This window comes from Arachis hypogaea, chromosome 9 (genome assembly GCF_003086295.3).
Source record: "Arachis hypogaea cultivar Tifrunner chromosome 9, arahy.Tifrunner.gnm2.J5K5, whole genome shotgun sequence".
Lineage (NCBI taxonomy): Eukaryota > Viridiplantae > Streptophyta > Magnoliopsida > Fabales > Fabaceae > Arachis > Arachis hypogaea.
In genome coordinates this window covers 11774946-11847034 of record NC_092044.1, presented here as the reverse complement: position 1 = coordinate 11847034, position 72089 = coordinate 11774946, and the positions used below count along the sequence as shown (strand labels likewise).

Sequence of the window (72089 nt, the reverse complement as noted above, 5' to 3'; positions counted from 1 at the left end):
ATTTTAATTTTGCTTTGAATTGTCATTCAACCATTGTCTTAAAATGAACAAAGACTGTATGCAACTGAGATCTATTGTCGAGTAAATAAATCCAAGTGAATTTAGAGAATGCATTAATGAAATGCAAGTAGTATTTAGAACCATTTATTGAAGACATTGGAGCTCGACCCCATATGTCAGTATACACCAACTCTAAAGGAGTTTTTTATTATAGTTTTAGACATTAGAAAAGGAAGCTGACATGATTTTTCCAAACAATAAGAATTACAAAGAGAATTGGTGGGAGTAAAGGGAATATAGTGACTTTTAAGAACTCTGGACACTATATCAGTGGAGGAATGTCCCAATCTGAGGTGCCATAGCTAAAAATTGGAGGATTTGATCACACTTGTGCTGTACACAGCAACATTATTTACTGAATTCTTTATTCTAGCTAGACCAAAGGAGTACAGACCATTCCTAACTGTTCCTTGGAGAAAAGTCTCCTTGAAATCTTGTGATTTTACCAAGCATTTGTTAGGATGAAACTTAACTCAAACATTATTATCACACACAAATTTGTGAACGCTAAGAAAATTTTTCTTGATAGCAAGAACATGCAACAGTCTTTGAAGTTTAAAGCAATGATCTGATGAAAACAGTTTTAGAAATAAATTGCTAACTTTAAAAATCTGTAAAGAATTTCCATTACCTACAACCACTTGCTCATTACCATTGTAATTCTCATACTTAGAGAAGTTGGATGCCTCAGGTGTCATGTGATGAGTGGCTCCCAAATCAGGGTACCAATTTGGATCATACACTGTTGATGGTGTTACTGCAAGATTTTCCACTGCCATGTTGGTTTGAGGTCTGCTATGACTTCCTCCAAAATCTTTGATAAATTTGTGCGAACAATCAATTGCTGTGTGTCCTGGCTTGCCACATACTTGGCAGATGAATCTTGAACCATTTTGACATCTTCCTCGTCCAAAACTTGAACTTGAATTGAATCTACCTCTACCTCAATTATTATGGCCTCATCGATAGCTATATCCTCTTCCAATTCCTCTACTTGCATGATTATTGTAACCATAATTGTTGTTGATTTGTTTGAACCTTCTCTGATTTCCAGTTTGATCAAGATTGGCATGAATCAGATCGATCTTTTTGAACTTTTCAAGCCACTTCTTTTGAGCAAGTAACAGTGCTTCTAACGCGTTGATTGGGATAGGGTTGTCTCTTGTGTTAATTGACGTGATGAACGAATAGTACTCTTTGGTTAATCCTTCCAAGATTGCTTCAACATGTGCTACCTCATTAATTGTTTCTCCAACTGAGATTAACGCATCAACCATTTTCTTAATTTCTAGCAGATACTCGTTCATAGATCCCTCTTTCTTTGTGTTGGTCAATTTGCTCCTTAATTGACAAACCTTGGCTTTAATTTATGAAGTAAAAATACTTGTAATTGCACTCAAATCTGATGCGAGAACATGCAACCTACCATTCTGGCAGTAAAAGTGTCACTCGTTGACACTAAGAGCCAAGATTTCAACAGCGCGTCTTGTCTCTTCTAGGTACAATTTTGTATTCTGTTGAGCTTCGTCCAGCTTTCTCATCTTCTGGTGAATTGAATTGGCATGGAATATTAACTCCATTGATGTGATCATCTAATTCGTACCCTTCAATTGTTGATTCAGCCTGCTCATTTCATGGCAGAAAATTTTTGCAGTCTAACTTGATCACTATCGGGTTTGAGAAGTTGTAAACCTCTTTGTTGTTATTGTTACTGGTTTGAACTGGTGCTGCGGTTGCATTGATTGGAGTTATCATTTTGGATCTGCAGCTTTGATAGGATATGAAAGGTATTGGTGGCTAACAGATGGTGATGAAGAAGAAGAGAGGGTGAGAGAGTTTGAGATCTTGAAAGAAGTTGATTATGATTTCTTTCCATCGCTCAAATGAGCTATTACAAGAGATTATATATGCTTGACTTACACTAATAGTCTCTAACAGTTTCTATTGCTTAACTAACTAATTCATAACTACTTGCTCTGACTAATGCTGCCAAACTAGCATGCTCACTCAACTGATTCATTTACCCTTTCAAAATTTAGAAGTCCCGCATAGTCACCGCATCAATCATCACTATTTTTAATATTACGGCAGTTTTTTACAACCATCGCAAAACTGCCGCCGCTATCTGCCACTCCTATTGTAGTGTACAAACAAGAAGGAAACGAAGAAAACGAATTTATCAATAATCTAAAAGAAAAAGGGCGTCAAAGATAATCAATCAGTTCTTTGTGCCATTCGACTATTTAATTCTGTATCTGTAGTGTGTGTGGGTTTTGCCATTTTTATTTGTGTGTACAAAATATATTAGTTTAGGTGTATATTACGCAAATAAAAAATATTATATATATTAGAATCAATCATAAAAGAATTATTATTATTTATTTGTATATAAATATATATTATTTAATTTATTTTTAATATATATTTTAATTTTAATATATATTTAGATAAAATATATTTTTTATTCCTGAAGTTTGGCAAATATTTTAAAAATATCCATAAATTTTATTTTGTTTCAATTTTTTTCTAAAAATTTTCGATTTGCATCAAATATATCCTCGACTTCTAAATGTTCAAAAACATTTAAGACCAATTTAACAATAATGTATGAAAATTATTCTTGATTTATTTGTATTAAAGGTTGTTCTTATGAAATTGTTGTTGAATTGGTCTTAAATTTTTTGAAAAATTAGTTGTCAGGGGTATATTTGATGCAAATCAAAAACTTTTGCGATAAAATTGAAACTAAACAAAATTTAGAGATATTTTTAAAATTTTTGTCAAATTTTAGGGACAAAAAATATACTTTACCCTATATATTTCTTATTAACAACTAATCTTATGATTGATTTTAGTATATATTTAATATAGTTATATTCAAATATAGCAAATATTTTATAAATGTGGATGTAATAGCATAAAAATACATTATTGGTCAAATATTAGGTAAAGATAACTAATCTTAGAATTTTTGTTTACAACATAAAGTTACTTTTACTAACTAAATATTGGCTAACTATTTCGATCTCCCACAACAAATATGATCCGCAAGACAATCAATCACAATATGACTCAAAACTGAATTTGCGGGCCATTTGGGGTGCATTTCATTTGCCATTAACTGTCGGTTATTAAAAACATTGACCACTACCACACATGCATGAGGCACACGGTTAGTTAATAATAGTAAAACCTAAAAATAGACAACAAAAGCAACATAGACACAATCACGTTCGTAGCTCCATTCATTCATTCATCTCGGAGTTCCAAGCCCAAGGTACTTAACATTCACATTCTCTTGTTTTCCACTTCCTTCTTTCTTTCATAAACGTACATTGCACCAATTATTCCATTGTCAAATTCTTTGCAGGTGGCAATTTCTTCCCAATGTATGTTGATACATGATGCCTATATGCATATAATTTTAATTCATTTGCACTTTTATTAATGTGTTTTATTTTTATGAGGAACATGGTCTTTGATAAATATCTTTCTTGGTTCTTCTTTTATCTTTTAGTGCATGGAACTAACGGTGAAAATATACGTGGAATTAATTTCATATGAAGTTGATAACGAAAAATTATTATGTGATATATATAATCAAACATATTAAATCAAGTAACGATTCTTAACTATATTTTCTAACGACCGATTATATTAGATGTATTGAAAAGTCTGACTATATTCTACTGCAAAAGAGTTGAGTAATCTAATGACTGATTTTATATATGAATAAATTCGATTATACATGTATTGTGGTTATATTAAATAATTTATGTCAATATAATGTTTAATCATTTAGAGAGAAAAATTTTTCTATTCTAAATTAAAAAAGTGTGATTATTCTGTTAGAAAAAAATTGTACTCCAATAGTTAAAATTTAATTATTGAGATTGTTGCTTACTTTATTGAAAAAATAAATAAATATTTTCTAATATTCATAGATTATTTTCGAATAATAAATTTTTTATATCTGTGCCCTTTTTTTTCTATCTTGCAATGATTATGTTATTTTTTTTTATGGAAAAAAAATTTACGAAATTTAATAGCAATCAGTAGAAAATGGGAGATGCTGAGGATATCCAACCTCTTGTTTGTGACAATGGAACTGGAATGGTCAAGGTACATACGGATCCAAACCTCTATTCTAATCTAGTAGTAAATTTTTGTCTTAGCTCTTGTTTATTTTGTGTTATATGCATGATTACAAGGTGAAAACTCAATGCAGTGAAACTTTAATCAAATCAGTCAAATCATCTAATGACTGTCAGTTATTAACTTCACGAAGTCGACTGCACCTGAATTTCCACCTTATAAGAATTGGATTCAATCCATCAGTTTAATTCGGTCAACTAAAATCAGTCATCTGTAAATCGATTAATTTTGATAAAAAAAATCAATTGATAATTAATCAATAAAAAAACAATAAAAAAATCAGTTAATCAATTAAATTAATACAATTTTTTAATGGTTATAATTTTTTTTAGATATATATTAAAATAAATATATTATTTTATTATGTTTAGTTTAATTTTTATTAAATTTTTAAATTTTACCAGTTGAATGACCAATTCTGTTTGGAGGAGAATGAATCTTTTCAATTGTTAACAAAAATTGAAGGTGTAAAATGTGATATCTAATTTTTCATTGCTCTCTTTCATATATATTCTTGATTCCACTTGCAAAATTAATAGTTAAAGATTACATTTTATCCCCTCAATTGTTAAAAAAAAAAAAGGAGAGGATCCATTCTCCTATTTGGAGAGTCTTGATTATATGTATTTAATTATTTTGTAGGCTGGATTTGCTGGAGATGATGCTCCAAGGGCAGTGTTCCCAAGCATTGTGGGACGTCCGCGGCACACGGGAGTGATGGTTGGAATGGGACAAAAGGATGCATACGTGGGTGATGAAGCTCAATCGAAGAGAGGTATTTTGACCCTCAAGTACCCAATTGAGCATGGCATTGTTAGCAACTGGGATGACATGGAGAAGATTTGGCATCACACTTTCTACAACGAGCTTCGTGTGGCTCCTGAAGAGCACCCTGTTCTTCTCACTGAAGCACCTCTCAATCCCAAGGCCAATCGTGAGAAAATGACCCAAATCATGTTTGAGACCTTCAATGCTCCTGCCATGTATGTTGCCATCCAAGCTGTGCTCTCCCTTTATGCTAGTGGCCGCACAACTGGTAATTCAACTTTCTTAATTAATTAACTCTATGATTGTTGACTTTGTTTGATGGATGTGAAATTAAATAAGGTCTCTGTAATGTAATGAAGGTATTGTTCTGGACTCTGGAGATGGTGTGAGTCACACAGTTCCAATATACGAAGGGTATGCCCTGCCACACGCAATCCTGCGTTTGGACCTTGCAGGTCGTGATCTGACAGATTATCTGATGAAAATCTTGACGGAGCGTGGATACTCCTTCACAACCTCTGCTGAGCGTGAAATTGTGAGAGACATGAAGGAGAAGCTCTCCTACATCGCTCTGGATTACGAGCAGGAGCTGGAAACTTCCAAGACGAGTTCGGCCGTGGAGAAGAGCTACGAGCTGCCGGACGGTCAGGTGATCACAATAGGGGCGGAAAGGTTCCGGTGCCCGGAAGTGCTGTTCCAGCCGTCCATGATCGGAATGGAAGCCGCAGGCATACACGAAACGACTTACAACTCGATCATGAAGTGTGATGTTGATATCAGGAAGGATCTTTATGGTAACATTGTTTTGAGTGGTGGAACCACAATGTTTCCGGGTATTGCTGATAGGATGAGCAAGGAGATTTCTGCATTGGCACCCAGTAGCATGAAGATTAAGGTTGTTGCACCGCCCGAAAGGAAGTACAGTGTCTGGATTGGAGGCTCCATTTTGGCTTCACTCAGCACCTTCCAACAGGTAGCGTATAGTAGTGTGCATTTTTATAAATAAAATGGTGGAAACTTAGTTGCAGTCCGGTGAAGTTGATAGTTGAAAGTCGTTAAATAATTTAACTGATTTGACTCATTTTCATCTAACGGCTCTCAACTATCAATTTCACGTGAAGTCGACTGCACTTAAGTTTTCACCAAATAAAATATTAACTTAAAGTATTAGGTAATATAAATAAAAAATAATATATAAAGGAAATAATAAATTGGTCTACAATATGTTAATTTTTCTAAGGCATGTAAGTGGTCTTGCTATGAAATTCTCATTAATTTTTATATGTTCTCTGCTCGAGTGTAGATGTGGATTGCAAAGGCTGAATATGATGAATCAGGTCCATCAATCGTTCACAGGAAATGCTTCTAATGTTGCAAAGCTTTCAACAAGTTACCATTCACATTTGTATTACATATAATACTATCAGTTGATTGAGGAGCTCTCCTTTTCCTATATTGTTGCCATTTTTTCCATGTTTCTATATTTTAAAGCATAAACTAAGCAAGATATGAAGGATTCTTCATTGGATTCTTTTTTATCCTCATTACCATTTTGTTGTATAATAAGAACTATATATGTACTGTTACTATTCAATTTGGTTAAACCAACCATTCTTTGCAAGAATATTTTTATTGTAGATATACTGCTATATATCTGATTCCTTTACTTATTTATTTATTTATTTATTTTACATACTACTTCAATATTGCTAATTTGCTATAATTATTGTTCATCCCGACAAAAGCTTACCAAGATAATTGAATGTAAGAAGTTATATTATATTATGTCTAAATAATAAAATAAAAAAAAGTTGTATAATTTTTTGAAAAGTAATCAACTTGATAAAAGTTAGTTTTTATGAAAAGAAAATTAGAATTCAACTTTGTTTTTATCAATGAACTCTTTTTTTTTATTCACTATCAATATCTTAATTGAAGAAAGAATTAAAAAGATAAATAAATAAATAAATAAAGTGAATTCTCTTCTTACTCGTCATAGATCAAAATTAGTAACTACTCATTTCATTTTTATTTGTGATAATCATAAATTTTAAGATTCTTATAATATGAATGATAGTTTTATAATGTACATTAAAATTATATTAAATTAACAAGTGATATCAGAATATTTAGATTATGAAATTTGTGATGGTCTATGAAAATGATATTTCAATAACTGCAAAATTGATGAAGCATGAAATCTATAGTTATAAGAAATTATTAACTATTATTTTAGTTTATCTCTTCGTGAATGATTGTTTATTGCATATATTTACTATTGTAATGCACTACAATGAATTAGTTACTTAAATTTTGCACATATATGAATGTTAACCGTTTAGGGTTTCAACTTGCCCATATAGCGTACCTGAAATTTATAGAGTTGATTCGTTATAGGTAGTTAATCGTTTAGGGTTTTAACTTGACTTTGTGATAACTGCTCTTGATTTTATTCGGATAGATCTGTTAGGAGAGAAAAACACATTTCTTTGGCGTGGCACATATTTATTTTATTTTATCTAGATTCCGAGTTATAAATGTAAATTTAACCTGTAAAATTTTTTAATGTAGACAAATTGAGCTTCGACCTATAACTCGGAATCGAGATGGTGGTAACCCCAAGCTCAACTTGTTGGATTTGGGAAGATAAGCGAAATGGGAGGGGGTTGGTAGATAGTTGAATAAATAAATAGAAAATTAAAGTGAGATTGTTGTTTCCATTGTGTAAATTTGTCGTGAGTGTTCTCTTTGAAACTTAAAATTTAAATGGTGTATGTGATATAAATAAATAAATAAAAATTAGAGTATATACCCATTTTGGTCCTCAAAGAATTTTAGACTGGACACTTTAGTCCCTAACTAAAATTAATTACTCAATTGGTCCCTAACAATTAATTCCGTCAGTCACTTTGGTCCTTTAGTCCGTTGACTCTAACGGAGGACAAAATAGTCCCTGACAACTCTAACAGGGGACAAAATGGTCCCTGACAATTCTAACAATGGACAAAATAATTTCTGACCCCTTTATTCGAAAACGATACTGTTCTTCCCCAATTTTTATCATATCTCGCATAACCCTAACATTCATACTCTCCTTCTTCACCTTCACAGTCTTCTTTTCCATCTTTTCCTTCATCCTCTTTAGCTCCAAGATTAAGCCATGGTATAATTGTCACACCTACCTCAACATGTCATGGACCACACACATCCTAAATCCTTGTGACTGGTACATCCACCTCCTCTGCACTTCACCCACCAAAAGCATCCACTTCCACGTCTTCGATAACATCACCTCCAACCCCGACACGTCCACGACATCCTCAAGACCAAGTTCCACAACTACTCCAAGGGCACGCCTTTCTCCACTCTCCGACAAGCAATATAAATTGTTGGACATTAGGACATCATGAGAAGATTCTCCTTCGACATCATATGCAAATTCTCATTTAAAATAGATATCGAGTGCTTCATTCCTTCTTTTCCAGAGTTCAAGTTGGCAGACAGCTTCGACCTCGCATCCAAGCTATCAGTACAACGAGCAATGTCGCCATTGCCACTCATATGGAAACTGAAGCGATTACTGAACATTGGTTTGGAGAAGAGGCTGAAGGAAGCGATCGGAGTGGTGGACAATGTGGTCATGGAGATGATAGGGCAGAGGAGGAGGGAGTGACAACAACGATGACAGGTTTTAACAAATCAGACTTGCTGTCTAGATTCATGGGATCTGTTGAAGACGATAACTAGTTGAGAGACATAGGCATTAGTTTTCCGAGTATGAATTGGTTGAGAACAAGTTGAGGATTTTTTTCTTGTGAACATTAAATTTATAGAGTGTTCATGGTGTAGTTTAAAGTTATAGTATTAGACTGCTAGTGTTATGCGAGATATGATAAAAATTGGGAGAGAACAATGTCATTTTCGAACAGAGGAGATCAGGGACCATTTTGTCCCCTGTTAGAGTGGTCCCTAAAAGAATGTTTTTGTAGTTATCAATGTCATAATGACTGGTTGAGTGTTGGAGGTCACAATAAATAGTCCACATGGATTTAAAAATGAATAGGTGGCTGCTAGGTCGTTGATCGCTTAACTTGCGGTGGTAAAAATGAAGTTTTAGTATTGACAGGGTTTTGTCTTTAAATTTTTGGTTTCTATTGATGTTTCTGAAGATGAGTAAGAAAGGTTTGTAGTTTTATTTTTGTTGTTTTTTTTCTTCTGTTTGTTGTTTTGTGGTTACTCTATAATGTTTGTTTTGTTTGGAGAGGATGGAGAAAGATTTAGGAAAAGAAAAGATAAAGGAGAAAGGGAAGAAAAAGGCGAACGGAAAGAGAAAAGGAAAAAGGAAAGGGAGTGGGAAGGAGGAAGAATCGAAGATAATACAAGTGGAGATAATCGTAGACAAAGATAATCCATATGCTTAGGTTGCTCCTGTTGTAAAGGAGTATGCTTCACTGTTTCATGATGAAGAAAGTATTCGACAGCTCGAGAATTTTGGATGGGTAAGAGAAGGAGAAGGTGTGAGGGTAGAGTTTTTACCGTGTGGGCTGTCTGATCGGATTCGCCATAGGGGGAAGGGAGTGAATTTTTTCAATATGTATACATACTTGTTTGTGAAGTTGGGGATTAAATTCCCCTTTACCACTTTTGAGTGTTGTAAGACCCGGTTAATTAACGGCTAATTAACCCATAAATGATAATTTATTCTAAAAAGCCCAAAATATGATTTTTATGGCTTAATATAATAGAGGAGATTGAGACGAGAATTTTGGTACCAATTTTATAGAATTCGGACCAAGATTGGACCGAACGGGCCAAACCGGGCCAACCGGATCCAAAGTGGGCCATTGGCCCAACTAAACTAAACCAAAATCCTAGTTTTCAGCATTCTCTCTCCTCATTAAACACACACACACGCTGAAATGGTGGAGAGGAAGGGAAGAACACTCTCTCAAGTTCTCTCCCTTGGTTGATCTTCAAACCACCATAACTTTTGATCTAGAGCTCTGATTGTCGCACCGTTTACGGCCACGCGTTCACCGCGGAGAGCTCTACAAAACCCATACAATTAATCTTGAGGTAAGTCACATTTTGCTCTTCTAATTTTCAACCTTATTTTCGAGTTTCATGAGCAAAAATGTTGAGGATTTGGGCTCTTTAATGTTATAGGACCCAACTCCCTTGAAGGAGAAGGTTAATCTTGTCTTCTTGGACCTTAGGTGTGATAAGATTCTCAATCCTAGTGTAATTTTTTGTTCTATGATGTTTGGGTATTGAGATGTTGTGTATGGGTATGATGATTGTGGCTTAGGTTGTGTATGTGTGAATATTAGAGCTTGATTGGTGATTTTGAAAAGAGTGAAAAAGGGATTTGGTGGTGAAAAATCTGTTCTCGGAGGTGTTGAGGCCTTGAGAGCTTGAGAAAAAGTGGTTTGGAAGTGCTCGGTTGAGCTTGGAAAATCGGCTAAGGTATGGTCTCGGTTTTCCGTATCTAATATGTAATGTGGTAGGAAATACTTAGGCTAGAGGCCCTAAGATAGGCATTGAATTGTTGATGTTGTTGAATGGTTGAAATATATGATGTGGTCATATATGTAATGATGATTATTGATGCCTTAATGGTATGATGTATGAGAAATATGCATGTTGTGATATATGTTTGACGATTGATTACGGTTGAATTGTGGGTGGAACCATGTTGATGGTGAGTATGATATTGATTGTGTACAATGATGATTTATTGGAATTGGTGTTGTTGAAAATTGGCATGAGGAAGAGTATATGATATGTCAATGTGTTTGAGTTTGAGCCACTTGGGTGAAGTGGGTTAAAATGATGGAATATTGATTTTGGTGATTTGTGGTAAAGTGTCAATGTGTGAGCTGAGGAGGCTTGATGTTGACTTTGGTATGTTTTGATTGATTTCAAAGAAAAGGGATGAAATTGGCATGTTTTGATTGATTTTGAAAAGAGTTGAAAATGACTTGTTTTGAAAATGGCACTTTGTGGTTTTGTATGAAAATATGGTTTTTGGGCATACTTTGAAGGGACATAACTTGGACTACGGATCTTCGTTTTGTGCCAAATCTGTTTAGAAATTAAATTGGATCCGGGATGTCCATGTCGTTCGAAGAACGGGTGAAAAACGATTTAAAATGAGAAATTTATGTCCGTTGGAAGATTAGGGGTTGAATCTGTGAATTCTGCAGCTTTTAACGTAGAAATTTTTTTAGCAGAATGACCCTTCGCGCGTAGGTGCACTTGGCGCGTACGCGCCATTCTTCCAGAAAGCGCCATCCACGCGTATGCGTGGTGTGCGCGGGCGCGCCGATGTACTGCACCCAATGCCCGGTCATTTTCCAGAGAGTTGTGCCAGAATTGTGCCAGTTTTGTGCCTGGGGCACGAGAGCACCCACGCGTACGCGTGGCTGACGCGTGCACGTTGCTTGGCTATTTTTCAATCCATGCGTTAGCGTGCATGACGCATACGCGTCGATGAGTTTTTTGGCCATCCACGCATGCGCGTGGAGTGCGCGTACGCGGGGTCCTGTTTTCATCCCAAAGTTGATTTTTGAGTTTTAAAAGCCAAATCTCATACTTTTAAGCCTCCGATCTCACCACTTATGTCTTAAATCATTATGATATGTCTAGCTATGAGAAAAAGGGCTAGTGAATGTGGTAACTTGCAAGTGAAGCAAGGGAAAAATGAATGATCAAAGATGATTATGTGAGATGCGGAGGATGGTGGTGGAAGTTCTTGTTATGCCATGGGCCGAAGGGCCGTAATTGTTAATGAAATGTCTAGTTACGGATTCAACCGTGAGCCGAATGGCTGGTTATGGATTTAACCATGAGCCGGATGGCTAGATTATTGTCGTGTTACCTCGGAGCCATGATTATGGCTAAGTATAAATGCATATATGCTGTTGAATGAATTGTGAATGTTGCACTTCCACTGTTGGAGATGAGAGTTTCCCTAGAAGGAAGCAGTGGCTAGCCACCACTTGCTCCAGGTTGAGACTCGAAACTCTTTTGACCCTATGTCGTAAGTGTGGCCGGGCACTGTGAAAGACCCGGATGAGCTCGCCCCCGTAAATAGAAGGTGATGGATATAGATCATGATTATGATCAAGTTTATGATGAGTATAACTCGAGTTGTGGATGCGCGACAGAGGGACAGTCCAATGGTTAGCTACCAAGACTTGTCGGGTTGGCTCTATAACCGACAGATGATATCATCAGCCACTAGGGACATGCATTCATCATATGCATACTATATGAATTGTTTGAGATTGCCTATTTGACTGCATATTACTTGCTAATTGTCTAAATGCCTTATTTGTTCCTATTTGTATAATTCTTGTTTGATATAATTGGGTTTGCTACATTATACTCCTGCTGGTGGTTGGGGGGTCTGAAGGAATTGAAAAGGGAAGTATTATTTAGACTGAAGAATCTTTAGTCAGATGCCCTTTTATGGTTTAGCTTGTTTATAAGCTTTGAATTATCTGGAGAAAGTTCTAGGATTGCCTTTGGCTTTCCTCTATTATTATGTATTATATATGTGGAAGTTGTTACCATGCTGGGGACCTCTGGTTCTTACCCATGCGGATTTTGTGGTTTTCAGATGCAGGACGTGAGGTTTCCTGCTGAGGCATGCTGGAGACTTCTAGATTTGCGAAGATTCTTTGTTCTCGGGACTCTGTTTTGGTTTATATGTTTTGCTTAGATACTTTTATCTCCATTAAATAATACAAACTGTGATGACTCCTCTTATGGGAGATTTTGGAGAATAGGTTTTTGTATTTGTATCCCTTTGGGTTTCCTTTGGGGTTTCCTTATTTTATCATATGTATATATATGCTATGCTCGGACCGGTTATCTTCACAGCCGGATTTTGAGTCTTGATATTCCTGTTTTTGACACTCCTTTGTATATATATAATCTCGCATTGGTTTATCCTTGTTCGTTACGTTATCGATCGGAGTGTTGCGCTTTCGAGTTGCGATTTTTGTTTACCCCCTTTTTCTACAAAAGCTCCTAGTTATAATCAATCATTCATACTACTATACGTACTAAATTTTTATTTTAGAGGTCGTAATACCTTGTCATCTCTGAATTATGACTTAAGCATAAGACTTTGTATGGCAGGGTGTTACATTATGGTATCAGAGCAGTTCATTCCTGTAGAGCCTGAGGGATGGACTGACTATGCTTCTGTGCATTCTCTGTGTGTGTGTGTTATGTGCTATTAGTATATCTGCTTGATATAATTGGCATAAATATTCATGAGCATGCATTTGGGACTTTGAAGCACTAGACTTCCGATATTGAGACTGATCAACTTAATATCGATTGTTTGGTGTGTATAGGGACCAGATGGCGCCTCGTGGACGCGGTAGAGGTTGTGTAAGAGGTCGTACGAAAGATCGTGTGCCGGAGAATAACCCTAATGACCCGGTGAACTTTATGACTGCGTTGGAGAACATGGCTGCTGCTATGCAAGCCACTGCTGAGGCTCTTGGTCAACAGATGAACAACCATGGTAATGATGGAGGTGGAGTTCAGGGCCTGATGACACTGGCAAATTTTTTGAAGGTTAATCCACCTAAGTTCAAGGGAACTGCTAGCCCGACTGAGGTTGATACATGGTTTCAGGCTATAGAGCGAGCACTGCAAGCACAAGTGGTACCTGAAGGACAGCGTGTTGAGTTCGCTACCTATATGCTCACCAGTGAAGCGTCGCATTGGTGGTAAGGTATCCGACATCTTCTACAGTAGGGTGATGACTATATCACCTGGAATGTCTTCCGAGAGGAGTTCTATAAGAAGTACTTTCCGACTTCTGCCAGGACGGCTAAGAAACTTGAGTTACTACAGCTGAAGTAGGGTACCATGTTCGTATCAGAGTATACTGACAAGTTTGAAGAGCTGTTCAGGTTCTCTCGTATGTGCCAAGGGACTCCGGTGGAGTATGAGAAATGGAAGTGTGTTAAGTATGAAGGAGGACTCTGGAGCGATATCTTCAGTTCAATAGGACCAATAGAGATCAGAAATTTCTCCGAGTTGGTAAACAAGTGTAGGGTTGCTGAAGAGTGTGTAAAAAGGGCAACCACTGAGAAAGGGAGTCACAAAGGATCATTCCCACAGAACCGAGGGAAGAACTTTGCAGCTAGAGGTCCGCCTTTCAAGAGGGAAGGTTCCTTTAGGAGGCCCAACAACAACAACCCCCAAGGGAAGAAATTTGGGAAGCAGTCTCAGAATGATCAAGCTTGTACTAGATGTGGGAGTCACCATCCGGGAGCACCATGCAAGGCCGGATGGGGTTTGTGCTACAATTGTGGAAAGGCGGGGCATAAAGCCGCAAGTTGTCCGGAAAAGCAGAAACAAGGTGCTGGAAAAGCACAACAGACTGGTCGGGTGTTCACCACCTCAGCTATAGGTGCCGAGAGATTCGAGACACTCATTCGAGGTAACTGTGAAATGGCTGGTCAAACTTTAAATGCTTTATTTGATTCGGGAGCATCACATTCATTCATTGCATTTGAGAAAGCCCATGAGTTAGGATTGAAGATCGTAACTTTAGGGTATGACCTAAAAGTGTATAATGCTACCCATGAAGCCATGGTAACTAGGCTAGGATGCCCGAAAGTTTCCTTTAGATTCAAGCAGCATGATTTTATTCATAATTTAATCTGCTTACCGATGATCGGTCTTGATCTTATCTTGGGATTGGACTGGTTATCTAAGAACCATGTCCTGCTTGATTGTTCTACCAAGTCGGTGTACTTTATGCCGGAAGATACAGTAGGGCCGGTCGTGGTGAATAATTATTACTTGAATTCGATGATGGTGAACTGTTCTGGAATCGAATGTCAGGGTATCCTGTTGTTAACCGCGGGTTTTTCGGGTGATGATCAAAGGTTGGAGCAGATTCTAGTTGTATGTGAGTTTCTGGAAGTGTTTCCCGATGATATTGATGAGTTTCCACCTAACCAAGAGGTTGAGTTTGCTATTGAGTTGGTGCCCGGGGCGGGACCAATCTCAAGTGCTCTTTATAGGATGTCACCGTTAGAGATGGACGCGCTAAAGTCTCAGTTAGAGGATTTGTTGGGTAAGAATTTTATAGGACCAAGTGTCTTTCCGCGGGGTGCGCCAGTGCTACTGGTAAAGAAGAAAGATGGGAATATGCGGGTCTGTGTGGATTACAGGCAGCAAAACAAGGTTACAATAAAGAATAAGTACCCATTGCCGAGAATTGATGATCTGATGGATCAGTTACAAGGAGCTAGAGTTTTCTCTAAGATTGATTTGCGATCCGGTTATCACCAGATAAGGGTGAAGGGTGAGATATCCCTAAGACCGCTTTCAGGACTCGTTATGGTCATTACGAGTACACTGTAATGTTTTTTGGGTTGACAAACACTCCAGCAGTATTCATGGATTATATGAATAGAGTTTTTCGTCCGTTTCTGGATAAATTCGTTGTTGTCTTCATTGATGACATACTGATTTATTCCAAGACTGAGGAAGAGCATGCAGAACACTTGAGGACCGTGTTGTAGATTCTAAAGGAGAATAAACTCTATGCAAAACTGTCTAAGTGTGAGTTTTGGAAGAGTGAGGTGAAGTTTTTGGGCCACGTGGTGAGTAAAGAGGGAATAGCCGTAGATCTAACTAAGGTGGAGGCTGTGATGGATTGGAAGCAACCAACCACCGTAATGGAGATTAGAAGTTTTTTGGGTTTAGTTGGCTATTACCGAAGGTTTATCAAGGGCTTTTCACAGATAGCCTTGCCAATGACAAAGTTAACCCGCAAAGACACTCCGTTTGTTTGGACCCCTGAGTGCGAGGAGAGCTTTCAGGCATTGAAGAAAAAGTTGACCACTGCACCTGTGTTAGTGTTACCTGAGCCGAACGAGCCATTTGAGGTGTATCGTGATGCCTCATTGAAGGGTCTAGGGTGCGTGCTGATGCAGCATCATAATGTGGTGGCGTATGCCTCATGGCAGTTGAGACCGCATGAAGTTAATTATCCTACGCACGATTTGGAGCTTGCTGCGGTCGTGTTTGCGCTAAAGGTGTGGAGGCATTACCTCTATGGGGTTAAGTTCCAAGTTTTCTCTGATCATAAGAGCTTGAAGTACCTATTTGATCAGAAAGAGCTTAATATGAGGCAGAGGAGGTGGATGGAATTGTTGAAGGACTACGACTTTGAGTTGAATTACCATCCGGGAAAGGCGAATGTAGTGGCGGATGCGTTAAGTCGGAAGTCGTTATATGCGGCTTGGATGATGCTTCAAGAGGAGAAGTTGCTCAAGGGATTCGAGAGTCTGAAAATTGGTGCTCGAGAAGTATCCGAAACTTTGTGTTTGAGCCGATTTGAAATCTCAAGTGACTTTAAGTCCGAACTCCTAAAGGCTCATCAAAATGATGAAGCGTTATGGAAGGTGTTACCGACTATTAAGTAAGGGAAACAATAGAGAGTGTCAGAAGAAAAAGATGGGTTATGGAGGTTCAAGGGTAGGATCATTGTGCCAGATGTTGGCACTTTGAGGCAAGATATCTTAAAGGAGGCACACAAAAGTGGATTCTCCATTCACCCGGGAAGTACTAAGATGTACCATGATTTAAATGTGATGTTCTGGTGGCCGGGTATGAAGAATGATGTGGCGAAATATGTTTCAAAGTGCTTAACTTGTCAAAAGGTAAAGATTGAACATCAAAGACCTTCCGGGATGTTGCGACCTTTAGAGGTTCCGCAATGGAAGTGGGAAAGTATTGCAATGGACTTTGTGTCGGGATTGCCAAGGACTAGGGCTGGTTTTGATGCTATTTGGGTGATTGTGGACCGACTGACGAAGTCAGCTCACTTTTTACCCATTCGTATGACTTACACCCTTGAGGAGCTAGCACGTTTATACATAAAGGAAATTGTGAGACTTCATGGTGTACCTGCTACTATAATCTCTGATAGAGATCCTCGTTTCACTTCAAGGTTTTGGGGTGCATTTCAGAAAGCTTTTGGAACCCGACTAAGCTTGAGCACAGCTTACCATCCTCAAACAGATGGTCAATCCGAGAGGACGATCCAAACACTAGAGGATATGTTGAGAGCTTATGTTTTGGACCAACCGGCAAGTTGGGATCGGTATATGCCATTAGTGGAGTTTGCATACAATAATAGTTATCATGCGAGCATCGGAATGGCTCCATATGAGGCCTTGTACGGGAGAAAATGTCAATCTCCGCAATGTTAGTATGAAACTGGAGAGAAAGGCTTGTTGGGACCGGAGATGATAGTTGAGACCACTGAACAATTCAAGAAAATCCGTGATAGGATGCTTACGGCGCAGAGTCGTCAAAAGAGTTACGCCGATCAGAGGCGAAAGCCCTTAGAATTTGAGGAAGGAGACCATGTTTTCCTTAAGGTTACTCCCACCACGGGAGTAGGTAGGGCGATTAAAACAAAGAAGTTGAATCCTCGATACATTGGTCCATTTCAAATCCTGGAGAGGGTTGGACCGGTGGCGTATCGGATGGCTCTACCACCTTATCTTTCGAACCTACACGACGTGTTTCACGTGTCGCAGCTTCGGAAGTACACTCCTGATGCTAGCCATGTGTTAGAACCTGAGTCGGTTCAGTTAAGAGAAGATTTGACGCTTCCAGTGGCTCCAGTCAGAATTGATGATACTAGTATCAAACGGTTGCATGGAAAAGAGGTTTCATTAGTCAAAATGGCATGGAGTCAAGGCGGTGTTGAGGAACACACTTGGGAACTTGAGTCAGAAATACGAACGGATTATCCACACTTATTCTCAGGTAATTGCATTTGAATTTTGTGGGCAAAATTCTCAATTAGGTGGGTAGAATGTAAGAGCCGGTTAATTAACGGCTAATTAACCCATAAATAAGAATTTATTCTAGAAAGCCCAAAATATGATTTTTATGGCTTAATATGATAGAGGAGATTAAGACGAGAATTTTGGTACCAATTTTATAGAATTCGGACCAAGATTGGACCGAACGGGCCAAACCGGGCCAATCGGACCCAAAGTGGGCCCTTGGCCCAACTAAACTAAACCAAAACCCTAGTTTTCATTCTCTCTCCTCATTAAACACACACACACGCTGAAATGGTGGAGAGGAAGGGAAGAACACTCTCTCAAGTTCTCTCCCTTGGTTGATCTTCAAACCACCATAACTTTTGATCTAGAGCTCTGATTGCCGCACCGTTTGTGGCCACGCATTCACCGCGAAGAGCTCTACAAAATCCATACAATTAATCTTGAGGTAAGCCACGTTTTGCTCTTCTAATTTCCAGCCTTGGTTTTGAGTTTCATGAGCAAAAATGTTGAGATTTTGGGCTCTTTGATGTTATAGGACCCAACTCTCTTGAAGGAGAAGGTTAATCTTGTCTCCTTGGACCTTGGATGTGGTAAGATTCTCAACCCTAGTGTAATTTGTTGTTCTATGATGTTTGGGTATTGAGATGTTGTGTATGGGTATGATGATTGTGTCTTAGGTTGTGTATGTGTGAATATTAGAGCTTGATTGGTGATTTTAAAAAGAGTGAAAAAGGGATTTGGTGGTGAAAAATCTGTTCTTGGAGGTGTTGAGGCCTTGAGAGCTTGAGAAAAAGTGGTTTGGAAGTGCTCCGATTGAGCTTCGGAAATGGGCTAAGGTATGGTCTCGGTTTCCCGTATCTAATACGTAATGTGGTAGGAAATACTTAGGCTAGAGGCCCTAAGATAGGCATTGAATTGTTGATATTGTTGAATGGTTGAAATATATGATGTGGTCATATATGTGATGATGATTATTGATGCCTTAATGGTATGATGTATGAGAAATATGCATGTTGTGATATATGCTTGACGATTGATTATGGTTGAATTATGGGTGGAACCATGTTGATGGTGAGTATGATATTGATTGTGTACAATGATGATTTATTAGAATTGGTGTTGTTGAAAATTGACATGAGGAAGAGTATATGATATGTCAATGTGTTTGAGTTTGAGCCACTTAGGTGAAGTGGGTTAAAATGATGGGATAGTGATTTTGGTGATTTGTGGTAAAGTGTCAATGTGTGAGCTGAGGAGGCTTGATGTTGACTTTGGTATGTTTTGATTGATTTCAAAGAAAAGGGATGAAATTGACATGTTTTGATTGATTTTGAAAAGTGTTGAAAATGGCTTGTTTTGAAAATGGCACTTTGTGGTTTTGTATGAAAATATGGTTTTTGGGCATACTTTGACGGGACATCACTTGGACTACGGATCTCCGTTTTGTGCCAAATCTGTTTAGAAATGAAATTGGATCCGGGATGTCCATGCCGTTCGAAGAACGGGTGAAAAAGATATAAAATGAGAAATTTATGTCTGTTGGAAGATTGGGGGTTGAATCTGTGAATTCTACAGCTTTTAACTTGGAAAATTTTTTAGCAGAATTACCATTCGCGCGTAGGCGCACTTGGCGCGTACGCGCTGTTCTTCCAGAAAGCGCCGATGTGCTGCACCCAATGCCCGGTCATTTTCTAGAGAGTTGTGGCAGAATTGTGCCAGTTTTGTGCCTGGGAAACGAGAGCACCCACGCGTACGCGTGGCTGACGCGTGCGCGTCGCTTGGCTATTTTTCAATCCACGCGTTAGCGTGCATGACGCATACGCGTCGATGAGTTTTGTGGCCATCCACCCCTGCGCGTGAAGTGCGCGTGCGCGGGGCCCTGTTTTTATCCCAAAGTTGATTTTTGAGTTTTAAAAGCCAAATCTCATATTTTTAAGCCTCCGATCTCACCACTTATGTCTTAAATCATTATGATATGTCTAGCTATGAGAAAAAGGACTAGTGAATGTGGTAACTTGCGAGTGAAGCAAGGGAAAAATGAATGATCAATGAGGATCTAAGATGATTATGTGAGATACGGAGGATGGTGGTGGAAGTGCTTGTTATGCCATGGGCCGAAGGGCCGTAATTGTTAATGAAATGTCTGGTTACGAATTTAACCGTGAGCCGAATGGCTGGTTATGGATTTAACCGTGAGCCGGATGGCTAGATTATTGCCGTGTTACCTCGGAGCCATGATTATGGCTAAGTATAAATGCATATATGCTGTTGAATGAATTGTGAATGTTGCACTTCCACTGTTGGAGATGAGAGTTTCCCTAGAAGGAAGCAGTGGCTAGCCACCACTTGCTCCAGGTTGAGACTCGAAGCTCTTTTGACCCTATGTCGTAAGTGTGACCGGGCACTGTGAAAGACCCGGATGAGCTCGCCCCCGTAAATATTCACCAGTAAAGGTGATGGATATAGATCATGATTATGATCAAGTTTATGATGATTATAACTCGAGTTGGGGATGCGCGACAGAGGGACAGTCCAATGGTTAGCTACCAGGACTTGTCGGGTTGGCTCTATAACCGACAGATGATATCATCAGCCACTAGGGACAGGCATTCATCATATGCATACTATATGAATTGTTTGAGATTGCCTATTTGACTGCATATTACTTGCTAATTGTCTAAATGCCTTATTTGTTCCTATTTGTATAATTCTTGTTTGATATAAATGTGTTTGCTACATTATACTCCTGCTGGTGGTTGGGGGGTCTGAAGGAATTGGAAAGGGAAGTATTATTTAGACTGAAGAATCTTTAGTCAGATGCCCTTTTATGGTTTAGCTTGTTTATAAGCTTTGAATTATCTGGAGAAAGTTCTAGGATTGCCTTTGGCTTTCCTCTATTATTATGTATTATATATGTGGAAGTTGTTACCATGCTGGGGACCTCTGGTTCTTACCCATGCGGATTTTGTGGTTTTCAGATACAGGACGTGAGGTTTCCCGCTGAGGCATGCTGGAGACTTCTAGATTTGCGAAGATTCGTTGTTCTCGGGACTCTGTTTTGGTTTATATGTTTTGCATAGATACTTTTATCTCCATTAAATAATACAAACTTTGATGACTCCTCTTATGGGAGATTTTGGAGAATAGATTTTTGTATTTGTGTCCCTTTGGGTTTCCTTTGGGGTTTCCTTATTTTATCATATGTATATATATGCTATGCTCGGACCGGTTATCTTCGCAGCCGAATTTTGAGTTTTGATATTCCTGTTTTTGACACTCCTTTGTATATATATAATCTCGCGTTGGTTTATTCTTGTTCGTTATGTTATCGATCGGAGTGTTGCGCTTTCGAGTTGCGATTTTTGTTTACCCCCTTTTTCTACAAAAGGCTCCTAGTTATAATCAATCATTCATACTACTATACGTACTAAATTTTTATTTTAGATGTCGTAATACCTTGCCATCTCTGAATTATGACTTAAGCATAAGACTCTGTATAGTAGGGTGTTACAAGTGTGGTGTCCTGACTCAATTGAGATGTGCACCATCTCAATTGCACCCAAATTCTTGGGTGTTTGTCAAAGGAGTTTGAAATTTTGATTGAGTTTATTGAGTTAGAACCGTCGTTGGAAGTGTTTTTCGCATTATTCCAAGACAAAGGTGTGAGGAAAGGTTTATGGATAAATCTGGCGAGTGCCCCAAATCATTCGATGACCTAGGCGAAGCCTTGTTAGCGACGTTTGTCAGACGACGATGCTTGAACCCGTCGTTATCTCTAAAATAGGCCTCTAGTTCCCGCTTGATGTTTGGACGGAACCACGATGTTAGGTGGTCTTTCCCCTGATGGACGTCGCTCATTATCTGCTGAAGTCGTTTGGCTGCCCGATGGTCATAGATCATCCTGATCATGACATCGTGTTCTGCATCCCATGTGAATTTCAACTGCACAAAGTGATTCACCAGGATTAGTTAATCGGAATAAAATACAGTTCAAATATAATTAATTAATTCAAACCAAATTAGGTTCTTACCGTCCACTTCTGAAATTAGCGCTCTCTGGTCTCAACCGAGATCTACGTGAAGGTCGGCCATGGGTGGTCGTACATGGACTTAATGAGCTCAGATATCTCCTGTGTGCAAGCATTAGGGTTAATGCAAACCTATCAAAGAAAAAACCTCACATTAAAAATGCAAAAGATAAACAAACTTAACATAAATAAACTTAAGATAAACAAACTTAATATTAAAATATTGAACTCATGACTGTATGCCATCGGGTCAAATCCTCAGCCGGATGACGGGCAGTGGTGGAAGGGCATCCTGCTCGGGGGCATTGGAGGAATTGCCGACTGCGGGTTCTGTCGACATCATCTCTGCATCTGTAGGGGGCGTAGCAGAAGGAGGCACCCAGTTCGGGTTTGTGACCATGATGAATTACTGGTTTGATGGACTCACCTGTGACGTTACAGGGGTCGACGGTGTAGTCGGGGTAGAAGGTGATGACTGGGCAGTCTTGGGGAATTCGGTGAAAGTCTACCCTCTACCACAATCACGTTACCTACTCGACCTACCTCTGCTATATGTCATCATGTCTGTACAACGAATATATTAATAGCATATTAATAACCTAACAAACACCAATAAATAATAACATAAGAAGAAACTTAAGAAATAACAAATAATTCTAAAAGTGCTTTGGTTTAGTAAATTAAAAAAAAGGAAATTATAGTGTTTGAGTTTCAAAATAATTATATTAAAATGAGTAAGTGTTTTGGTTAGTTTAGCAAACTAACAAGTGCCTATAGAGCAATAAAACACCAATTGCAAAGGAGAAATTTTTTTTTTCGTAAGAACCAAAATGAATATATACATATATAGTTCTTTTATAAATGCCATAAATATTTATCATAACACCAACTTATCAAAATTAAAAACATAAACTAAGATCAAAATAATTATTCAAATTAATAATTGTAAAAAAATACAGCAACCTAATAATTAATTATAACAATTTCGAAAACATAATTTTAATTTTTTCGATTTCACAGAAAATCTTAGAAGAATTTCAACAAAGTCTTCCCTAAAATTCGAATTTCTCTACCCTTCAAGGGTTTCATCCAAACCAAATTATTAAGTTAACATACAAACAGCTCAATTATTATTAATACAGTCAATAAACAGCTTAGTAATCCAACATTTTTCAGCAATTTCATAGTCTAAACTAACCTATTCTAACCTATTCCAGCCACCTAAATCCACTAAAATAGAAAATTAAACTAACTAAACTCTATTAACTAATTAACTTGATATAACATAATTTGAAATAAACCAAACAAAAAATCTTGAATGCAGAATAAGAGAAAGCAGAGAAGAGAGGTGGAGGTGCAGTAGTGGCATAAGTAGAAGTGGCAAGGGAATTGTAGTAGCAGCGATAGGGACGTTTAGCAGCGGTGGCAGTGTCAGAGGCAGCGGCGGCGACATTTGCGGCAATGGCGACAGAGGTGGTTGACGGAGAGGAGAGATGAGAATGTTAGAGAGAGAGAGAGAGAGAGAGAGAGAGAGAGAGAGAGAGTGGAAGGGTGAGAGGTTAGAGGGAGAGAGAGGAGGGTGATAGGTTAGAGAGAGAGAGAGAGAGTGTGTGTGTGTGTGTGTGAATTCGAAATGAATGGGGAGGGGATTCGCGGTTCCAATTTAGAGCATGGTTATCGTCGGATTTACCAGCAGATATTTTCGACGGTAATACAGTGCAGATCACCAAAACATAGTGTTTCATTAAACGTGTCTACCATCGAATTATTCCAACAGTAACTCCGACGCTAAATTTGGCGCCTATTTATTGTGGTTTTCCACCAAAAGTTACCGGTAGTTTTACTGTCGAAAGCGACTATCCACCAGTAATTATTTGACATGACGAATTCTTCATCAAACTCGTCGTTAAATCTGACGGTAATCGTCGTCGCTATATTTGATGGTTCACGGCATTTTTCTTGTAGTGTAAAGATGAAATGATAGTGGAGTTTTTGGTGAATAATATATCGTCGTCCTGTTTGTTAGCTATAGCTGAATTGCTTGAGTGGGAGGAAGATAGGGAGGCTGTAATTGAGTATTTAGGTAAAAGTTATAGAATTGTGTAGTTTCTTTTTCGTTGATTTGATTATGAAATTAAACATGTTTGTTTGTATTTTCAGGCAAAAAGGCTCTGAAAGTGACGATGAGTAGTTTGTGGGCATTTTTTAAGACTAAGAATGTGGATAAGAAAGGGTCTACAAGCAATGTGAAGGCTGATGGAAGAGCCGAGATGAATCGACCCTCTCCTGCTAAGAGGGTGAAAAATTTACTGAGAGTCAGAGGGTGTTGCACGGGTATAAGAGAAATGATGACCTCACTTCAATATGGAGTGAGCACTTTCCCTTTATGTTAATGTCGGACGAGTATGGGCAATGTCCATCTAACGTTAAACTTGTGCAAGAAGTAGGTGACGTGGGAATAGGTCGACACATGCAGTTATGGCTCATTTGTTGTGTGTTTTAGTTTGTTCATATGAAATAACGTGTATGTTGATTTATAGCTTTGTATTAGTATAGGTAATTGGAGATCGGCTGATGTTTCGATGGGTCAGACTCAAGAACTAAAATATTTCAGGGATTCATTCGACAAGGCGGGCATGGAACATCTGATGAAGGAGAACTTGGAAACAGGGAAAAATTTGCAAAGTGTTATAGAAGAAAATAAAATATTGCGTGACAAGATAGTTAAGTTGGAGAAGAGAGGCAAACCTAAATAAGGAGAAATTGGAGTTGGAGACAAGGATTGTGGAGCTATCGGTGGAGAAGAAAAGTTTGGAGACCGAAAAAGAGAAATATGGTTTTGAAATGTTTGCTGCGGATTTTGATAGAGCATTTGATCAGGCTAAGTTCGTTGCCCTAACCATAGACTTTGCTATGATGGATCCTTACAAGGCTGTGATGGGTGGGCAGCTAGTGGACGATGATACTGACCAAGAGGGTGCAGATGAGAATGTGAGTGCTCCTGAGATGGAGTTTTAATATATTTTGAGTTGTTATTTTCTAATGTTGAAAGAATTTATTTCATATTTTGAGAAGTTTGTAATTAATTAGATGATGGTAGTTTGTGATGAATTGATGTACGGGGTATATCTCGGGCGAATATGGTACTTTGGTTTAAACAGATGCTTATGTTTTGATTTGCAGTAGATATTATATTGCTTTGAATGTGTATGCATGTGATTTGTTTGGTTGGTTTTGAAAATATGTTGCCACTGATTGAATATCATTGTTGTATGTTTTTGTAAACTAGTATGGAATTCGTTCGAATTTGAGGAAAAAATAAGGATGGTACTTGTGAAAATGTCGAATAGTGTTTTCGATTGTGAGATAATGTATGAAATAGTAGTGACGTATAGCTCAGTCGTGAAAAGGATAGTAAATAGTATAACAATGATTTATGGAATAGTGTGTCATTGATTGAGGATTTACAGAGTTGGCAAGTACGGAGGGTGTGCCTCATTAAAACCTCTCCACCAAAACCTAACTTAGGAATAAAATCTGGTAGTATGAAAAAGAGTACATTACTTTGTCTCGACATATAGACTTAACTATAATAAATTTTAAAGATGAAATATTCAAAGTACTTGGAAGGTGCTTTCTGTTTTTAGTAGCAATGAAGAAAAAACTCATTATAAGCTTAGAAAAAGTCAAATAGGCTTAGCCTTGTGTTTATGCGGATGAACATAGCAAACAATATCAAATCAGTTCTTTCCAAGCTTGATAATGCTAAAGAATTTATGAAGCTTGTGGAAGAGCACTCTTAAACTACTGATAAGTCTCTTGCTGGAATATTAATAGGTACCTTAATCATCATAAAATTTGATGATTCTTAATGACAAATATTGCAACAAGACTTAAATCCTTGAAATAGAAGTGGATGAAAATTTTTTTGTGCAATTCATTTTGAATTTATTACCATTTTGAGTATGATCCTTTTTAAATGATCTATAATACCATGAATAACAAATGAAATGTATATGAGTTGCATCGTATGTTAATTTAAGAGAACCCGACTTAAAAATCAAGAAAATAATTTCATCCATTATTTGAACTAAACTACTTTTTTTTTCTTTTGTTGGCTATCTTTCAAAGTAAATATATCTTTTATAATGTTATACATTTTTGTTAATCATAAATTATTTCTTGGGATAAGTACTGTTTTGGTTTCTAAGGTGTAGGGTCAAAATCAAATTTGTCCCCAACATTATTTTGGATTTAAAATCGTTTCCAACATTTCATTTAGTATTAAAATCGTCATTTTGACTTTTTATGGACAAAAATGCCTTCCACCACCACCACCTTTACCACCACTACCACCTCTCTTACTCCCACCAAATACCAATAATCAGATTCAAGAACATAATATTCAACACCAACAATACATTATTCAAATTCAGAAATAACATCAAATTCAACAACAAAATCAACACACAACAACAATAAAATCAGAAAAATAACAAATCAAAATCAGATTCAGAAGCAGAAGTAGAAGCTGACGCAAAACCAGAAGAAGCCGAATCGGAAGTAGAAGCCGAATCAAAAGCACAAGCAGAAGCAAACGCAGAAGCAGAAGCAAAACCGGAAGAAGCAAAAGCCGAATCAAAAGCAGAAGCTGAAGCTGAAGCCGGCGCAGAAATATACGTAGAAAGTAAAAACAGAAGCAAAATTGGAAGAAGCAGAAGCAGAATCGGAAGAAGCAGAAGCAAAAGCAGAAGCAGAAGCCGAATCAGAAGCAGAAATCGACGAGGTGTAGCGGCGGCGAGGTCAGTAGCAGCGGTGGCAGTGGCGGAGCGCAACAGCGAGCCCTCTCCCTGGCAATGGCAATGGCCGGTGCCGTCCCCCCTTCCCCCTCTTCTTCCTTCTTCCTTTTCCCTCTTCCTTTCCCCCGCATTCTTTTTTTTTTGTAATTTTATAATTTTTTTATTAGAAATAATTTAGTAATAAAATTAAAAATTTTATTAAAAATAACAGTTTTAATACCAAATGAAACGTTAGAGATAATTTTAAATCCAAAATAACGTTGAGAAAAAAATTAATTTTAACTCTAAACCTTAGGGACTAAAACTGTACTTATCCCTTATTTCTTTATTCACAAATTAACTTCATATTTCTTTCTCGTCCTATAAAAGAAACTAACATGATTTATATACCAATGACATTAAATTTAATAAAAATTTAATTTTAGTGCATAAAACAATTTTATACTTTATATTGATCAGATGTTTATGTAAAATTTTACACTTTTAATAGATTAAAATTAAACTTTAGCTTTAGTTTTATTTTTATTCTCTCTTGATTCTTGTAAAATTTAACATATATGAATTGAAAAGAACTCAATAATTATATTATTAAGAATAAGTACACATCTACACTACAATATCTAAATTTGGAGCTATTTAATTAAACTTAAATGAAGAAACATGTAAACATTTACGACTTTAAGAAATTCCATTTTTTTAATCCTTAAAATTTAGTACTTGTCCTAAAAACACAACTAGCTTTGCAACTTCTTACTTCATGTTGATTTAATTATAGCTGAAATTCCATAAAATTTGAGGGTGGTTATATGAACAATCCAAAAAGGTATATCCAATTATCCATCAACTTGCTCGAGTAAATTAAGACCAAAATGAAAATTAAAGACAGAAATAAAGGGGAAAATAAAAAAGTAAAGGAGAAGAAAAATAGATAAATACATTATAAGTTCAATTTTAATGCACTATAAAAATTTTATATAATCATCAAATTAAATTCATGCATTTAGATAATTTTTTAAAAAATATATTTAGAAATTAATTATTTTTATTAATGTGACTAATTAATTAGTTTGTTTATATAAAATTCTTTTATATTGACAATGTAAAAAATAAACTCAAATATTATATGTGCTTTTGTATTGAACTAAGTTTTCTTTTTTCCCTAAATTTACTTCTCAATGTCAACACTTGCTTAACTAAAAAATAGAAACAAATTAAAACATGTTAAAGTTGCAAGAAACAAATTAAAACATGTTAAAGTTGCAAGAAACAAATAGCCATTAGAAATTGATTTTTGTTTTATTTTTCCATTTTGGCTGCAACATTTAATTTTTAACCAAACTATAAATCTGAGGTTTCGATAGATGCTAACAATCACAAGGAGTTCCAAGTCTAGCTGATTCAAACAAGTTTAATTTCCGTAACAAGGGTTGAACTTATGCTTCAAATTATAAACTCTATTCAAACAAACAAGGTACTATATAAACTATAACAAAGCAACTTCTGCCATATATCAAACATTGCCCATTTGCCCCAAATAAAAATAAGAAAAAATAAATTTAAAAAAAAAAAAACATGGCTTCCCTATTTCTTCAGTTATCAACAGGAGGCAAGGTATATATAATTGAAAGTTTACCTTGAAAGGTGAGAAACTCAAACTAAACATATAAATAAACAATTAGATGCTGCAAAAATGTCAAATAAAGTATTGAGGTCTTTTAAGCTTCCACCAGGTTGAGCCAATGAATCATATTTGTTGGCAATAGTTTCTAGAAATGAACCTTGCAATTATGGCATATGCTGAAAGCTTCTAAAATTCGATGGTCCAACCGAGTCCATAAACCCTTTGATGGACAATTCAGGAACTGTTACATTCTTCCCAACCAATTCATGGTCAACGAAGATAACAACCACCGTGATATCGTCATGAAAAAACCGCCGAACCCCCTTTTCAACCTTTTGAAGGTCTTTATATCTCATCTCTCTTTTCCGAGCTGCCTCGCTTAGTGCAGCCTTGAGAAGTCTCCTTGCAATCCCCTGGTGTTCAAGAAATGCGCAGCTTATGATAAGAAAAAGTAGCAACATTTTCTATATGCAAGGGCAAAAAATAGAAGACAAGGAGGAAAAGCATACAGGTCGAGGACTTTTGTGAACAATCTCAACTGCTTCCTGATTTGTCAAGTGTTCCCAAAGACCATCAGATGCAAATATAAGGAATTTATCATTAGGTTGTAAAACTCGTGAACACACAGATGGTTCTGCTGTTAGCACAGGCCGACGGATAGGATCGGGCAGGTGGAACCGTGGGAACGAAGGATCAAAAGAGAATTCTGGGCGCTTTAGATATGCATCTCCTATTGATCTGGATACCTGATAGCAGTTGTGAAGTAGACGAGAAAATTTACATTGATGAAACAAAACCAACACAAAAGCATGACCAAGGTTGATTAAAAGAACAAACATTATTCATATTCAAGGAACATAAATTTCTGACAGAGTGCTACTCAATATTAAAAACTTACTAATATTACATACAAAAAAGATACACGCGACATGAAAGATTGTCATAGATTCATTTATAAAAGGAATGAGGAAATTTACCTGGATGATGCCTTTAATTCGCCACGTTCCATGCTTCATAACTACAATTTGTGAATCTTCAGGGTGCAAAGACCTGAGTTCTCGTCTAACCTCCTCTTTGCTAGCGTTGTGCTCTCTAGTCAACTGTTCTGCAACTATCTTGTTAGATCTGGTTACAGAGCCAATTACAGCACGAGAGTCTCCAAGATTGGCAGTATACAGTGTGCCTTTCCAGATAACACCAACCAGACAACAGGAACCCATTGCCGCTATCAATGGCTTTATCCCGTAACTCCTTCGGACGAGAGTTAAAAAACCATCTTCAGTAGCAGAAACAGCACCCCTGATAATATCTTCGGAGATAGAACCATTTTCTTGTGCAATCGCTGTAGCAAGATTTTTTTTTTTTAAAAAAAAAAAGGAGAAAAAAAGCAGCCTCCATCATTGCTTAAACCAATGCAGTACCAAAAGGCATGAACAATAAAATAACTATGAATCAGCAAAAAGAGACAGAATGAGTAAAAGAAACATGCATTATTAGGGTCAGAAATTAAATTAACTTGTCCATTTGAAACCAATGTTCAAACCACAGAGAGAGAGAGAGAGAGAGAGAGAGAGAGAGAGAGAGAGAGAGAGAGAGATGAAAAACAAATGTAGAATTTGCAGGAAAATAAAACTTCGCATGTTCTGGTTCTCATATCACATCTGCCATTTTTTAAAAACATCTTGAATGAAAACATAATTTCCCCCATACTACCGGCATTTCAATCAATCAATACATATAACAAAACATTAACTTCAATTAACTACATAAGGGTTCCGATTAATTGAGTGCACAGAAAGTGGGAAGCAAATAGAGGACAGAGTGAAAATTATTTTCATTGTTATGTGTGGAGCGACTTTCTGTCCGAATTTTCCATCCTCTCACGTTCAAGTACACAACTAAGCAGAACCTACTTAATTTATAAGACCAACACTTAATCATTAGTTAAAAGGAGGGGAAAAAATTCGTGCGTGATGGCTAGTACAGAGAAGAAAAACAACAATATACAACACAAAGAAAGAAAAGCAAAAATGAAAAAGAGCAACTCAGTACAAAACATTGTGCATTATGCATGGTCCAGGAAAGGCCACACCAAAATGGTGTAATGTAAAAAGTCTAATCAAATGCAGGCATCAAAGGCTAATTCCATTGCTTGAACAAAGACAACTCAACTGTCATGTCAAATAAATAAACAAATAAAAGAAAAGAACAGAAAAGAAAATAAAAGAAAATAAAAGAAAAATGAAAAAAAAAAAGAAAGCTAAATTGAGGAATTATTTGATTGTAGATATGCTTCTAAGAATATTAGATTATAGTTTCCCCATCCTGTCTTCTACCATGTAAGTACAAATAATTGGTTCAATGAAAAAGAACATAAAAAATAAGAATAAAAAATTCAGGGCAAGAAGAGTAAGACAAAAAAAAAGAAACAAAAATTCTAGCAGGTGAAATATCTTTTGCTTCAGAAGTTGTAGCCCCAAAAGCATACAAAATGTAGAAACAAGCCAAAAAACACTACCTGAGCCAAAAGGCTCATCCAAATAACAAGAACACCTAACAAAAAGGTCCAAAACATCAACATTGATAACTCCCCAGCAAATCAGGCTAGTCCATCAACACAAAACACAACAAATTCATATAATTTACTCATTTAATCTTTTTTCTAACCAAAAAAATAAAAAGAATAAATCCCTTGAGTTGGTCTTTGATGAAAACAGAGCGCATAGTGATAGAAATTAAAACTGTGGGTCAATTTAGTCATTTGCCAAGGACTAATAGTCTAATACATCATATAACTACTTTGTCTGTGAAAAGTACTCATTTTGACCTACATCTTCAATTCCTATAGACTTATGTCGAGAGTTTTTGTTTCTCAAATCAAAATTTCGTCCAGTAATGTGTTCGGCAGATGATTCCCTCAAAGATCAGATTTGAGTTTTACTAGCAAAAACTGTGAAAAACAGTAACAAACTAAAGTCAAATACTTTCACTATTGTCTACGAAATATCTGCATGATTTATGAAATATTTTTTTAAGAATTGTTCAAGACAACACTATACTCACTTTTAAAATTTCTAGTATGCCAAGAGTTTTTATTTGGAAGATGTTTCCCTCAGCTCGGATCAAATTTAAGTTTTATTCCAAATTAAATTAAAGAAAAAAATAACAAGTTAACAACAGAGGAAGTCAAACACCTACACCAAAAAAAGAAACACTTTTACTGGTAAACCTCATCAAGTAGCTAAAAAAAACACTTTTTTACCGCTCTGTTCAATGGTTTATGTAACAGGAAACCGCAATAAATTATAAGCAACAATTTTAATTTTAATCTTAATATTGGTTTCCGTGGAAAATAATCGTTCAGAAACTGATAATTACCTTTTAAGGGACACTTTTGTTGTTAAACAAATCTTTCAAGATCAAAACAGTAGTTTTCTGATCATCCTCCCTTAACTATGAATCAAGTCATCAAAGATACCAAGAGTTCAATACTGTCTACTATCTAACTCAAGCCGGTGAGAGATTAGTAACGGCCGTGGACCAAAAATAACGGTAGTTTTCTTGTTAAATTTATAACAATTTTTTTCCCACGGTATCCATCCACCGGCAGACCAAGAACTAATCCTTCACGGATCAGAGCTCCGTTTAACGGCGTACGCTAGCCAACCGATTGCCGCATGGACAAGGCGGGATTCATAATGATCATTTAACTGAGAAGAATTGAACACAAGCAAAAGAACAGAACAAAAGAAAGAGAACATACTGATGAGGTGGCGGAAGAGGTGTTCATTGATGAACTTAGAGGCCTCAGGGCCGCCATGTCCGTCGTAAACACCAACAAACACGGCGTCGGGACCTGTCTCAACCTGGCTGTGATCCTCAATCACTTCATTTGCCTGAACAACAGCAAAAGAAAACTCACCGCACGAGTGCTTCTCGAGATCCCTGCACCATAACAGGGAATCGTGAAGAGAAGAGGGATCGTCATCGAGATCGCGATCATCATCCTTGTTCATACGCGCATATCGCCTCACTACTGGCCTCAAGCACGCCGAAACTATCCTTGCCAACCACGAAAACATCCCACATTTCCTTCTCTCACTGAGCCCTGGAGAATTTCAAACCAACGCCAAAACCTAATTTGTGCCAAACACCACGTTCTTCGCACTATTTGATAGAACAAAAGAAACTAAACAATACAAAGATTCTACGTTTTTGAAGAGAGAGAAAGATTAGAATTGGAATCAGAATCTTCTGAAACTTTGGAAATGGAAGAATAGAAAGAGAGGAAGAGAGGGTTTAGTATTGGAATTTTTTTTTTTTTTGGAAAGATCTGATATATTTGAAAATTGAAATCAGAGTGTAAGAGAAGAGAGAGAATGCATAATAACTTAATAAGTAGTAGTGTGTGTTAGTTAGGTGTGGAAAATTTGGAAATAAGAGGAATTTTGTTCGAGGTAACTAACTAATTGGGGGGTGGTTATTCATATTCATGTTTGTATAGAAAGGAAGAGAAATTTCAAGAAGGGTATAGGAGTTGGGAGAAGAAGGCTTGCGTTGGGTTGGGGGAGAGGGTGGAGGGAGGTGAAGAGGAAAGTTATATTTAGCTTTTAGTTGACTTTAGTGTAAAGAAAAGGAGAAGGAGGAGGAGAAGGAAGATAGCCGATAGCGTATCAAATATTTATTTTTTTATTCTTTATTTTTTTAAAAAATTAATAATCATATATTTATATATAAATATATATTTTATTTAATTTATTTTTAAAAAAATTATATATTCAAACTTTTTATTTAATTAAGTCTAAATAAATTGAAATAATACATCTCAAATTTATATATCATTTTTCTTTCGACTGAAACAAAAATATATATAATTGAATTTTAGGCCACTGCCTTTTAACTTTTCTTTTTTCTTCGTTCTTTTTTCTTTTTTCTTTTTTTTTTTCTTTCGCATCATCTACATCATCTTCTTATTCTTTGTTCTATTTTTATTTATTGCCTTCTCTCAAAAAAGACTAAGAACTAAAAATACAAAACAAAAAAAGTAAGAATTAAAAAAAATAAAAAAAACTCAAAGAAGTTCTTGTTAAAAAATTAGTATCAAATCTAGAACTTTAAAAAAATTTTGTTAAAAATTTTTTACATCCTGATTAAGAAATTCTTATATTGAAATTAAGAAATTCATGTGTCGAAACCAAAAAATTTTAGTGTTATTTTTTGGTTTTATGTTTTTTCTAAATAATTTCACCTCCTCTTTTTTATTTTTATAATTCTTCTTATTTCACCTTTTCATAATTTTTTTTGTTTCATTTTTTAAGAAAAAAATCAAACAAAAAATATAAAATAAAAGAATTATGTAATTTCTTATTTTTTTTGGTATTTTTTTTACAATAAACACAAGAATTTTTGAAAAGAAAATGTAATTTTATAAATAAAAATACAGAAATTCTATACCAAAAAAAAAAAGAAAAGAATAAGAAGAAGAATTAAAATTACAGTATCAAGTCTAAAAACTTGAAAATTTTTGGTTAAGAAATTTTATTGTCAAAATTAAGAAATTTTTATCTATGTTAGGATAATGAAATTTTAATGTTATTTTTTACATGAAGAAGAAGTGTGTGATCACATACATGTATATGAGCTTTTTTGTTGGATTTTGGCTAATTTGATTAGAGTTGGTTGACAAAATTGTTTAGATATGTAATGATATTATTTTCTAGATATTTTATATTTTAATTTTAATATATAGTTAATTTTTTGTATGCACATAATATATTTTTTTAATATATTTTAAGGGATAATATGTTTAAAATTAAAAAGGTTAATAAAGTAAAAAAAGTTGATATTTTAATTATTTTTAAATTAAATTAATAAGATTTACATATTATCAAAGATAATTCACTTTTTGTTTTACTATTTTTTATTTCACAGGATCTTATTTAAGTAGTATATTTTTTCAATTTTATTATTTTTCTAATAATTATCTTAATAGAACTCTTTAAATTTTAGTTTTAAATTTTTCAACGAAATAAATACAATCATTCTAAATTTTCTTTTATATTAATCTTTTCAAAAGTACTTCTAAGAATTCATCATCAAAATAATCTTTTAATTAAAAAATTTAAAAGTAAACACTACTCCTACAAATACTAGGAAGAAGAATAGGGGATTGAGAATGGTACAAAATTTTTAAACTCAAATAAAACATACAAAAAACCAATTATTATTATTATTATTTTTACCCAAACGGTATCCCCCAATTCGACAGGTTAAGGACTAGTTCGTCACGGATCTGAATTCCATTTAAGAGTCTGTCGCTGGCCAATGGGTTGCTGCATGCACAAGGCGGAGTTCAAACTCCCGACACTTGCTTAAGCGGACGAGTGAGCTGACTACTCGACTAACCCAAGTTGATTTCTATAGTGTAATTGACAGGTTTCTTTGCCATGGAAGAAGAAGAAGCAGGGAGTGTGGATTCTGGTGCTGAAAAAACCAATTATTATGAAAAGTACAAATACAAATTTTTTTTATTTGTTCTAATATTTAGAAATAGGAATAGTAACGGGTCTCTATGAGTCCCAAACTCCTGGATTTGAATTTTCTAAATTTTAAATTTTACTTTATAGAGTAAAATGTAATTTTCTACTATTGAATAGTTTTTCTTTCATATTTATTCTTGGTTCCACTTATAAAATCAATAATGAGAGATCACACTTTACTTTTTAAAGTAAAATTCAAATTTTAGAGGATCCAAATCCCAATCTCCTCCTTCATCTTCGTCCTCATTTAATAAAATGCCTTTCGTTTTCATTCCATCTTCATTACGAGTCCCTATTTATTTCTCTTCGCGGAAGAGACGGATATTCGCTGACATTTATGGATAAGTTTTAAAATTAAAAAAAAAAAACACAACCATAATAAAATTCTATACAATTTAACTAAATATATCAGATCAAACACAAATTTAATATAATAACATACACATAAAATTTTTAATATATAAATTAAAGTAAAATAAATTAGAGTTACTTACACAACTTTTATATATATATATATATATATATATATATAAAAACTTTTTTTTACGGAGATTTTGTAAGTCTCCATGAGGCGAGTAGCTCAATTTCTGTCCCATCTCCATTTATTTGTAGGGCAAATTTTTGTTGATTATTCATATATACCTTATACAAATATATATAAATATAATAGTTGATTGGGTATTAATTTATTTGTACAAACAATAGTCAATAAAATTACGTAAATTCTAAATCGATATGGATGTTTTTTATAAATAATTACTTATTTTTATTATTCCTTTCTTAATTACTACAAAAAGAAATGCTGAATACCATCAGATTTATCGTTGGAATTATCGTTAAACGTTAGCGGCGAGTTTACTGACGGATTTATCAATGAATATGGCAATAAATTTGTCAGGTAAAAAAGTTACCGTCAGATTAGATTTTTCAACGATAAATTCACCAGTAATATTTAGAGGAAAAAAATTGGCGCGAGCATTATCGTTGGAATTTCTGAGGAATTTATCCGCCGGTAAAACTCAATTAATGAAACGCTGCGTTTTAGTCATACGCAATGCATTACCATCGGATGTATCCGCCGTAAACCTTATCTAAATTCAAAAAGTGCAGCCCTCTCCCCTCACTTTCAAGAACACTCTTCTCTCTCCCCCATTCTCCTCTCTCTTTCTCTCTCCCCTGTAACTACCTCTGGTAGCCCATCTTTTTTTTCCTCCGCTAGTGCTGCCTACCTCCATTCTCCTCCAAAGTCTACGTCAAGTTGCCTGTATCGTATTTTGTTGCCTCAAACGGAGTTGCTCCCTCTGTCTCCCCACCGTTGAAAGAGCTGTCGTTGTCGCTCTCTGTCGTCGAAGTTGTGTCTCTCCTCTGTTGTCTAGGTAGGTTGCCCTTATCCCTCTCCCTATTCCATCTTATTTTTATTTTTTTAATAAAATATCCTAACCCATTTTTGCCTTCTCCGAGGGTGCGTCTCCTTCCTCTCCCAGAGCTTGAAGTAGTGAGTTCCTTTGTCTGCTACTCTGCGAGCTCTGCCATCGCCTTGTCGTCATCTTCTGCCTCTCATTGTCGTCGCTTTCAGACCTGCTAGCCTCCATCCAACTCCATTCCTTCCGGCGTTCAGGTATAGTGCATGACTCTGTTACTCGATTTAGTTCTTTAGCATATCATCGCTAATTGTTCTTCTTTAACATCTGTTAGTTGTTCTTCTTGTTGCTGATTCTTCTTGTTAATTGTTATGTTGTTGTTGCATAGATGTTTAGTTCTTGTAGCTAATAAATTTATTTGCTGTTATTGTTCTTGATTGCTTAACTTTTTTGCTAACAATTGTTCAGTTCTTGTAGTTATTCCTTTTATGGTTCTTGTTGATTTATAGTGATTGTTGCTGTTGTTGTCATTGTTCTTGTTAATTTGTTAATTTTTTGCTAATAATTATTCAGTTCCTACTAATAATTCTTTTGCTAATTTTTTGTTAGGTGCTATTAAATTTTTTGCTATATAGTTATTGAATTTATTTCATTATTTGTCTAACTTTTATTGTTCTTACTATCTACTTATTTTTTTCAGCTGTTATTTATTTGCATACTAATTACTGCTTACTTATTAATTTTGTTTGGATATTTTTTATTATTTGATTTGTGTGGACTTGGATGTGATTATATAACACTTTGGTTGATGTAGAATTTTTAATTTGGATGAGATTTTAAGATTTATATTAGAATATAATTATGTTTTCTGTGTTTATTTATATTTTATATATTATTTTAGTATAATTTGACTATTCCGATGGCGAGCTTATGAGGTCTGATGCAAAGCCTTGCTCCAGGTTGGTGAGACACACTGCTGGCATATACAGTGTTGGTGAAACCTTAGTATTTTGAGTTGTAACACGTCTTTCAAGTATTCAATGAAATGTTACACTTATCATAATAGTAAGATTTTAATTTTTGCTTCCTTGCATATATGAATGCTTTTTACGAGCAAATTTCAAAGGTTCACCCATTTATAAACATAAAATACATATTTTTTATCATTTTTTATTGTGTTAGTCAGTATTCTATGTATGTATTTTTTTATTTCTTAACGATCCATAGTTAATAATATCACTAGTGGACCAAAAAACAATAAGATCATCATTCTAATAAATAACACGAAGAATGTATCTCTGAATACTTGGTTTAGAAAGATATGATTAGCACTACTTATTTCGGTCCAGAATTACTATTATAGAAATGGAAAATGAACAAATAATATAATGTTAGCAGTATCACTAAAAGCTTTTCAAAAAATTATAATAATGTAACAAGTTCAGTACACTCTTATAACAGTAACAATGTAAAGTGTAAGATTATGGTAACATTACAGGTTCATTATACTAACCCTTTGATTCTTCAACCACACTTGCAATTAGTCAAAAAATTGGGATTAAGATAGAAGAGTGGGGAGAGATGATAAATTAGTTAATTGTTAGTATCATAAATAGTTTAGTATGGTTGATTCTTTATGTAATATAGTAGTATTAGTATAGCCTAATCTCTAATGCTCATCAGTATTGCTCTTTCGATTTATGATTTAATTTTGTTCAATCTTTGTAATTGAGGGTTTGGTAGGGGTGTACATGGATCGGATCGAATTGGATATGGCCGAAAATTCGACCGATCTACACAATTTCCATCAGATCGGATCGGATATGATATCCGCGTTTTTTAGTGTCGGATCTGATCCGCAAATGTGCGGATCGGATTGGATATCGGATATATTCGCATAATTAAACCTTCTCTTTTTAATCATATTTCTATATAAAAAATTCAATAAAAATATTTCTTTCATACTTTTAAACTTATTTATTCCTAAAATACTTTTAATCAAACCTTTTCTAAATAACAAAATTAAAATAATATAATATATGAATAATAATTACTAACTAAAACATACAAATAAGTAAATATAATACCAAACATATATATATATATATATATATATATATATATATATATTAATTATTATTATGCGGATCTGCGGATCGGATACGCGGATGTAGAGCAGATATCCGCGATCCGATCCTTAAAAGGTGCAGATCGGATTGTACCCACATTTTTTGGATCGGATGCGGATATTATTGCGGATTTGCGGATACGATTCGATCCATGAACACCCCTAGGGTTTGGTGCATTTTAAATATGATTTTCCTGCTTAATTGAATTTTTTAATAATATTTGATATTTAAACCTATTTTTGAACTTTCAACTAAAAATTATAAACAAATTATTATAAAAAATTATAAAATTTTAAATTTTGTTAGTTTAGAAATTATTAACTTTAAATATTTAAAACTATATATTGAATTTTCAAACAACTTTTTTAAAAAAATTAAAATTTAAGTTTATTGTCGGATTTACCATCGGTTAAATCTGTCAGTAACTATTAATTTAATTATTAACAATAAATAATATATTACTGTTGGATTTACTGAAAAAAAATTCGACGATAATAAAATCTAGAATTTTGCAATTAAAAGTTTATATCCACTGCTAAATTTACTGGTAATTAACGATGAACGAAAAAATCTGCCAATAAATAGTTATCGGCAAATTTTTTAATAAATTCGCCGATAAATTTGCTGGACGAATTTCTTGTAGTGAACTTTATTTCTTGTTGATAGAACAAAAGTTTAAGAATTTTAATACATAAAAATTTAAGTTAAAAAAAATGAAGAGTTCATAATAAAGGATGATTGAACTTTGAAGAGTAGTTTTGAGTGAAGCAAGTATACAAATATTTTTTATAAAAGTATTATTTATACATTAAAATTAATTATTAAAATTAGTCATTATACATTTATATATAAATATATATTTTATTTAATATATTTTTAATATATATTTTATATTTTAATATATATTTTATACTAATAATTTATTTTAGTGGTTAATTTTATACACATAATATATTCTTATTTTTTATAGTCTAACAATTTTCGTATCTTCCTATGACATCTCTAATTTGTTAACACTTGCTTTTGTTGTTTTCTCTCAAAGTTGGATATATTTACCTAATTGCCCCGGATTTTATTTGGTTGGAATTGGGTGGACCCGAAGCTACGAATTGCTCCACCCACCAAGAGCGGTTATGCACTTCCCTCACTCCTTCACTATTGAATATTGATATCACTTATTAATTAATGGGAATGGCTGATTCAAAGTTTACGTACCCAAAAAAAGAAAAAAAGGACAATCAAAATCAAGTTCAACAAGATAAGCACTGATTCAGATCACAATTGACAAATCTTGTCTAGTGATGACATTTGATCTAAATTTAGAAGATCTTCATATATTATTTACAAAGTCTTACACAATTAGTTAATGGCTTGTTTGATTTACAATTTAAAAATCTCAACTCATGATTTCGGCAAGAATTTCTTATTTGAATAATAATATCATTTTTGAATTTTCATTTGAAAGTCTAAAATAATAATATTCATATTTTTTTCAACTATTTTAAAAATACATTAAAGATTAACTATTAAATTAATTATATATATAATACATACTAAAATATAAAATATATATCTAAAATAAATTAAATAATATATATTTATACATAAATATATAATTAATTTAGTGATTGATTTTTTATATACATATAATAATTTTATTTTTCTTTTAAAAATAACATATTATTAGAGTATCACCCCGTGAATAATTGATCCCTGTGCTACCTCTCATAAATAATTATATGTGCAATGGTTTCTCTTTTTCTGGGTGATGCTTTACATTTTATCAAATGAATTGAATAGGCCAAAAGGGTGCATATATGCCATATGTTTTGGTTCATTAAATTTCAGGTCCAATAATTGTTGTGTTTACAGAAATTATACGAGTACACATTATGAAGCTGGAAGAACAATGGCCACAAGATAAATGCTATTTCTCCCCTCTACTGCAATGAAAAGAGAAGAAATGGACACGTGTAACTGAGTAGTTGTGGCTTATAAATTGTGCAACATGTTTGGATGGATTAAAAGGAGCAAAATAGCGTTGCCGGAGTAGAGGGCATGTTGTTTTCCAAAGGAAAAAGGAAAGTCACTTGCACACACACATGTGGCATGTGAAAGTGATCGTTATTTTTGTTCCTTTTTTAAATTTTTTTTTTTTTTTACAATCCAATCCCTAATTTGTTATGTTACAGTTGCATTAAAGGTTTGTGGTTGCTACCTAGGAGGCCTGGACCATTTGATCCTTTCTTTTTCATTATTGTCACATGGGTTGTGACATGACATCGTAGAGGCTTGAATGGGCAATTTCATAGGAGAGATTTCATTGCTCTGCCTCTACCATAATCGGAACTTCATTTGTCAAACCCCAAAGCTTACCTCAATTCTACCAATCTCAACTGGCCTCATTTATGATCCATTTAGCGACGCGTTTTAAGATGTCTAGCATTTTTTAGGGGAAAAAGAAAAGAAAGTAAGTCTCAACACAATCCAAATATGAAGATAGTTTAGACCGTTACAACCTAACTGAATAATAGAAAAGCAAAACTCAACACAAAGTTACATGCTCTCATCATCTCATGGTAAAACCACCTGCTCTAGAAGAGACATAAACACCCATAATCAACAAATTGACAAACTACACCTATCACACATAATGGTGGATGCGTTTGACATGTTCCATGGGTAAATGTTTCAAGTTAACCATGATTTATAATCTAGAGTATTTATTCATTTTAGTTCCCAAAGAATTTTGGACTAAAGATTTTAGTCTCTAATTAAAATTAATTAATTCATTAGTCTTTAATGTTTTATTTCGTAAGTCGTATTGGTCTCTGAGTTACTTTGTTCTGTTAACTTCAATGCACCAAAAACTCAAGTCTATGATCTTAAGATGTGTCTTATCTTAACTCATGCTCGGATTGATATATTTTAAAAGGATTCTCATCTATTGATTTTGATTTTGAGGTATGAAAAATAATAAATTGAAAACTATAAGACATGAAGTCGTGTAGATTCTAGAGATATGATGATACAACTATTTAGTATGCTACAAAACTAATCTTCAAAATTTAAATGATCAATGTAATAGAGATTCAAGTTTTTGGACTTGATAACTCTTTCAATCTCTGTAGTAAGGATAACCTTTAAGGACTTGTGGTCATATTTTTCAAATTACATACTATAACAAATAAATAAGGGTTTTCGCAACAATTGAAAATCGTTGTCATAAATCAGAAAATTGTTTCTAAAATTTTAGGCAATGCTTTGGTAATGGTTTTTAAAACTGTTGTATATGCGGCTGTTACCAATGTTAATAGGCAACGGTTTTTTACCTAAAACAATAGCAACAACAAAAAATCGTTGCCCTTATTACCCTAATAGACAACGGTTTTCACAATATTTTTAAAGAATGGTATAGAACTGTAACTAGATAGGCAATGGTTTAGAACTATTCTTTATCATTATGCAATAGTTTAGAACTGTAACTGAATAGGCAACAGTTTTTCTCTGTTGTACCTTTGTTACTAATTTGGACAACGGTTTGAAAATCGTTTTCTTTTGTGTTTTTTCAACGGTTTTAATACCGTTGCCATTTTGTAGCTGCCTTTGAGAATGGTTTTAACACCATTGCCTTTTGTGGCCTTTGACAACAGTTTTTTATAGTTATATATTTCTTTATTTATAATAGTTTTTTCGTGTTGCATTGAAATTAGTATTTCAACTATTTTTTTTAATTTAGGGTTAATAAATATAACCTTAACTATTTGAATCAAATTACTAAAGAAAACTAATTAAACATTTATCATCAAATTTGATTTATAAAGTATTTTATAAGATCCACACACACATTATATCATTATTGCAAAATATCATAATACTAGTCTAAGTCATAACCACTTCTAATTATATCATTATTGTTTAAAATACCATAATACTAATCTAAGTCATAATTACAAACTTTAACTATATCATCTTTGCAAAATATTTAATAACAAAAGAGAGTTGAAGTAATTAAATAGCAAGTAAGTTTATCATCATGTCCACTATTTCATGACTTTTACTCTGTAACATTTTATCTTCAAGTTTTGTGATGTTAATTAAATTTGTTTTCTCCTTCAATATGATTTTCCTATAAACAAAACAAAAAATAGCAAATCAAATATAAAACTACACTTTTCTAATACAAATAATAATGCTTGCTAAGAAAATGAGAGAGATAGAGATATATATAACATTCTCTATTTGGATATACAAGATAATAGAATTAACATCAACATAAATCAATCGTTATTTAAGATATGATAATTTATAGAAATTTTAACAACAAATGATACCTCCTCATTAGCATCATTATTTGGATTGCTTGAAGTGTTTTCTAACTGAGCAACTAACATCTCAAGGTCGACTCCTGAGTTTTTTTGTTTCAGCGGTATCTTAATAAGAGATTTTAGTTTATTTACTTCTTATTGCTTCACATCAACCTTACCCTCTAATGTTGCTTTCTCATTTGTATATTGCTATTTAATGGTGGCAATTTCTTCATATTTCTTCAATTAAGTTGGTGTGGTAACTTTTTCGTGATATCGCACTCACCCTGCCTTCTCTTTTCCAAATATGGATTGAAAAGCTCTAATTGCTCATTCTTTAGACTTTTTATTCTCAACTTGCAGATGCATCTATGTTAATTTGAAAAAAAAAGAATAATTAAAAAATAAAGAAAAATAACTACACAGTTGAACTAAAAATATAAATCATTTGACAACATTAAAGCAAATACTACAAATTAAGAACAACATCAAGATTCTTTAACTAAACTCCAAACATAAAAGCAACAATAATTGATTAGCAAATTACCAAGACACAAAACACCCATAACTTATTTTGACCAAATTAACTCTCAATACCTACAATTACATCCAAAATGTCTCATATAATGATTTGTCCTTTGTGTTTTGGCAAGTTTCAACCAGCATTTCTGCTTGAGTAGGTGGTTTATTATTTTCCTTAGAAGTTGTTATAGGACTGCTACAAGCCCAGTCCAACTAGTCACCGGATCGGGACACCACCTCTGACCCAGGCCCAAACTATCCCTGAGGGAACTCAACGGGTCGGCTCTCGAACACCCGACCCCGCCGATGCATGGCCGCACCACCAGCGCGACCCAAACCTCACGCCTAGCAAACCGGTCGGGTCGGATTCATCGGAGCAGGACCCGAATCCCCGACCTGACGTTTAGGACAACCAGCTCTTCCCCACGTGTGCGAGGACAGTGCAAGCATTCTGGCCAATGGGCCAGGTCACCTCTAGGCCTACCCAGCACAGTATATAAGGGGAGAGGTCAGCACTCCCCCAAGGTACACATCATCTTACCTAATTTGGCTACCAATTCGTACAGACACTAACTTGCTCGTCGGAGTGTCCTTGCAGGTGGCCACCCCTATGCTCCACACCGCCTCCGACGTCATTAGCACGCACCATTGTCGTCAGTTCACGTCAGTTCAGGGTTTCACCCGCTTCCATACACACCACCACCCAACCCGTCGAGAACCCGAGATCTTCAGGTAACGAACATTGGTGCCGTCTGTGGGGACCCTGTAGACATGGAGCGACTTCCCACGTCAGAGGAGCTTCACGAAGGAGGAGGGGCTCGCCTGAGTAGGGCAAGTTCATCGGCCCGTACCGCCGAACACCCCCTTTCCTCCGTTTAGCCTAACCAGCAGATTTACACCAAAACCCCCCGAAAGACGTCCCTTCGGAGGGACAGGAGCCGATAGCGCCAAGATCATGCAAGAACTCAGACACAGAGTGCAAAACCTAGAACGGGGGCTAGCAGTGAGGAGGCGATCCCATGGAGATGTCAGCCACTCCCGCGGCGATGCCAGCCGATCTCGCACCCGCACCCGCTCTCCCTCCCGAAGACTAGAGAGCCGAGAAAGAAGTCCAACAAAGCACGACGAGGCACACACAAAGGCGACTTCTCGACCTTACCAAGGCAGGTCCGAGGGCCGCGGGGAATCCCAGAGAGGGAAGGCCAAGAAACAACAAGAACCCATAATCATGGGGGCCACCCCCTTCCATCCCTCAATCCTCAAGGTCCGGCTTTCGAAGAATTTCGACACGCCAACGGACATGAGGTATGACGGGACTAAAGATCCCCAGGAGCACCTAATAGCTTTTGAAGCAAGGATGAACTTGGAAGGAGTAGGCGATGCGGTCAGATGCTGAGCGTTCCCGGTGACACTAGCCGGCCCGGCGATCCGATGGTTCAACACCCTCCCACAAAGGTCCATTACGACCTTCGCAAACATCTCCCAAAGCTTTCTGGCTCGATTCACGACACGCATAGCCAAGGCAAAACACCCAATTAACTTGCTGGGGATCACCTAGAAACCAGGGAAACCGACCAGAAAGTTTCTGAACAGGTTCAACGACGAATGCTTGGAAATTGACGGCCTCACGGACTCGGTCGCTAGTCTTTGCCTAACAAACGGCCTGCTAAACAAGGACTTTAGGAAGCACCTCACAACTATGCATATGTGGACTATGCAGAAAATTCAAAGCGTGGCCAAAGAATACATAAACGATGAGAAAGTTAGTCAGGTTGTAGCAGCCAATAAGCGGCAGCTCCCTAAACCCCCAGCTCGGCAGGCTCCCCAGGTCGATAGATATAAGGAGGCCCCTAGGGACGGAACCCCAGCCAAACAGAACAAACAACCCTCGCGGGTGGGAAGGTTCACAAACTACACACCACTCATGGCGCCCATAGTGGAAGTTTACCAGCAAATTGCGGAGAAGGGAATCCTGTTCAGGCCCAAGCCATTGAAAGAGAGAATGGGAGGCAGCAAAAGCCTGTATTGCGATTATCACAAAGGTTTTGGCCACAAGACACAAGACTGTTTTGACCTGAAAGATGCCTTGGAGCAGGCCATCTGAGAAGGAAAATTGAGCGAGTTCTCTTGACTTATTCGAGAACCGAGATGACGGGAACGGAAGCACTCAGAAGAAGATCGCGCCCAGGCTATCAAGGCCAGGCAAGAACCCACAGGGAATGCAGACAACCCCCTAACTTTTGTGGTTAACATTGTGGTCGGACGCGACATCTCCCCCAAGTCCAAATCAGCAGCAAAGAAGGATGCCCGGATCCTCTCTATCTCAATAGGAGGTTCTACCGCTTCAAGCGGAAGACCCTCCGTGATATCTTTCGGCCCCGAAGATCAGTGGTTTCACGACTTCCACGAGAACCCCCCATGGTAATCTCGGCAATGGTGGGGACCGGTTGGTCAGGCGAATCCTCGTCGACACCGGAGCTGACTCCAACATCCTATTCAGGAATGTGTTCGACGCCATGGGACTAAGGGAATCCGACCTCAAGAGTCACCAACACGATGTCATGGGGCTAGGTGACAACTACATAAAACCCGATAGGACGATCTCACTCCCAATTTGCCTTGGAGTTGGTGACGCTAGGAGGTCGGTAATGGCAGACTTCATGGTCCTCAGAGATTCCACGGCCTACAACATCATTTTAGGAAGAAAAACCATCAACAAATTCTCAGCTGTGATATGCACCAAATTCCTAACAATGAAGTTCATGACAGACAAAGGAACGGTCGGCTCCATTAGGCGAGACTTGGAAGCGGCGGTCGCATGCGACAACGCCAGTCTATCCCTAAGGAAGGAGTCCAAGAAGGTGGCCGGCGTGTTCTTGGCCGATCTAGATGTAAGAATGGAAGACAAGCCAAGGCCAGAACCAGAAGGGGACATGGAGAAGTTTCAAATAGGGAAGCCGGCGAAACAGTTTACCTTCGTAAGCAAAAATCTATCCCATGAACTCAAAGGACCTCTTATAGAGGTTATAAGGGCGAATGGTGACCTATTCACATGGATGCCGTCAGACATGCCGGGATTGGATCCCGATGTCATGTCTCACCGACTAGCCATCAAACCGGATGCAAAGCTAGTAGCACAGCGGCGAAGAAAGATATCCTAAGAAAGGGCCAATGACGTTGCTAAGCAAATAGCTGGGCTTCTCAAAGCAGAGTTCATCAAAGAGCTCAAATACTCGACATGGTTATCCAACGTCGTACTAGTTAAAAAATCTTGTGGCAAATGGAGAATATGTGTTGACTATTCCGACTTGAACAAAGCATGTCCTAAAGACTCTTTCCCCTCCCCAACATCGACACCCTGGTAGATTCTACAGCAGGGTATCACTTCCTCAGCTTCATGGATGCATACTCCGGCTATAATCAGATCTCGATGCACCGACCTGATCAGGAAAAGACAACATTCATAACACCAGGAGGCACTTATTGCTACAAAGTAATGCCATTTGGATTAAAGAACGCAGGGGCCACCTACCAAAGGCTAATGAGCAAGGTCTTCCATGACCTCATCGGCAAGACGGTAGAGGTCTATGTTGACGACGTCCTAGTGAAAACGGCAGAACCAAGCAGCCTTATAAACGACCTCCAGACTATCTTCAAAGCGCTAAAGAAATTCAACATGAGGCTTAACCCACTCAAATGTGCGTTTGCCATGGAGGCCGGGAAATTTCTAGGCTTCATGATAACATGATGAGCGGATAATTTATACGCTTTTTGGCATTGTTTTTAGGTAGTTTTTAGTAAGTTCAAGCTACTTTTAGGGATGTTTTCATTAGTTTTTATGTTAAATTCACATTTCTGGACTTTACTATGAGTTTCTATGTTTTTCTGTGATTTCAGGTAATTTCTGGCTGAAATTGAGGGATTTGAGCAAAACTTTGAAAAAGGCTGACAAAATGACTGCTGATGCTGTTGGAATCTGACCTCCCTGCACTTGAAATGGATTTTCTGGAGCTATAGAACTCCAAATGGTGCGCTCTCAACGGTGTTGGAAAGTAGACATCCAGAACTTTCCATCAATATATAATAGTCTATACTTTATTCGGAAATTGACGACGCAACTTGGCGTTGAATGCCAAGTACATGCTGCTGTCTGGAGTTAAACGCCAGAAACACGTCATGATCCGGAGTTGAACGCCCAAAACACGTTATAACTTGGCGTTCAACTCCAAGAAAAGCCTCAGCTCGTGGATAGATCAAGATCAGCCCAAACATACAACAAGTGGGCCCCGGAAGTGAATTTATGCATCAATTACTTACTCATGTAAACCCTAGTAGCTAGTTTAGTATAAATAAGACTTTTTACTAGTGTATTAGTCGTCTTTTGACCACGTTACATCTTTGGTCTCAGTTTTGTATTATTCTTCATCTTAAGAGGCTATTGATCACGTTTTAGGGGGCTGGCCATTCGGCCATGCCTGAACCTTTTACTTATGTATTTTCAACAGTGGAGTTTCTGCACACCATAGATTAAGGGTGTGGAGCTCTGTTGTACCTCAAGTTTCAATACAATTATTATTACTTTCTATTCAATTCTCTTCTATTCTTATTCCAAGATATACGTTACACTTGACTTTGATGAATGTGATGATCCGTGACACTCATCATCATTCTCACCTATGAACGCGCGTGACTGACAACCACTTCCGTTCTACTCTAGGCCGGGCGCATATCTCTTAGATTCCCCCAACAGAATCTTCGTGGTATAAGCTAGATAGATGGCGGCATTCATGAGGATCCGAAAAGTCTAAACCTTGTCTATGGTATTCCGAGTAGGATTCTGGGATTGAATGACTGTGACGAGCTTCAAACTCCTGAAGGCTGGGCGTGATGACAAGCGCAAAAGAATCAAGGGATTCTATTCCAACCTGATTGAGAACCGACAGATGATTAGCCGTGCTGTGACAGAGCATAGGAACGTTTTCACTGAGAGGATGGGATGTAGCCATTGACAATGGTGATGCCCTACATACAGCTTGCCATGGAAAAGAGTAGGAAGTATTGGATGAATGTAATAAGAAAATAGAGATACGAGAGGAGCACAACATCTTCACACACTTATCTGAAATTCCCACTATTGCTTTACATAAGTATTTCTATCCCTTTTTATTTTCTATTTATTTATTAATTTTTGAACTCACCATAAACCAATTTAATCTGCCTAACTGAGATTTACAAGGTGACCATAGCTTGCTTCATACCAACAATCTCTGTGGGATCGACCCTTACTCACGTAAGGTATTACTTGGATGACCCAGTACACTTGCTGGTTAAGTTGAACGGAGTTGTGGAAAGAAAAAGCTTCTCTAACAGTGCCTGAAACTCTTGTATCACAATTTCGTCCACCAAGTTTTTGGCGCCGTTGCCGGGGATTGTTCAAGTATGGACAACTGACGGTTCATCTTGTTACTCAGATTAGGTAATTTTCTTTTCAAAAATCTTTTTCAAATTTTTTTCTTTTCTTTTTCGTTTTTCTAACCATGTTTTTTTTGAAAAAATTAAAATAAAAATACAAAAAAAAAATTAGAAAATCATAAAAATAAAAAATATTTTGTGTTTCTTGTTTGAGTCTTGTGTTAATTTTTAAGTTTGGTGTCAATTGCATGCTTTTAAAATTTTTCTTGCATTTTTTCGAAAATCTCATGCATTCATAGTGTTCTTCATGATCTTCAAGTTGTTCTTGACAAGTCTTCTTGTTTGATCTTGATGATTTCTTGTTTTGTGTTGTTTGTTGTTTTTCATGTGCACTTTTGCATTCATATTTTCCATGCATTAAAGATTTCTAAGTTTGGTGTCTTGCATGTTTTCTTTGCATAAAAAATTTTTCAAAATTATGTTCTTGATGTTCATCATGATCTTCAAAGTGTTCTTGGTGTTCATCTTAACATTCATAGTGTTCTTGCATGCATTATGTGTTTGATCCAAAATTTTCATATTTTGGGTCATTTTTATGTTTTTCTCTCTCATCTTTAAAATTTCAAAAATAAAAAAAAATATATTTTCCTTATTTCCCTCCAAATTTTCGAAAATTTGAGTTGACTTAGTCAAAAATTTTCAAAAATTAGTTGTTTCTTACAAGTCAAGTCAAATTTTCAATTTTAAAAAAAATCTTATATTTTCAAAATCTTTTTCAAAAAAATTATATCTTTTTCATTTTTTCTATTTTTCGAAAATTTCAAAAATCTTTTTCAAAATATTTTCAAAATCTTTTTCTTATCTTTATATCAAATTTTCGAAAATTCACTAATAATTAATGTGATTGATTCAAAAACTTGAAGTTTGTTACTTTCTTGTTAAGAAAGGTTTAATCTTTAAGTTCTAGAATCTTATCTTGTAGTTTCTTGTTAGTGAAGTAAGTAATTTCAAATTTTTAAATTAAATCTTTTTTATCTCTTATCTTCTCTTTTTCAAAAAAAAAACTTTATCTTTTTCAAAATTTGATTTCAAAATATCTTATCTAACTTCTTATCTTCTTATCTTTTTCAAATTTGATTTTGAAATCTTTTAACTAGTTAACTTTTTGTTTGTTTCTTATCTTTTTCAAAACCACCTAACTACTTTTCCCTCTCTAATTTTCGAAAATATCTCATCCTTTTTCAAAATTTCTTTTTAATTAATTAATTATTTTAAATTTTAATTTTAATCTTATCTTATTTCTAATTTTCGAAAATTACTAACCCCTTTTTCAAAATTGTTTTCGAAATTCTCCCTCTCTTTTCTTATTCTATTTATTTATTTAATTACTAACACTTCTCTTCACCCCTCTCCACCTAATATCTGAATCCCCTCTTCTACTTTCTTCCCCCTTTCTTTTTCTACTAACATAAAGGAGTCTCTATACTGTGACATAGAGGATTCCTCTTTCTTTTCTTGTTTTCTTCTCTTTCATATAAGCAGGAACAAGGATAAAGGCACTCTTGTTGAAATTGATCCAGAACCTGAAAGGACTCTGAAGAGAAAATTAAGAGAAGCTAAGTTACAACAATCTAAAGGTAACCTTTCAGAAATATTAGAACAAGAGAAGGAGATGGCAGCCGAAAATAATAATAATGCAAGGAGAATGCTTGGTGACTTCACAAAGCCAACGTCCAAGTTTGATGGAAGAAGCATCTCCATTCCTGCCATTGGAGCCAATAATTTTGAGCTGAAACCTCAGCTAGTTGCCTTAATGCAACAAAACTGCAAGTTTTATGGACTTCCATCTGAAGATCCTTACCAGTTTTTAACTGAGTTCTTGCAGATCTGTGAGACTGTAAAGACGAATGGAGTTGATCCTGAAGTCTACAGACTCATGCTTTTCCCTTTTGCTGTAAGAGACAGAGCTAGAATATGGTTGGATTCACAACCTAAGGATAGCCTGGACTCCTGGGATAAGCTGGTCACTGCCTTCTTGGATAAATTCTTTCCTCCTCAAAAGCTGAGCAAGCTGAGAGTAGATGTTCAGACCTTCAAGCAAAAAGATGGTGAATCCCTCTATGAAGCTTGGGAAAGATATAAGCAGCTGACCAAAAGATGTCCATCTGACATGTTTTCAGAATGGACCATATTAGATATATTCTATTATGGTCTATCTAAATTTTCGAAAATGTCATTGGACCATTCTGCAGGTGGATCTATTCACCTAAAGAAAACGCCTGAAGAGGCTCAAGAACTCATTGATATGGTTGCAAACAACCAATTCATGTACACTTCTGAGAGGAATTTCGTGAATAATGTGATACCTCAGAAGAAAGAAGTTCTTGAAATTGATGCTCTGAATGCCATATTGGCTCAGAACAAAGTGTTGACTCAGCAGGTCAACATGATCTCTCAAAGTCTGAATGGATGGCAACATGCATCCAACAGTACTAAAGAGGCAGCTTCTGAAGAAGCCTATGATCCTGAGAACCCTGCCATGGCAGAGGTTAATTACATGGGTGAACCTTATGGAAACACCTATAACTCATCATGGAGAAATCATCCACATTTCTCATGGAAGGATCAACAAAAGCCTCAACAAGGCTTTAACAATGGTGGACGCAATAGGCTGAGCAATAGCAAGCCATATCCATCACCTTCTCAGCAACAGACAGAGAATTCTGAACAAAACACTTCTAATTTAGCCAATCTAGTCTCTGATCTGTCAAAGGCCACTTTCAGTTTAATGAATGAAACAAGATCCTCCATCAGAAATCTGGAGGCACAAGTGGGCCAGCTGAGTAAGAAAGTCATTGAAACTCCTCCCAGTATTCTCCCAAGCAATACAGAAGAGAATCCAAAAGGAGAGTGCAAGGCCATTGATGTGATCAATGTGGCCGAATGCACAAGGGAGGAGGAGGACGAAAATCCTAGTGAGGAAGACCTCCTGGAACGTCCTTCAAACAAGAAGGAGTTTCTATTAAGGATCCAAAGGAATCTGAGGCTCATACAGAGACCATAGAGATTCCATTAAATCCCCTTCTGCCATTCATGAGCTCTGAAGACTATTCTTCCTCTGAAGAGGATGAAGACGTGACTGGAGAGCAAGTTGCTCAATACTTAGGAGCTATCATGAAGCTGAATGCCAAGTTGTTTGGTAATGAGACTTGGGAAAGTGAACCTCCCTTGCTCATTAGTGAACTAGATACTTGGATTCAGCAAACTCTACCTCAAAAGAAACAAGATCCTGGCAAGTTCTTAATACCTTGTACCATCGGCACCATGACCTTTGAAAAGGCTCTGTGTGATCTGGGGTCAGGGATAAATCTTATACCACTCTCTGTAATGGAGAAGCTGGAAATCATTGAGGTACAACCTGCCTTGTTCTCATTACAATTGGCAGACAAGTCATTGAGACAAGCTTATGGAATAGTGGAGGACGTGTTAGTAAAGGTTGAAGGCCTTTACATCCCTGCTGATTTCATAATCTTAGACACTAGGAAGGAAGAGGATGAATGCATCATCCTTGGAAGACCTTTCCTAGCCACAGCAGAAGCTGTGATAGATGTCAACAGAGGTGAATTAGTCCTTCAATTGAATGGGGACTACCTTGTGTTTAAGGCACAAGGCCATCCCTCTGTGACAAAAGAGAGTAAGCATGAAGAGCTTCTCTCAGTTCAGAATCAAGAAGAACCCCCACAGTCAAACTCTAAGTTTGGTGTTGGGAGGCCACAACCAAACTCTAAGTTTGGTGTTAAGATCCCATATCCAAACTCTAAGTTTGGTGTTGGGACTATACAACATTGACCTGATCACCTTGTGGCTCCATGAGAGCCACTGTCAAGCTATTGACATTAAAGAAGCGCTTGTTGGGAGGCAACCCAATTTTATTTATCTAATTTTTATTTTATTGTTATTTTATGTTTTATTAGGTACATGATCATGAGGAGTCACGAAAAAATCATAAAAATTAAAAATAGAATCAAAAATAGCAGAAGAAAAAAATCACACCCTGGAGGAAGCACAGGCTGGCGTTCAACGCCAGTAAGATGCATCTGGCCGGCGTTCAACGCCAGAACAGAGCATCATTCTGGCACTGAACACCAGAAACAAGCAACATTCTGGTGCTGAACGCCAGGAATGTGCCTAGAGAAGAAAAGCTGGCGCTGAACGCTAGTAACAAGCATGAAACTGGCGTTCAACGCCAGAAACATGCTTTACATGGGCGTTGAACGCCCAGAATGTGCACCACACGGCGTTTAAACGCCAGAATGGTGTGCAAAGGCATTTTACATGCCTATTTGGTGCAGGGATGGAATTTCTTGACACCTCAGGATCTGTGGATCCCACAGGATCCCCACATACTATATTCCTACCTTACCTCCTAATCCTATTTTTGTGATGACTATTCCCCATGTCACACTTCCCAACACTCTTCACCAATCACCTCAATTCCTCTTCCCAATCACCCCCTTCACCACTCACATCCATCCACTCTTCCCCATAAACCCCACCTACCTTCAAAAATTCAAAACCATTTTCCCACCCATTCCCACCCTAAATGGCCGAATACACACTACCCCATCTCCCTATATATACCCTTCCATTCTACTTCATTTTCACACAACACAACCCCCTCTTCTTCCCCTTGGCCGAACCTACATCTCTCCCTCTCTACCATATTCTCTTCTTCTTCTTCTTCTTCTTCTTCTCTTCTTTCTTCTATTGCTCGAGGACGAGCAATATTTTAAGTTTGGTGTGGTCAAAGTACAATCTTTTTTGTTTTCCACTACCATCAATGGCACCTAAGGCCGGAGAATCCTCTAGAAAAGGAAAAGGGAAGACAAAAGCTTCCACCTCCGAGTCATAGGAGATGGAAAGATTCATCTCCAAAAGCCATCAAGACCACTTCTATGATGTTGTGGCAAAGAAGAAGGTGATCCCTGAGGTCCCTTTCAAGCTCAAGAAAAATGAGTATCCGGAGATCCGACATGAGATCCGAAGAAGAGGTTGGGAAGTCTTAACCAACCCCATGCAACAAGTCGGAATCTTAATGGTTCAAGAGTTCTATGCCAATGCATGGATCACTAGGAACCATGATCAAAGTATGAACCCGAATCCAAAGAATTATCTCACAATGGTTCGGGGGAAATACTTAGATTTTAGTCCGGAAAATGTGAGGTTGGCGTTTCACTTGCCCATGATGCAAGGAGATGAACGCCCCTACACTAGAAGGGTCAACTTTAATCAAAGGTTGGACCAAGTTCTAATGGACATATGTGTGGAAGGAGCTCAATGGAGAAGAGACTCCAAAGGCAAGCCAGTTCAACTGAGAAGACTGGACCTCAAGCCTGTGGCCAGAGGATGGTTGGAGTTCATTCAACGCTCCATCATTCCCACTAGCAACCGATCTGAAGTTACTGTGGATCGGGCCATCATGAGGATAAGCCCATCACCAAGAAGAGGATGGAGCAAGCAAGAGAGACCCTTCATGGTTCTCAAGAGATGCATGAGGAAGCTCATCATCAAGAAATCCCTGAGATGCCTCAAGGGATGCACTTTCCTCCCAACAACTATTGGGAGCAACTCAACACCTCCTTAGAAGATTTGAGCCACAATGTGGAACAATTAAGGGTGGAACATCATGAGCACTCCATCATTCTCCATGAAATAAGAGAAGATCAAAGAGCAATGAGGGAGGAGCAACAAAGGCAAGGAAGGGACATAGAAGAGCTTAAGGACATTATGGGACCTTCAAAAAGAAGACGCCACTAAAGGTGGACTCATTCCTTGTTCTTATTTCTCTGTTTTTTTTTTATTTTTTATGCTTCATGTTTATTTATGTTTTGTGTCTCTACTTCATGATCATTAGTGTTTAGTAACTATGTCTTAAAGTTATGAATAATTCCATTAATCCTTCACCTTTCTTAAATGAAAAATGTTTTAATTCAAAAGAACAAGAAGTACATGAATTTTGAATTTATCCTTGAATTTAATTTAATTATATTGATGTGGTGACAATAATTTTTGTTTTCTGAATGAATGCTTGAACAGTGCATATTTTTGATCTTTTTGTTTATGAATGTTAAAACTGTTGGCTCTTGAAAGAATGATGAACAAAGAGAAATGTTATTGATGATCTGAAAAATCATGAAATTGATTCTTGAAGCAAGAAAAAGCAGTGAAAACAAAAAGCTTGCAAAAAAAAGAGAAAAAAATGGCGAAAAAAAATAATAGAAAAAGAAAAAGCAAGCAGAAAAAGCCAATAGCCCATAAAACCAAAAGGCAAGGGTAAAAAGGATCCAAGGCTTTGAGCATCAATGGATAGGAGGGCCCAAGGAAATAAAATCCAGGCCTAAGCAGCTAAATCAAGCTGTCCCTAACCATGTGCTTGTGTCATGAAGGTCCAAGTGAAAAGCTTGAGACTGAGTGGTTAAAGTCGTGATCCAAAGCAAAAAGAGTGTGCTTAAGAGCTCTGGACACCTCTAACTGGAGACTCTAGTAAAGCTGAGTCACAATCTGAAAAGGTTCACCCAGTTATGTGTCTGTGGCAGTTGTGTATCCGGTGGTAATACTGGAAAACAAAATGCTTAGGGCCACGGCCAAGACTCATAAGTAGCTGTGTTCAAGAATCAACATGCTTAACTAGGAAAGTCAATAACACTATCCGAAATTCTAAGTTCCTAGAGAAGCCAATCATTCTAAACTTCAAAGGAAAAAGTGAGATGCCAAAACTGTTCAGAAGCAAAAAAGCTACAAGTCCCGTGGTGCGCGAAATTGTGAACAATACTTTTTCACAACTCTCATAATCCCCGGTCATGAACCCCAAAAACTTGGTGGCTCAATACCATGGCATTACACAACTTCGCACAACTAACCAGCAAGTGCACTGGGTCGTCCAAGTAATAAACCTTACGCGAGTAAGGGTCGATCCCACGGAGATTGTTAGTATTGAAGCAAGCTATGGTCATCTTGTAAATCTTAGTCAGGCAAACTCAAATGGTAATGGTGATGAACGAAAATAACACAAAGGTAAAGATAGAGATACTTATGTAATTCATTGGTAGGAACTTCAGATAAGCGCATGAAGATGCCTTCCCTTCCGTCTCTCTGCTTTCCTACTGTCTTCATCCAATCCTTCTTATTCCTTTCCATGGCAAGCTTAAGCAAGGGTTTCACCGTTGTCAGTGGCTACCTCCCATCCTCTCAGTGAAAGCGATTGCATATGCTCTGTCACAGCATAGCGGAATTCATCTGTCGGTTCTCAATCAGGCCGGAATAGAATCCAGTGATTCTTTTGCGTCTGTCACTAACGCCCTGCCCTCAGGAGTTTGAAGCACGTCACAGTCATTCAGTCATTGAATCCTACTCAGAATACCACAGACAAGGTTAGACCTTCCGGATTCTCTTGAATGCTGCCATCAGTTCTTGCCTATACCACGAAGACTCCGGTTAAAGAATCCAAGAGATATTCACTAGAGCCTTGGTTGCTTGTTGAACAGAAGTGGTTGTCAGTCACTCTGTTCATATGTGAGAATGATGATGAGTGTCACGGATCATCACATTCATCAAGTTGAAGAACAAGTGATATCTTAGAACAAGAACAAGCGGAATTGAATAGAAGAACAATAGTAATTGCATTAATACTCGAGGTACAGCAGAGCTCCACACCTTAATCTATGGTGTGTAGAAACTCCACCGTTGAAAATACATAAGAACAAAAGTGATCATTGGTTTCGGCCCCAGAGAGGGAACCAGAAGAACCAAGATGAAAATACAATAGTGAAAGGTCCTACTTATAGAAAACTAGTAGCCTAGGGTTTACAAAGATGAGTAAATGACATAAAAATCCACTTCCGGGCCCACTTGGTGTGTGCTTGGGCTGAGCAATGAAGCATTTTCGTGTAGAGACTCTTCTTGGAGTTAAACGCCAGCTTTTATGCCAGTTTGGGCGTTTAACTCCCATTTAGGTGCCAGTTCCAGCGTTTAACGCTGGGATTTCTGAGGGTGACTTTGAACTCCGGTTTGGGCCATCAAATCTTGGGCAAAGTATGGACTATCATATATTTCTGGAAAGCCCAGGATGTCTACTTTCCAACGCCGTTGAGAGCGCGCCAATTGGGCTTCTGTAGCTCCAGAAAATCCACTTTGAATGCAGGGAGGTCAGAATCCAACAGCATCTGCAGTCCTTTTTGGTCTCTGAATCAGATTTTTGCTCAGGTCCCTCAATTTCAGCCAGAAAATACCTGAAATCACAGAAAAACACACAAACTCATAGTAAAGTCCAGAAAAGTGAATTTTAACTAAAAACTAATAAAAATATACTAAAAACTAACTATATCATACCAAAAACATACTAAAAACAATGCCAAAAAGTATACAAATTATCCGCTCATCACAACACCAAACGTAAATTGTTGCTTGTCCCCAAGCAACTGAAAATCAAATAAGATAAAAAGAAGAGAATATACTATAGACTCCAAATTATCAATGAAACTTAGCTCCAAATTAGATGAGCGGGACTAGTAGCTTTTTGCCTCCGAACAGTTTTGGCATCTCACTTTATCCTTTGAAATTCAGAATGATTGGCTTCTTTAGGAACTTAGAATCCAGATAGTGTTAATGATTCTCCTAGTAAAGTATGATGATTCTTGAACAAAGCTACTTATTGAGTCTTGGCTGTGGCCCAAAGCACTCTGTCTTCCAGTATTACCACCGGATACATACATGCCACAGACACATAATTGGGTGAACCTTTTCAGATTGTGACTCAGCTTTGCTAGAGTCCCCAATTAGAGGTGTCCAGGGTTCTTAAGCACACTCTTATTGCCTTGGATCACAACTGTATTTCTCTTTTTCTATTTTCTTTTTTTCGTTTTCTTTCCCCTTTTTTTTTTCACTGTTTTTTTCTTGCTTCAAGAATCATTTTTATGATTTTTCAGATCCTCAGTAACATGTCTCCTTTTTCATCATTCTTTCAAGAGCCAACAATTTTAACATTCATGAACAACAAATTCAAAAGACATATGCACTGTTTAAGCATACATTCAGAAAACAAAAAATATTGTCACCACATCAAACTAATTAAGCTAGTTTTAAAGATGAATTTGAAATCCTGTATTTCTTGTTCTTTTGTGATAAAAACAGTTTTCATTTAAGAAAGGTGATGGATTCATAGGACATTCATAACTTTAAGGCATAGACGCTAAGACACTAATGATCATAAGACACAAACATAGATAAACATAAGCATAAAAATTCGAAAAACAAGAAAATAAAGAACAAGGAGATTAAAGAACGGGTCCACCTTAGTGATGGCGGCTTGTTCTTCCTCTTGAAGGTCTTATGGAGTGCTTGGTGCTCCACCCTTAGTTGTCCCATATTGGAACTCAATTCTCCTAGGGAGGTGTTAATTTGCTCCCAATGGTCTTGTGGAGGAAAGTGCATCCCTTGAGGCATCTCAGGGATCCCATGATGAGAGGGGTCTCTTGTTTGCTCCATCCTTTTCTTAGTGATGGGCTTGAGGTCATGCCTTCTCAGTTGAACCGGCTTCCCTCTTGAATCTCTCTTTCATTAGGTGCCCTCTTCACAAATGTCTGTGAGGACTTGGTCCAACCTTTGATCAAAGTTGACCCTTTTTGAGTTTGAAAGGGACCTCATGGATCACCTTATTCATGGCCACAATTTCATAGAAGTGGTCTTGATGCACCCTTGAGATGAATCTCTCCATCTCCCATGACTCGGAGGTGAAAGCTTTTGCCTTCCCTTTCCTCTTTCTAGAGGTTTCTCCGGCCTTGGATGCCATAAATGGTTATGGAAAAACGAAAAGCAACGCTTTTACCACACCAAACTTAAAAGGTTTGCTCGTCCTCGAGCAAAAGAAGAAAGAAGAGAGTAGAAGAAGAAGAAATGGAGGAGAGGGAGATGGCTTTGTGGTTCGGCCAAAAGGGGAAAAAGTAGTGTTTAGGGTGTGTGAAAATGAAGGAGTGAAGATGATAGCGGGATTTGATAGGTGGGGGGTTTTTGGGAGAGGGGTGTTGAGGTGATTGGTGAACGGGTGAAGAAGAGAGAGGGTGGTGGGGTTGGTGGGGATCCTGTGGGGTCCACAGATCCTTAGGTGTCAAGGAAAAGTCATCCCTGCACCAAATGGCATTCAAAAACACGTTTTGAGCCAATTCTGGCGTTAAACGCCGGGCTAGTGCCCATTTCTGGCGTTTAACGCCAGGTTCTTGCCCTTTCCTGGCGTTTAACGCCAGTCTGGTGCCCCTTTCTGGCGTTAAACGCCCAGAATGGTGCCAGACTGGGCGTTAAACGCCCAACTGCTAGCCTCACTGGCGTTTAAACGCCAGTGAGTTCTTCCTCCAGGGTGTGCTGTTTTTCTTCCTGTTTTTCATTCTGTTTTTGCTTTTTCAATTGATTTTGTGACTTCTCATGATCATCAACCTACAAAAAAAAAAAATAACAAAAGAAAATAGTTAATTATAAAACATTGGGTTGCCTCCCAACAAGCGCTTCTTTAATGTCAGTAGCTTGACAGAGGACTCTCATGGAGCCTCACAGATACTCAGAACCGTGTTGGAACCTCCCAACACCAAACTTAGAGTTTGAGTGTGGGGGTTCAACACCAAACTTAGAGTTTGGTTGTGGCCTCCCAACACCAAACTTAGAGTTTGACTGTGGGGGCTCAGTTTGGCTCTGTTTTGAGAGAAGCTCTTCATGCTTCCTCTCCATGATGACAGAGGGATATCCTTGGGCTTTAAACACCAAGGATTCTTCATTCACTTGAATGATCAACTCTCCTCTATCAACATTAATCACAGCCTTTGCTGTGGCTAGGAAGGGTCTGCCAAGGATGATGGATTCATCCATGCACTTCCCAGTCTCTAGGACTATGAAATCAGTAGGGATGTAGTGGTCTTCAACTTTAACCAGAACATCCTCTACAAGTCCATAGGCTTGTTTTCTTGAGTTGTCTGCCATCTCTAGTGAGATTTTTACAGCTTGCACCTCAAAGATCCCTAATTTCTCCATTACAGAGAGGGGCATGAGGTTTACACTTGACCCTAAGTCACACAAGGCCTTCTTGAAGGTCATGGTGCCTATGGTACAAGGTATAGAAAACTTTCCAGGGTCCTGTCTCTTTTGAGGCAGTTTCTGCCTAGACAAGTCATCCAGTTCTTTGGTGAGCAAAGGGGGTTCATCCTCCCAAGTCTCATTTCCAAATAACTTGTCATTCAACTTCATGATTGCTCCAAGGTATTTAGCAACTTGCTCCTCAGTGACATACTCATCCTCTTCAGAGGAACAATACTCATCAGAGCTCATGAATGGCAGAAGTAAGTCCAATGGAATCTCTATGGTCTCATTTTGAGCCTCAGATTTCCATGGTTCCTCATTGGGGAACTCATTGGAGGTCAGTGGATGCCCAGTGAGGTCTTCCTCAGTGGCGTTCACTGCCTCTTCTTCCTCCCAGAACTCGGCCATGTTAATGGCTTTGCACTCTCCTTTTGGATTTTCTTCTGTATTGCTTGGAAGAGTACTAGGAGGGAGTTCAGTAATTTTCTTGCTCAGCTGACCCACTTGTCCTTCCAAATTTCTGATGGAGGACCTTGTTTCAGTCATGAAACTTTGAGTGGTTTTGATTAGATCAGAGACCATGGTTGCTAAGTCAGAAGTATTCTGCTTAGAACTCTCTGTCTGTTGCTGAGAAGATGATGGAAAAGGCTTGCTATTGCTAAACCTGTTTCTTCCACCATTATTATTATTGAAACCTTGTTGAGGTCTCTGTTGATTCTTCCATGAGAAATTTTGGTGATTTCTCCATGAAGAATTATAGGTGTTTCCATATGGTTCTCCTAAGTAATTCACCTCTTCCATTGAAGGGTTCTCAGGATCATAAGCTTCTTCTTCAGATGAAGCTTCCTTAGTACTGCTTGGTGCATTTTGCATTCCAGACAGTCTTTGAGAAATCATATTGACTTGTTGAGTCAATATTTTGTTCTGAGCCAATATGGCATTCAGAGTGTCAATCTCAAGAACTCCTTTCTTCTGACTAGTCCCATTGTTCACAGGATTTCTTTCAGAAGTGTACATGAATTGGTTATTTGCAACCATTTCAATCAGTTCTTGAGCCTCAGTAGGCGTCTTCTTCAGATGAAGAGATCCTCCAGCAGAGCTATCCAAAGACATCTTGGACAGTTCAGAGAGACCATCATAGAAAATACCTATGATGCTCCATTCAGAAAGCATATCAGAGGGACACTTTCTGATTAATTGTTTGTATCTTTCCCAAGCTTCATAGAGGGATTCTCCTTCCTTCTGTCTGAAGGTTTGGACTTCCACTCTAAGCTTACTCAATTTTTGAGGTGGAAAGAACTTTGCCAAGAAGGCATTGACTAGCTTTTCCCAAGAGTCCAGGCTTTCTTTAGGTTGTGAGTCCAACCATGTCCTAGCTCTGTCTCTTACAGCAAAAGGGAATAGCATAAGTCTATAGACCTCAGGGTCTACCCCATTAGTCTTGACAGTGTCACAGATTTGCAAGAACTCAGCTAAAAACTGATGAGGATCTTCCAATGGAAGTCCATGGAACTTGCAATTCTGTTGCATTAGAGAAACTAGTTGAGGCTTAAGCTCAAAGTTGTTTGCTCTAATGGCAGGGATAGAGATGCTTCTCCCATAAAAGTCGGGAGTAGGTACAGCAAAGTCACCCAGCACCTTCCTTGCATTGTTGGCATTGTTGTTGTTTTCGGCTGCCATGTGTTCTTCTTCCTTGAAGAATTCGTTTAGGTCCTCTACAAAGAGTTGTGCCTTAGCTTCTCTTAGCTTTCGTTTCAAGGTCCTTTCAGGTTCAGGATCAGCTTCAACAAGAATGCCTTTGTCCTTATTCCTGCTCATATGAAAGAGAAGAAAACAAGAAAATATGGAATCCTCTATGTCACAGTATAGAGATTCCTTGAGGTGTCAGAAGAAAAGAAAAATAGAAGACAGAAGGAGAAGAATTCGAACTTAATTAGATGGAGTTCGAATTGTGCATTGAGAAGGAGTGGTACTCCAATAATAGAAGGATGTGAGAAGAAGGGAAGTAATTAAGTAAAAGATTTTGAAAATATTTTTGAAAAACTTTAATTGATTTTCGAAAATTAAAAGTGGAAAAGAAATCAAGTGATTTTTGAAAAAGATTTTGAAATTAGAAATCAAAAAGATTTGATTGAAAACTATTTTGAAAAAGATGTGATTAAAAAGATTTGATTGAAAAGTTATGGTTTTTAAAAAGATATGATTGAAAAGATATGATTTGAAAACAATTTTTTTTAAAAAAAATTAATGACTTGCCTAACAAGAAAAGATATGATTCAAACATTAAACCTTTCTCAACAGAAAAGGCAACATACTTAAAATGTTCAATCAAATCATTAATTGTTAGTAAGTATCTTTGAAAGAGGAAAGAAATTGATTTTGAAAACATTTGATTGAAAAGATTTGATTTGAAAAAGATTTGATTTTGAAAAACTTTGAAAACTTGAAAAAAAATTGATTTGAAAACAAAATCCTCCCCCTTGTGCCATCCTGGCGTTAAACGCCCAGAATGGTGCACATTCTGGCGTTTAACGCCCAATGCACTACCTTTTTGGGCGTTAAACGCCCAACCAGGCACCCTGGCTGGCGTTTAAACGCCAGTCTGTCCTTCTTCACTGGGCGTTTTGAATGCCCAGCTTTTTCTGTGCAATTCCTCTGCTGTATGTTCTGAATCTTCAATTCTCTGTATTATTGACTTGAGAAGACACAAAGAAAAAATATTTTTGGATTTTTAATAATAATCAAAATGCACTAAAATCAAATAACAATGCATGCAAGACACCAAACTTAGCAGTTTGTATACTACTGACACTATATGAGACACATAAACACTCAAGTCAAAAGAATTCAAAGATCAGAGTAAGAAATCATCAAGAATTACTTGAAGATCCTTAAAACATATGAATGAATGCATGCAATTGACACCAAACTTAAAATGAGACACTAAACTCAAACTAGAAATATTTTTTGGATTTTATGATTTTGTAAATTTTTTTTGTGTTTTTCAAAAATTAAATGGAAAAAGGTATCAAAATTCTTAATGAGAATTTCAGGAATCATGCAATGTTAGTCTAAAGCTTTAGTCTAAAGAAATTAGACATGGCCGGCCAAGCTTCAGCAGGACATTGCATTCAAGAACTAAATTGATGAAGATCAATCAGCTTTGGTGATGATAAGAACATCACATTGAAACACTAGAATTCATTCTTAAGAACTCTGAAGAAAAAAATACCTAATCTAAGCAACAAGATGAACCGTCAGTTGTCCAAACTGAACAATCCCCGGCAACGGCGCCAAAAACTTGGTGCGCGAAATTGTGAACACTACTTTTTCACAACTCTCATAATCCCCGGTCATGAACCCCAAAAACTTGGTGGCTCAATACCATGGCATTACACAACTTCGCACAACTAACCAGCAAGTGCACTGGGTCGTCCAAGTAATAAACCTTACGCGAGTAAGGGTCGATCCCACGGAGATTGTTAGTATTGAAGCAAGCTATGGTCATCTTGTAAATCTTAGTCAGGCAAACTCAAATGGTAATGGTGATGAACGAAAATAACACAAAGGTAAAGATAGAGATACTTATGTAATTCATTGGTAGGAACTTCAGATAAGCGCATGAAGATGCCTTCCCTTCCGTCTCTCTGCTTTCCTACTGTCTTCATCCAATCCTTCTTATTCCTTTCCATGGCAAGCTTAAGCAAGGGTTTCACCGTTGTCAGTGGCTACCTCCCATCCTCTCAGTGAAAGCGATTGCATATGCTCTGTCACAGCATAGCGGAATTCATCTGTCGGTTCTCAATCAGGCCGGAATAGAATCCAGTGATTCTTTTGCGTCTGTCACTAACGCCCTGCCCTCAGGAGTTTGAAGCACGTCACAGTCATTCAGTCATTGAATCCTACTCAGAATACCACAGACAAGGTTAGACCTTCCGGATTCTCTTGAATGCTGCCATCAGTTCTTGCCTATACCACGAAGACTCCGGTTAAAGAATCCAAGAGATATTCACTAGAGCCTTGGTTGCTTGTTGAACAGAAGTGGTTGTCAGTCACTCTGTTCATAAGTGAGAATGATGATGAGTGTCACGGATCATCACATTCATCAAGTTGAAGAACAAGTGATATCTTAGAACAAGAACAAGCGGAATTGAATAGAAGAACAATAGTAATTGCATTAATACTCGAGGTACAGCAGAGCTCCACACCTTAATCTATGGTGTGTAGAAACTCCACCGTTGAAAATACATAAGAACAAAAGTGATCATTGGTTTCGGCCCCAGAGAGGGAACCAGAATAACCAAGATGAAAATACAATAGTGAAAGGTCCTACTTATAGAAAACTAGTAGCCTAGGGTTTACAAAGATGAGTAAATGACATAAAAATCCACTTCCGGGCCCACTTGGTGTGTGCTTGGGCTGAGCAATGAAGCATTTTCGTGTAGAGACTCTTCTTGGAGTTAAACGCCAGCTTTTATGCCAGTTTGGGCGTTTAACTCCCATTTAGGTGCCAGTTCCAGCGTTTAACGCTGGGATTTCTGAGGGTGACTTTGAACTCCGGTTTGGGCCATCAAATCTTGGGCAAAGTATGGACTATCATATATTGCTGGAAAGCCCAGGATGTCTACTTTCCAACGCCGTTGAGAGCGCGCCAATTGGGCTTCTGTAGCTCCAGAAAATCCACTTTGAATGCAGGGAGGTCAGAATCCAACAGCATCTGCAGTCCTTTTTGGTCTCTGAATCAGATTTTTGCTCAGGTCCCTCAATTTCAGCCAGAAAATACCTGAAATCACAGAAAAATACACAAACTCATAGTAAAGTCCAGAAAAGTGAATTTTAACTAAAAACTAATAAAAATATACTAAAAACTAACTATATCATACCAAAAACATACTAAAAACAATGCCAAAAAGTATACAAATTATCCGCTCATCATCCCGCTCATCTAATTATAATTAATATTCATTGATATTCTGAAATTTATAGTATATTCTCTTCTTTTTATCCTAATTGATTTTCAGTTGCTTGGGGACAAGCAACAATTTAAGTTTGGTGTTGTGATGAGCGGATAATTTATACGCTTTTTGGCATTGTTTTTAGGTAGTTTTTAGTAAGTTCAAGCTACTTTTAGGGATGTTTTCATTATTTTTTATGTTAAATTCACATTTTTGGACTTTACTATGAGTTTGTGTGTTTTTCTATGATTTCAGGTAATTTCTGGCTGAAATTGAGGGATTTGAGCAAAACTCTGAAAAAGGCTGACAAAATGACTGCTGATGCTGTTGGAATCTGACCTCCCTGCACTCGAAATGGATTTTCTGGAGCTACAGAACTCCAAATGGCACGCTCTCAACGGCGTTGGAAAGTAGACATCCAGAGCTTTCCAGCAATATATAATAGTTCATACTTTATTCGGAAATTAATGACGCAACTTGGCGTTGAACGCCAAGTACATGCTGCTGTCTGGAGTTAAACGCCAGAAACACGTCATGATCCGGAGTTGAACGCCCAAAACACGTTATAACTTGGCGTTCAACTCCAAGAAAAGCCTCAGCTCGTGGATAGATCAAGATCAGCCCAAACATACACCAAGTGGGCCCCGGAAGTGAATTTATGCATCAATTACTTACTCATGTAAACCCTAGTAGCTAGTTTAGTATAAATAAGACTTTTTACTAGTGTATTAGTCGTCTTTTGACCACGTTACATCTTTGGTCTCAGTTTTGTATTATTCTTCATCTTAAGAGGCTATTGATCACGTTTTAGGGGGCTGGCCATTCGGCCATGCCTGAACCTTTTACTTATGTATTTTCAACAGTGGAGTTTCTGCACACCATAGATTAAGGGTGTGGAGCTCTGTTGTACCTCAAGTTTCAATACAATTATTATTACTTTCTATTCAATTCTCTTCTATTCTTATTCCAAGATATACGTTACACTTGACTTTGATGAATGTGATGATCCGTGACACTCATCATCATTCTCACCTATGAACGCGCGTGACTGACAACCACTTCCGTTCTACTCTAGGCCGGGCGCATATCTCTTAGATTCCCCCAACAGAATCTTCGTGGTATAAGCTAGATAGATGGTGGCATTCATGAGGATCCGAAAAGTCTAAACCTTGTCTATGGTATTCCGAGTAGGATTCTGGGATTGAATGACTGTGACGAGCTTCAAACTCCTGAAGGCTGGGCGTGATGACAAGCGCAAAAGAATCAAGGGATTCTATTCCAACCTGATTGAGAACCGACAGATGATTAGCCGTGCTGTGACAGAGCATAGGAACGTTTTCACTGAGAGGATGGGATGTAGCCATTGACAACGGTGATGCCCTACATACAGCTTGCCATGGAAAAGAGTAGGAAGGATTGGATGAATGTAATAAGAAAATAGAGATACGAGAGGAGCACAGCATCTTCACACACTTATCTGAAATTCCCACTATTGCTTTACATAAGTATTTTTATCCCTTTTTATTTTCTATTTATTTATTAATTTTCGAACTCACCATAAACCAATTTAATCTGCCTAACTGAGATTTACAAGGTGACCATAGCTTGCTTCATACCAACAATCTCTGTGGGATCGACCCTTACTCACGTAAGGTATTACTTGGATGACCCAGTACACTTGCTGGTTAAGTTGAACGGAGTTGTGGAAAGAAAAAGCTTCTCTAACAGTGCCTGGAACTCTTGTATCACAATTTCGTCCACCATAACACAAAGGGGGGTAGAGGATAACCCGGACAAGTGCAAAGCCGTCCTCAAAATGACAAGCCCAGGATGTGTCAAAGACGTGCAGCGACTAACTGAGAAACTTACGGCTCTATCCCGGTTCCTCGGAGCCTCGGTAGAGAAGGCTCTCCTATTTTTTAATCTAATGAGGAAAGGAATCACCTTCGAATGGACCCCGGCATGCGAAGAAGTATTCATCCATTTCAAAAAGGTACTCTCAGAACCACCCATACTCAGCAAGCCCAAAGAACGAGAACCCCTCTACCTGTACCTGGCAGTGACCACACAAGCCATGGCAGCACTCCTTGTCCGAGAAGAAGACAAGACTCAGCGCCCAGTGTACTTCGTCAATAAAGTGCTCCAAAGAGCAGAGCTAAGATACACCAAGCTGGAAAAATCAGCCTATGCCTTGCTAGCCTCGTCGAGAAGGCTCAAACAATACTTCCAAGGGTATAGGATCATCCTAAGAACCGACCAAGGGATTCGGTAAGTCCTCCAGAAACCTGACCTCGCGGGGAGAATGATGGCATGGGCAGTAGAACTATCCCAATATAACTTGCAGTATGAGCCCAGGCAGGAAATCAAGGCCCAGGCAATGGCGGATTTCTTAGTAGAGGTCACAGGAGAAGCACCCGACATACTGATCACACAGTGGAAACTCCACGTTGACGAAGCTTCCAACCAAGCGTTCGAAGGGGCTGGTATCATCCTAGAAAAGTCAGCGGGAATAGCTTACGAGCAGTCGATCAGGTTCGACTTTCCAGTCTCCAACAACCAGGCGGAATACAAGGCATTGATAGGAGGGCTAATCCTAGCCAAAGAAGTCGGAGCGTCAAGGATTGAGGTAAATAGTGATTCCCAGATCGTCACATCCCAGATAAACGGTAGCTACCAGGCCAGGGATACATTACTACAGAAATACCTAGAGAAGGTAAAAGAGCTATGCAAAAAGTTTGATGAAGTCATAATCCAGCATGTTCATAGGGAAAGAAACTCCCGAGCAGACCTCCTCTCCAAGTTAGCAAGCACCAAACCTGGAGAAGGAAACATATCGCTAATCCAAGGGCTAGCAACTGAGCCAGCAATCATTCTATGTGCAACCCACGCACCAAGCTCCCCTTCTTGGATAGACCCTATCCTCTGATATATGGAGAAAGGCGAAACACCTCAAAACGAGAAGGAAGCACAAGCCATCAGGAGAGAAGCTCCCAAATATGTGATTATACAAGGGCAATTGTATAAGCGGGGACTCCACCAACATTTGCTTAAATGCCTGCGCCCCGACCAAACGGACTACGTCTTGAGCGAAGTCCATAAGGGGTGTTGTGGTCACCATATTGGAGGAAGGTCTTTGGCAAGGAAGATCATTCGAGCAGAGTATTACTGGCCCACCTTAATATCAGACGCTCAAGAGTTCATCAGGAAGTGCAGGAAATGCCAAGAAAATGTCAACTTCCACAAAGCCCCACCCGAGGAACTCAGCTCGATGATGGCATCCCGACCTTTTGCTCAATGGGGAGTCGACCTCTTGGGGCCATTTCCACTTGGGCCAGGACAAGTAAAATATTTGATAGTAGTCGTAGACTACTACACCAAGTGGGTGGAAGCAGAATCGCTAGCCAGCATATCTGCAGCAAACTATCAAAAGTTTTTGTGGAGGCAAGTCATCACTAGGTTCAGAATTCCAAAGTCCGTCATATCGGATAATGGGACGCAATTCACCGACAAAAAGTTCAGAGAGTTCCTCTCGGGACTAGGCATCAAGCAAAGGTTCTCCTCCGTAGAGCACCCTCAAAGCAACGGGAAAGTGGAAGCAGCCAACAATGTCAACTTGAAAGGGCTAAAGAAACGACTTGAAGGAAAGAAGGGCTCATGGGCAACGAACTAGCCTCAGTCTTCTGGCCTTACATAACCTCCCCCCAATCATCTACCGGTGAAACCCCCTTCCGACTCACATACGGGGTCAACGCAGTCATCCCAGTCGAAATAGGGGAGCTGAGTCCGAGGTTACTTCTCGGAGGAGGAAGCGAGGCAGTTGAGAAAGACCTAGTTGACGAAACAAGACAGATGGCACACTTGACAGAGAGCACAATCAAATAAAGAATAACCTTAAGATACAACGGTAAAGTGTTGAAGAGAAGCCTCGGGGAAGGCGACCTAGTCTTATGATGTAACGACATAAGACTACAAACCCCAGGAGAAGGCAAGTTGGCTGCAAATTGGGAAGGACCTTACAGAGTAAAAGAAGTCCTCGGCAAAGGCGCATACAAGCTAGAGAAATTAGATGGAAGCGAGGTGCCAAAAACGTGGAACATGGCAAACCTAAAAAGATTCTACTCATAGAGGGAAGTGACCTGACGGCCTGGCGGCACGACCACATCCGCTTTAGTTCCTTTAATTTTACTTATATATATATATATATATATATATATATATATATATATATATATATATATATATATATATATATCGCGTTACCCCTTTGTTTTAAAAGTTCCACATATGCATATATATATAATAAACTTTGTTCTTTGCAAGATTTACAACAAAACGACATAATGGCACTAATGACAAACGGTCGACCTAACGGAAGCTCAGGACTGATCTCCCCAAGAACCAAAGGGACCTAAGCTTAAAACAAGCAAGTAACAAGGCGGTAAATACCATAAAAATGGTAAACCAGAATGGCCATGACGGCCCAGATAATCGAAAGCAATAAAATAAAAGGAAAGCTGTGACGGCTGGTGCACGAAATTGCAATAACACTTTTGCAATCCCGCACAACTAACCAGCAAGTGCACTGGGTCGTCCAAGTAATACCTTGCGTGAGCAAGGGTCGATCCCACGGAGATTGTCGGCTTGAAGCAAGCTATGGTTATCTTGTAAATCTTAGTCAGGATATCAGAAATTATCAGGATTGATTGTGAAAAGCAAAAGAACATGAAATGGTTACTTGTTTTGCAGTAATGGAGAATAGGTTGAGGTTTGGAGATGCTCCATCTTCTGAATCTCTGCTTTCCTTCCGTCTTCTTCTTCAGTCACGCAAGTCTCCTTCCATGGCAAGCTCGTGTAGGGTCTCACTGTTGTCAGCAGCTACCTCCCATCCTCGCAGTGAAAGCTAATGCCCAGGCACTCTGTCACAGTGCGGCCAATCACCGGTATGGTTCCCTCCCCTACTGGAATAGAATCCAGTGATTCTTTTGCGTCTGTCACTAACGCCCAGTAGGTTACAGGTTTGAAGCACATCACAACCATTCAATCATTGAATCCTACTCAGAATACCACAGACAAGGTTTAGACCTTCCGGATTCTCTTGAATGCTGCCATCAGGTCCTGCCTATAACACGAAGATTTCGATTAAAGAACCCAAGAGATAACTACTTAATCTAAGGTAGAACGGAGGTGGTTGTCAATCACACGTTCATGGTTGAGAATGATGATGATTGTCACGGATCATCACATTCATCAGGATTAAGAACAAGTATCATCTTAGAATGGAAGCAAGCATGATTGAATAAGAAACAGTAGTAATTGCATTAATCCATCAAGACACAGCAGAGCTCCTCACCCCCAACCATGGGGTTTAGAGACTCATACTGTGGAAAACGTGTACAATGTCATAAGGTCGCATTCGGTACTGATTACAATGTCAAAAGGTCCTATAAGTAGTAAACTAGTATCCTAAGGTTTACAGAAATGAGTAAATGACAGAAAAATCCACTTCCGGGCCCACTTGGTGTGTGCTTGGGCTGAGCAATGAAGGAAATTCGTGTAGAGACCTTTTCTGGAGTTAAACGCCAGTTCTCATGCCAGTTTGGGCGTTTAACTCCAACTTTTATTCCTGTTCCGGCGTTTAACGCTGGAATTTCTGAGGCCGGATTGCAACGCGGGTTTGGGCCATCAAATCTTGGACAAAGTATGGACTATTATATATTGCTGGAAAGCCCTGGATGTCTACTTTCCAATGCCGTTGAGAGCGCGCCAATTGGGCTTCTGTAGCTCCAGAAAATCCACTTCGAGTGCAGGGAGGTCAGAATCCAACAGCATCTGCAGTCCTTTTCAGTCTCTGGATCAGATTTTTGCTCAGAACCTTCAATTTCAGTCAGAAAATACCTGAAATCACAGAAAAACACACAAACTCATAGTAAAGTCCAGAAAAGTGAATTTTAACTAAAAACTAATAAAAATATACTAAAAACTAACTAGATCATATCAAAAACATACCAAAAACAATGCCAAAAAGTATACAAATTATCCGCTCATCACAACACCAAACTTAAATTGTTGCTTGTCCCCAAGCAACTGAAAATCAAAAGAGGATAAAAAGAAGAGAATATACTATAGACTCCAAAATATCAAGGAAACATAGCTCCAATTAGATGAGCGGGACTAGTAGCTTTTTGCCTCCGAACAGTTTTGGCATCTCACTCTATCTTTTGAAGTTCAGAATGATTGGCATCTATGAGAACTCAGAACTCAGATAATGTTATTGATTCTCCTAGTTAAGTATAATGATTCTTGAACATAGCTAGTATATGAGTCTTGGCTGTGGCCCAAAGCACTCTGTCTTCCAGTATTACCACCGGATACATACATGCCACAGACACATAATTGGGTGAACCTTTTTTGATTGTGACTCAGCTTTGCTAAAGTCCCCAATTAGAGGTGTCCAGGGTTCTTAAGCACACTCTTGTTGCCTTGGATCACAACTTCATTTTTTTTTCTTCTCTTTTCTTTCTCTCTTTTTTTCTCGAAAATTTTTTTTTTTTTTGAATATTGCTTTTTCTTGCTTCAAGAATCAATTTGATGATTTTTCAGATCCTCAATAACAGTTCTCTTTCTCCTCATTCTTTCAAGAGCCAACAATTTTAACATTCTTAAAAACAACAAATTCAAGAGACATATGCACTGTTCAAGCATTCATTCAGAAAACAAAAAGTATTGTCACCACATCAAGCTAATTCAACTAGTTTCAGAGATAAGTTTCGAAATCCTGTACTTCTTGTTCTTTTGTGGTTAAAGCATTTTTCATTTAAGAGAGGTGATGGATTCATAGGACATTCATAACTTTAAGGCATAAACTTTAATTTTATTAATTATGAATTAAAACAAGACTCAAAAATAGATATAGAATGAGACTAGAAAAACGAAAAATAAAAACAAAACTCAAGGAAATAAATAAAAAAAAACGAAAAACAGAGGCTCCTAATGATAGAGGTTTTCACAGAGTTAGGACTCAACAACCTTGATTTTGAGAAGTAGATGCTCCCTCAGCTTGAGAGGAGAACTTTTGGCGTTTCAGTTCTTGGATTTCACGCCCCTGCTTCTCTTGCTCCTTCAGCAATTTGCAGAGCATGCAGTTCTGATTCTGCTGTTCTTCCTTCAGTTGCTCCATAGTCTCTTGCAGCTTGTTAATAGATGCTTCTAGGCTGGACCAGTAGTCAATTCTTGGGAATTCAGGGAGGAATTCCTGCGCCCTCCTCTTGATGGAGTTGTCTTGCACTTGTCCTTCCATTGACTTCTTGGTGATTGGGTGTTCAATGGGTATGAACTCATCTACTCCCATCTTCACCCCAGCCTCTTTACAGAGCAAGGAAATCAAGCTTGGGTAGGCCAATTTGGCTTCAGTGGAATTCTTATTTGCAATTGTGTAGATCTCACAAGCAATCACATGATGAACCTCCA

General features: G+C 37.4%; 2 protein-coding genes and 1 non-coding gene across 5 annotated transcripts; 2 read left to right on the top strand and 1 right to left on the bottom strand.

Moving 5' to 3' along the window:
* The first annotated feature begins 3256 nt into the window (after positions 1-3256).
* LOC112710394 (actin-1) lies at positions 3257-6607 on the top strand. 3 transcript variants are annotated; one of them, XM_025762590.3, is made up of 6 exons: positions 3257-3337; positions 3431-3449; positions 4110-4182; positions 4858-5251; positions 5343-5956; positions 6287-6607. In XM_025762590.3, exons 3-6 carry the CDS (start codon positions 4123-4125, stop codon positions 6350-6352), a joined length of 1134 nt encoding a protein of 377 aa, XP_025618375.1. In that variant the 5' UTR covers positions 3257-3337; positions 3431-3449; positions 4110-4122; the 3' UTR covers positions 6353-6607. The 3 variants fall into 3 exon arrangements, with proteins under 3 accessions (XP_025618375.1, XP_072058625.1, XP_025618376.1); XM_072202524.1 differs by lacking the exon at positions 3431-3449 and having other exon boundaries at positions 3302-3337; XM_025762591.3 differs by lacking the exons at positions 3257-3337; positions 3431-3449 and adding an exon at positions 3411-3430.
* A 21463-nt stretch (positions 6608-28070) lies between these two features.
* On the bottom strand, positions 28071-32981 carry LOC112710393 (probable protein phosphatase 2C 25). The gene is made up of 4 exons (XM_025762589.3): positions 32043-32981; positions 29257-29621; positions 28789-29025; positions 28071-28692 (listed from the first exon to the last, which is right to left on the bottom strand). The coding sequence occupies exons 1-4, from the start codon at positions 32359-32361 to the stop codon at positions 28444-28446; spliced, it is 1170 nt and encodes a 389-aa protein (XP_025618374.1). The 5' UTR covers positions 32362-32981; the 3' UTR covers positions 28071-28443.
* Positions 32982-60834: 27853 nt separating this feature from the next.
* Positions 60835-60942, top strand: LOC112713312 (small nucleolar RNA R71). The gene has a single exon (XR_003158286.1). It is a non-coding gene; the product is annotated as a small nucleolar RNA R71 (small nucleolar RNA).
* The last annotated feature ends 11147 nt before the right edge of the window (positions 60943-72089 follow it).

Bases quoted from the DNA above. Each gene is read 5' to 3' on its own strand.
- LOC112710394 (XM_025762590.3), top strand. From the start codon at position 4,123: ATGGGAGATGCTGAGGATATCCAACCTCTTGTTTGTGACAATGGAACT. The intron at 5,252-5,342 runs GTAATTCAACTT...AATGTAATGAAG, and splicing joins TGCTAGTGGCCGCACAACTG to GTATTGTTCTGGACTCTGGA. The intron at 5,957-6,286 runs GTAGCGTATAGT...GCTCGAGTGTAG, and splicing joins CACTCAGCACCTTCCAACAG to ATGTGGATTGCAAAGGCTGA.
- LOC112710393 (XM_025762589.3), bottom strand. From the start codon at position 32,361: ATGTTTTCGTGGTTGGCAAGGATAGTTTCGGCGTGCTTGAGGCCAGTA. The intron at 29,026-29,256 runs GTAAATTTCCTC...AACTGCTATCAG, and splicing joins GAATTAAAGGCATCATCCAG to GTATCCAGATCAATAGGAGA. The intron at 28,693-28,788 runs GTATGCTTTTCC...CTTGAACACCAG, and splicing joins TTCACAAAAGTCCTCGACCT to GGGATTGCAAGGAGACTTCT.